Source organism: Oncorhynchus keta, chromosome 13, assembly GCF_023373465.1.
Source record: "Oncorhynchus keta strain PuntledgeMale-10-30-2019 chromosome 13, Oket_V2, whole genome shotgun sequence".
Lineage (NCBI taxonomy): Eukaryota > Metazoa > Chordata > Actinopteri > Salmoniformes > Salmonidae > Oncorhynchus > Oncorhynchus keta.
Genome location: NC_068433.1, coordinates 48,232,585 through 48,304,673, shown reverse-complemented (window position 1 = coordinate 48,304,673; position 72,089 = coordinate 48,232,585). Strand labels below are relative to the sequence as shown.

The window sequence follows — 72,089 nt, the reverse complement described above, 5'->3', positions numbered from 1 at the left end:
GCAGTGCTGTTAGATGATATAGGTGCTGAAACTGCCAGCACTGCTGTGCCGAACCCAAAAGGAACTGTCCGGAGACAGGGGGTGCTGAATATAACTGGCTGCTGGCTACAGGGAGCTGTTTGGCCATGCTGCTTGGATGTGTCTAAATGAGCCCAGCTCTCGGCAGGCAGGCACCTTCACGCCTTGTTTGCTTTGGAGCTGTCATGTGACAGCATCATCTGCACCAGAGGGACGCTGGGGCCTGAACTGGATATGAATATGACTTGGGTCCTCGTATGAGAACATTCTGATTGACATAAAAAAAATATATATATAATATTTGCATTTTGCACAACCAATACATTTTTAAATAGGATACAGAACCCAGGAGTAAGATGATGCAAAATAAGGAGACCACCACCAAACACCAAACACCAAATGAATGCCCAATTCTCAAACTACCATTAGTTACAATCACTTCACTTATTAAAAACCACACAATCAATCTCTATTCATATCCAATTCCATTCAAGGAATAAAGTAGTGTATTCTGTGAATAAAGCTTCTGATCACTGCTTCAAGAGAGACCACCACCAATCTGACCGCAGACATCACCCTGGGCGTTTGGCGAGGTTGAGTTCTGTCCTCCATCTCCCTGCAGTAAGGATGGATAGACAATCAAAGTGGGCGTTGAGGTGGTGAGTCACGGAGGAAGGACAGAGTCCAGCAGAGTGGAAAGTAAGAGGCCCTGGCTGTCGCTCAGAGCGAAACACGTAACAGCCAGGGAGAGTAGTACACGGGTCAGAGCGCACGCACACAAACACACACACGTCTATTGTCTAAACATGCCTCTTCAGTGACACTCTCTCTGATTCACCTTCATTCTTCCTTCCTTCTCTCTCTGATTCCCCTGGTTTCTTCCTTCCTTCTCTCTCTGATTCACCTGGTTTCTTCCTCCCTTCTCTCTCTGATTCACCTTGTTTCTTCCTCCCTTCTCTCCCTGTTTCACCTTCATTCTTCCTCCCTTCTCTCTCTGATTCACCTGGTTTCTTCCTCCCTTCTCTCTCTGATTCACCTGGTTTCTTCCTTCCTTCTCTCTCTGATTCACCTTGTTTTTTCCTCCCTTCTCTCTCTGATTCACCTGGTTTCTTCCTCCCTTCTCTCTCTGATTCACCTGTATTCTTCCTCCCTTCTCTCTCAGATTCAACTGGTTTCTTCCTCCCTTCTCTCTCTGATACACCGATTTTCTTCCTCCCTTCTTTCTCTGATTCACCTGGTTTCTTCCTCCCTTCTCTCTCTGATTCACCTTCATTCTTCCTCCCTTCTCTCTGATTCAACTGGTTTCTTCCTCCCTTCTCTCTCTGATTCACCTGGTTTCTTCCTCCCTTCCTTCTCTGATTCACCTTGTTTCTTCCTCCCTTCTCTCTCTGATTCACCTGGTTTCTTCCTCCAGACTCTCTCTGATTCACCTTCATTCTTCCTCCCTTCTCTCTCTGATTCACCTATTTTCTTCCTCCCTTCTCTCTCTGATTCACCTTGTTTCTTCCTCCCTTCTCTCTCTGATTCACCTTCATTCTTCCCCCCTTCTCTCTCTGATTCACCTATTTTCTTCCTCCCTTCCTTCTCTGATTCACCTTGTTTCTTCCTCCCTTCTCTCTCTGATTCACCTTCATTCTTCCTCCCTTCTCTCTCTGATTCACCTGGTTTCTTCCTCCCTTCTCTCTCTGATTCACCTTGTTTCTTCCTCCCTTCTCTCTCTGATTCACCTTCATTCTTCCTCCCTTCTCTCTCTAATTCACCTATTTTCTTCCTCCCTTCTCGCTCTGATTCACCTGGTTTCTTCCTCCCTTCTCTCTCTGATTCACCTGGTTTCTTCCTCCCTTCTCTCTCTGATTCACCTTCATTCTTCCTCCCTTCTCTCTCTGATTCACCTTGTTTCTTCCTCCCTTCTCTCTCTGATTCACCTTCATTCTTCCTCCCTTCTCTCTCTGATTCACCTGGTTTCTTCCTCCCTTCTCTCTCTGATTGACATGGTTTCTTCCTCCCTTCTCTCTCTGATTCAACTTCATTCTTCCTCCCTTCTCTCTCTGATTCACCTTGTTTCTTCCTCCCTTCTCTCTCTGATTCACCTTCATTCTTCCTCCCTTCTCTCTCTGATTCACCTTGTTTCTTCCTCCCTTCTCTCTCTGATTCACCTTCATTCTTCCTCCTTCTCTCTCTGATTCACCTTGTTTCTTCCCCCTTCTCTCTCTGATTCACCTTCATTCTTCCTCCCTTCTCTCTCTGATTCACCTTCATTCTTCCTCCTTCTCTCTCTGATTCACCTTGTTTCTTCCTCCCTTCTCTCTCTGATTCACCTTCATTCTTCCTCCCTTCTCTCTCTGATTCACCTTGTTTCTTCCTCCCTTCTCTCTCTGATTCACCTTCATTCTTCCTCCCTTCTCTCTCTGATTCACCTTGTTTCTTCCTCCCTTCTCTCTCTGATTCACCTTCATTCTTCCTCCCTTCTCTCTCTGATTCACCTTAATTCTTCCTCCCTTCTCTCTCTGATTCACCTTGTTTCTTCCTCCCTTCTCTCTCTGATTCACCTTCATTCTTCCTCCCTTCTCGCTCTGATTCATCTGGTTTCTTCCTCCCTTCTCTCTCTGATTGACATGGTTTCTTCCTCCCTTCTCTCTCTGATTCACCTTCATTCTTCCTCCCTTCTCTCTCTGATTCACCTTGTTTCTTCCTCCCTTCTCTCTCTGATTCACCTTCATTCTTCCTCCCTTCTCTCTCTGATTCACCTGGTTTCTTCCTCCCTTCTCTCTCTGATTGACATGGTTTCTTCCTCCCTTCTCTCTCTGATTCACCTTCATTCTTCCTCCCTTCTCTCTCTGATTCACCTTGTTTCTTCCTCCCTTCTCTCTCTGATTCACCTTCATTCTTCCTCCCTTCTCTCTCTGATTCACCTTGTTTCTTCCTCCCTTCTTTCTCTGATTCACCTTCATTCTTCCTCCCTTCTCTCTCTGATTCACCTTGTTTCTTCCTCCCTTCTCTCTCTGATTCACCTTGTTTCTTCCTCCCTTCTCTCTCTGATTCACCTTCATTCTTCCTCCCTTCTCTCTCTGATTCACCTTCATTCTTCCTCCCTTCTCTCTCTGATTCACCTTGTTTCTTCCTCCCTTCTCTCTCTGATTCACCTTCATTCTTCCTCCCTTCTCTCTCTGATTCACCTTGTTTCTTCCTCCCTTCTCTCTCTGATTCACCTTCATTCTTCCTCCCTTCTCTCTCTGATTCACCTTGTTTCTTCCTCCCTTCTCTCTCTGATTCACCTTCATTCTTCCTCCCTTCTCTCTCTGATTCACCTTCATTCTTCCTCCCTTCTCTCTCTCATTCACCTTGTTTCTTCCTCCCTTCTCTCTCTGATTCACCTTCATTCTTCCTCCCTTCTCTCTCTGATTCACCTTGTTTCTTCCTCCCTTCTCTCTCTGATTCACCTTCATTCTTCCTCCCTTCTCGCTCTGATTCATCTGGTTTCTTCCTCCCTTCTCTCTCTGATTGACATGGTTTCTTCCTCCCTTCTCTCTCTGATTCACCTTCATTCTTCCTCCCTTCTCTCTCTGATTCACCTTGTTTCTTCCTCCCTTCTCTCTCTGATTCACCTTCATTCTTCCTCCCTTCTCTCTCTGATTCACCTTGTTTCTTCCTCCCTTCTCTCTCTGATTCACCTTCATTCTTCCTCCCTTCTCTCTCTGATTCACCTTGTTTCTTCCTCCCTTCTCTCTCTGATTCACCTTCATTCTTCCTCCCTTCTCTCTCTGATTCACCTTCATTCTTCCTCCCTTCTCTCTCTGATTCACCTTGTTTCTTCCTCCCTTCTCTCTCTGATTCACCTTCATTCTTCCTCCCTTCTCTCTCTGATTCACCTTGTTTCTTCCTCCCTTCTCTCTCTGATTGACATGGTTTCTTCCTCCCTTCTCTCTCTGATTCACCTTCATTCTTCCTCCCTTCTCTCTCTGATTCACCTATTTTCTTCCTCCCTTCTCTCTCTGATTCAACTGGTTTCCTCCTCCCTTCTCTCTCTGATTCACCTATTTTCTTCCTCCCTGCTCTCTCTGATTCACCTTCATTCTTCCTCCCTTCTCTCTCTGATATTTACCTTCATTCTTCCTCCCTTCTCTCTCTGATTCACCTGGTTTCTTCCTCCCTTCTCTCTCTGATTCACCTGGTTTCTTCCTCCCCTCTCTCTCTGATTCACCTTCATTCTTCCTCCCTTCTCTCTCTGATATTTATCTTCATTCTTCCTCCCTTCTCTCTCTGATTCAACTGGTTTCTTCCTCCCTTCTCTCTCTGATTCACCTGGTTTCTTCCTCCCTTCTCTCTCTGATTCACCTGGTTTCTTCCTCCCTTCTCTCTCTGATTCACCTTCATTCTTCCTCCCTTCTCTCTCTGATTCACCTTGTTTCTTCCTCCCTTCTCTCTCTGATTCACCTTCATTCTTCCTCCCTTCTCTCTCTGATTCACCTTGTTTCTTCCTCCCTTCTCTCTCTGATTCACCTTCATTCTTCCTCCCTTCTCTCTCTGATTCACCTTCATTCTTCCTCCCTTCTCTCTCTGATTCACCTTGTTTCTTCCTCCCTTCTCTCTCTGATTCACCTTCATTCTTCCTCCCTTCTCTCTCTGATTCACCTTGTTTCTTCCTCCCTTCTCTCTCTGATTGACATGGTTTCTTCCTCCCTTCTCTCTCTGATTCAACTTCATTCTTCCTCCCTTCTCTCTCTGATTCACCTATTTTCTTCCTCCCTTCTCTCTCTGATTCATGGTTTCTTCCTCCCTTCTCCTCTTCAACTTCATTCTTCCTCCTTCTCTCTGATTCACCTATTTTCTTCCTCCCTGCTCTCTCTGATTCACCTTCATTCTTCCTCCCTTCTCTCTCTGATATTTACCTTCATTCTTCCTCCCTTCTCTCTCTGATTCACCTGGTTTCTTCCTCCCTTCTCTCTCTGATTCACCTGGTTTCTTCCTCCCCTCTCTCTCTGATTCACCTTCATTCTTCCTCCCTTCTCTCTCTGATATTTATCTTCATTCTTCCTCCTTCTCTCTCTGATTCAACTGGTTTCTTCCTCCTTCTCTCTCTGATTCACCTGGTTTCTTCCTCCCTTCCTTCTCTGATTCACCTTGTTTCTTCCACCCTTCTCTCTCTGATTCACCTGGTTTCTTCCTCCCTTCTCTCTCTGATTCACCGTCATTCTTCCTCCTTCTCTCTCTGATTCACCTTCATTCTTCCTCCCTTCTCTCTCTGATATTTACCTTCATTCTTCCTCCCTTCTCTCTCTGATTCACCTTGTTTCTTCCTCCCTTCTCTCTCTGATTCACCTGGTTTCTTCCTCCCTTCTCTCTCTGATTCACCTTCATTCTTCCTCCCTTCTCTCTCTGATTCACCTTGTTTCTTCCTCCCTTCTCTCTCTGATTCACCTTCATTGTTCCTCACTTCTCTCTCTGATTCACCTTCATTCTTCCTCCCTTCTCTCTCTGATTCACCTCCATTCTTCCTCCCTTCTCTCTCTGATTCACCTGGTTTCTTCCTCCCTTCTCTCTCTGATTCACCTTGTTTCTTCCTCCCTTCTCTCTGATTCACCTTCATTCTTCCTCCCTTCTCTCTCTGATTTACCTTCATTCTTCCTCCCTTCTCTCTCTGATTCACCTGGTTTCTTCCTCCCTTCTCTCTCTGATTCACCTTCATTCTTCCTCCCTTCTCTCTCTGATTAACCTGGTTTCTTCCTCCCTTCTCTCTCTGATTCACCTTCATTCTTCCTCCCTTCTCTCTCTGATTCACCTTCATTTTTCCTCCCTTCTCTCTCTGATTCACCTTCATTCTTCCTCCCTTCTCTCTCTGATTCACTTTCATTCTTCCTCCCTTCTCTCTCTGATTCACCTTCATTCTTCCTCCCTTCTCTCTCTGATTCACCTTCATTCTTCCTCCCTTCTCTCTCTGATTCACCTGGTTTCTTCCTCCCTTCTCTCTCTGATTCACCTGGTTTCTTCCTCCCTTCTCTCTCTGATTCACCTGGTTTCTTCCTCCCCTCTCTCTCTGATTCACCTTCATTCTTCCTCCCTTCTCTCTCTGATATTTATCTTCATTCTTCCTCCCTTCTCTCTCTGATTCAACTGGTTTCTTCCTCCCTTCTCTCTCTGATTCACCTGGTTTCTTCCTCCCTTCCTTCTCTGATTCACCTTGTTTCTTCCACCCTTCTCTCTCTGATTCACCTGGTTTCTTCCTCCCTTCTCTCTCTGATTCACCGTCATTCTTCCTCCCTTCTCTCTCTGATTCACCTTCATTCTTCCTCCCTTCTCTCTCTGATATTTACCTTCATTCTTCCTCCCTTCTCTCTCTGATTCACCTTGTTTCTTCCTCCCTTCTCTCTCTGATTCACCTGGTTTCTTCCTCCCTTCTCTCTCTGATTCACCTTCATTCTTCCTCCCTTCTCTCTCTGATTCACCTTGTTTCTTCCTCCCTTCTCTCTCTGATTCACCTTCATTGTTCCTCACTTCTCTCTCTGATTCACCTTCATTCTTCCTCCCTTCTCTCTCTGATTCACCTCCATTCTTCCTCCCTTCTCTCTCTGATTCACCTGGTTTCTTCCTCCCTTCTCTCTCTGATTCACCTTGTTTCTTCCTCCCTTCTCTCTGATTCACCTTCATTCTTCCTCCCTTCTCTCTCTGATTTACCTTCATTCTTCCTCCCTTCTCTCTCTGATTCACCTGGTTTCTTCCTCCCTTCTCTCTCTGATTCACCTTCATTCTTCCTCCCTTCTCTCTCTGATTAACCTGGTTTCTTCCTCCCTTCTCTCTCTGATTCACCTTCATTCTTCCTCCCTTCTCTCTCTGATTCACCTTCATTTTTCCTCCCTTCTCTCTCTGATTCACCTTCATTCTTCCTCCCTTCTCTCTCTGATTCACTTTCATTCTTCCTCCCTTCTCTCTCTGATTCACCTTCATTCTTCCTCCCTTCTCTCTCTGATTCACCTTCATTCTTCCTCCCTTCTCTCTCTGATTCACCTGGTTTCTTCCTCCCTTCTCTCTTCGATTCACCTTCATTCTTCCTCCCTTCTCTCTCTGATTCACCTGGTTTCTTCCTTCCTTCTCTCTCTGATTCACCTTCATTCTTCCTCCCTTCTCTCTATGATTCACCTTCATTCTTCCTCCCTTCTCTCTCTGATTCACCTTCATTATTCCTCCCTTCTCTCTCTGATTCACCTTCAATCTTCCTCCCTTCTCTCTCTGATTCACCTGGTTTCTTCCTCCCTTCCTTCTCTGATTCACCTTGTTTCTTCCACCCTTCTCTCTCTGATTCACCTGGTTTCTTCCTCCCTTCTCTCTCTGATTCACCGTCATTCTTCCTCCCTTCTCTCTCTGATTCACCTTCATTCTTCCTCCCTTCTCTCTCTGATATTTACCTTCATTCTTCCTCCCTTCTCTCTCTGATTCACCTTGTTTCTTCCTCCCTTCTCTCTCTGATTCACCTGGTTTCTTCCTCCCTTCTCTCTCTGATTCACCTTCATTCTTCCTCCCTTCTCTCTCTGATTCACCTTGTTTCTTCCTCCCTTCTCTCTCTGATTCACCTTCATTGTTCCTCACTTCTCTCTCTGATTCACCTTCATTCTTCCTCCCTTCTCTCTCTGATTCACCTTCATTCTTCCTCCCTTCTCTCTCTGATTCACCTGGTTTCTTCCTCCCTCTCTCTCTGATTCACCTTGTTTCTTCCTCCCTTCTCTCTGATTCACCTTCATTCTTCCTCCTTCTCTCTCTGATTTACCTTCATTCTTCCTCCCTTCTCTCTCTGATTCACCTGGTTTCTTCCTCCCTTCTCTCTCTGATTCACCTTCATTCTTCCTCCCTTCTCTCTCTGATTAACCTGGTTTCTTCCTCCCTTCTCTCTCTGATTCACCTTCATTCTTCCTCCCTTCTCTCTCTGATTCACCTTCATTTTTCCTCCCTTCTCTCTCTGATTCACCTTCATTCTTCCTCCCTTCTCTCTCTGATTCACTTTCATTCTTCCTCCCTTCTCTCTCTGATTCACCTTCATTCTTCCTCCCTTCTCTCTCTGATTCACCTTCATTCTTCCTCCCTTCTCTCTCTGATTCACCTGGTTTCTTCCTCCCTTCTCTCTCCGATTCACCTTCATTCTTCCTCCCTTCTCTCTCTGATTCACCTGGTTTCTTCCTTCCTTCTCTCTCTGATTCACCTTCATTCTTCCTCCCTTCTCTCTCTGATTCACCTTCATTCTTCCTCCCTTCTCTCTCTGATTCACCTTCATTATTCCTCCCTTCTCTCTCTGATTCACCTTCATTCTTCCTCCCTTCTCTCTCTGATTCACCTTCATTCTTCCTCCCTTCTCTCTCTGATTCACCTTCATTCTTCCTCCCTTCTCTCTCTGATTCACCTTGTTTCTTCCTCCCTTCTCACTCTGATTCACCTGGTTTCTTCCTCCCTTCTCTCTCTGATTCACCTTCATTCTTCCCCCCTTCTCTCTCTGATTCACCTGGTTTCTTCCTCCCTTCTCTCTCTTTCTCTGGAATTGTCATTCTCTCTTTCTCTGTATCTCTCTTTCTCTATTTCTCTCATTCCTTCTTTCTCTCCTTTTTCTATCACCCTGGTTTCTATGATACAAGATATCCAATATACTCTTCTGCCACCTCTAAATAACCCCCAAACATCCCCAACATCACTACAAGGTTGCATGAAGGTCACACGCTGCTCCTACTTTACCCCTTGCTTGTCAGAGGCAAACATATTTACTTAACTGAAAGAGCTGCTTGATAAACAAAAACACTATTTGAACTGAGTGAGAGCGCCAGAGAGAAGCTCATTAGTTATTGATGCAAAGAAATGAACAGACATGCGAGCGCGCACGCAAACACGCGCACACCATACACACCACACACAGCCTGTCTCTCTGTTTACTTCTCAGCTCATACATGCTGAAACTACAGTTCTGGTCAAAATCCATTGAGTGAAGTTCCACACAAACCAAGGAATCTATTGTATAAACAGCAAGTGTCCACCAGTCTATCACTAAACATTGTCCCATTCAAAATGAACCAGATGAAAGCTGAATATCTCTTCATTTAAAATGTCTATGAATATGATCGGTAACAATAACCCTGAACAAGACCAGACTGTGGAGCCATGATCCATTGTTCAGCCTACCTTGACCCCTGTTGGAAGTGCAAATCCATTTTCCAAAGGCCAGATTGTTACAGTGGATGTGAATACACTAGATAGGCCGCCAGGAGAGAAAGAAAAAGACCTGGCGCAAAGAGGTGAAATGAAATTGAAATCCGACAGGTTTGATTCATGTGTAAAAAAAGAACTGGCCGTGCATTGGCTTTCATGGATTACACCAGCTGAGGACAATGGAAGGAAATGGAGAGGAGACGTTTGAAGCTCCACAATGAGACAACCTTCCACTCTTTCATGTTTCTAGATGAGGGAACAACTGTGAATGTTAATCACCGTTCCACTGGATCTGTGCTCTGGGTTTGACCTATTTATAGTAGAGGGAAAGGAATGGAGGGGTGGAAAGAGGACTGGGTCAATTCATCTGAAATAAAGACTTGGGAGAAGAATAGAGAGAGAGGGGAGAGAGAGAGGAGAGAGAGAGGAGAGAGGGGAGAGAGAGGAGAGAGAGAGGAGAGAGGGAAGAGAGAGGGGAGAGAGGGAAGAGAGAGGGGAGAGAGAGGAGAGAGGGGAGAGAGAGGGAGAGGGGAGAGAGGGAAGAGAAAGGGGAGAGAGAGGGAAAAGATAGAGAGGAGAGAGAGAGGAGAGAGAGAGAGGAGAGAGGGGAGAGAGAGGGAAGAGAGAGGGAGAGGGGAGAGAGAGGGGAGAGAGGGAAGAGAGAGGGGAGAGAGAGGGAAGAGAGAGAGAGGAGCCAAAATGATTTGAATACGACTGTCTCCATCCGACTGTCTTCCATCAGTCCATGGGAAGGGGGATACCTATGTGGAGGGTAGGCTAGATGATAATAACTCTACTCATCCATCTTGCCTGTACAAAATAGGCCCTACTCTTTAATATCAGGAAAGCTGATTCTCACTGAGAAGCTATTTTATTCTGGTGTATGCTGTGGGTTTGTAATGTCCCTGTTTGTAATTTATGTTGGTGACAACCCCATTTTCCTCTTTGGTGATTGAAAATCATTCATCATTCAGTCAGCAGAATCCAGTCTTTTGTCTCGTATGGAGACGGAGGCTCTGCTGCTCCACACTGAATATCCTCCCTCCCTCCCAGTTCCAGCGCTGCATCTGGAGCCCAGCCCAACACCAGTGGGACTCCGCTCATCCCAGTCTTTCATTAATGCCATGGATGCTTTCAACTCTGCCGCCATGTCCAGCCGGGTCACACACAACCACACACACACACAGATGCGTATACACACACAAACACAGAGACACACATGCATGCGTTCACACACACACACACACACACACACACACACACACACACACACACACACACACACACACACACACACACACACACACACACACACACACACACACACACACACACACACACACACACACACACACACACACACACACGCATCGTGCATTCACAAACGCACAGCTGTTTGCTGTCAGCCTTCGTGGAACGAGCAAAAAATGGCATGCCAGTCTTTCAGCAGGAGAGACGCGAGACAATATATACAGCAATCATTTATTTATGCTCTGAGACAAACTCCTGCGATGATGACAATATCTAACAGCACTTTGTCACAAAAGAGAGCAATGAAATACATCAGAAACAACAGCTATTAAAGACAATTTACTAAACGGGATCCAAATCAAAAACTGCCTTTTCCTATTATGTTTTTTTTCTTCTGTAAATGGCAGTATTGATGTCCCTTGACATCTGCCATTAAAGAGGAGCTAGAGTCAGAAATAAACTGACCTCTGTCACATACAAGCTGACCTGTTCCAATCAGGTTACATATGCCCTGTGACTCGAGTCAGCTGACGTGCACAAACACACACTGACACACTCACAGACACAGACGCAGATGAGAAACAACACCATTCACCTTGTCCTTGCAAGCCACATCCATTCCAATAAGATCACCTCCCGATACAAAGGCACCGCTAAGCGCTTTCGTGATCTGTTCTCTGTACAGTAAGCTCTCTCAGCGGAGAGCCTCCATGCTCTCTGTGTCTTACCTGGCAGCACGTGCACAAGCCTGGGTCCTCCTTTACAGCCTTCTGGAAGGGCTCTGGGGGGTTGAGGGAGATCGGGGCTGGGGCTGAACGCTCAGCGAGGTCCCTTTCACACAGTGATGGATCAGCTAGCACTCACTTACGCTCACACACCAAACACAACACAGCTCCGGCAGGCAAGCTCTGATTCCCTTGCTTGCTTGTTTCATCTCTCTCTTCCTCTCTCTGACACTCCCTCCCACTCTTCCCACCCACCTACTCCAGCCCCCTCCCCTTCTCTCTCTCCCTGTCACACTCACACCGCCTCTCTCTCTCTTTCTCTCTATCTCCCTCTCCCTCTCTCTACCTCTCTCTACCTCTCTCTCTCTCTATCTCTCTCTCTTTCTGACATGTAACCACCCACTACCTCCCTTTCTGCTCTTAAAAACAATTGTCTCTCTCTTCCTCGTACTAAACCAAACATTGACAGATAGTACACAGACCCTCTATATGTAGCTTAGAAAGTCTCTCTCTCTCTAAAGGTGCTGCCTCACAACAGCGCTCCACACAGCCAGATGTAAAGCTGAGGGGGAAACACAGCACACCCAGGGAGAGGCCGCAACAGCCAACGGAAATAAACCAATCAACAGAGCAGACCATAAGCACACAGCCAAAAGACAACGCAGCTCTGACTCCGGGACAAGTCTCTGAATGTCCTTGAGTGGCCCAGCCAGAGCCCGGACTTGAACCCCATCGAACATCTCTGGAGAGACCTGAAAATAGCTGTGCAGCGACGCTCCCCATCCAACCTGACAGAGCTCGAGATGATCTGCAGAGAAGAATGGTAGAAACTCCCCAAATACAGGTGTGCCAAGCTTGTAGAGTCATACCCAAGAAGACTCAAGGCTGTAATCACTGCCAAAGTTGCTTCAACAAAGTCCTGAGTAAAGGGTCTGAAAATGCATGTAAATGTGATACTTAAGTACATTCATACATTTGCAAACATTTCTAAAAACGTTTTTTGCTTTGTCATTATGTGATATTGTTTGTAGATTGATGAGGGGGGAAAACAATTTAATCAATTTTAGAATAAGGCTGTAACATAACAAAATGTGGAAAAAGTCAAGGGGTCTGAATACTTTCCCAAAGAACTGTAAATGCATCTGTTTATAAATTATATAGAGTGGAGGACTGTAGTATTAGCATGGTTTATACATTATATAGAGTGGAGGACTGTATTAGCATGGTTTATACATTATATAGAGTGGAGGACTGTATTAGCATGGTTTATACATTATATAGAGTGGAGGACTGTATTAGCATGGTTTATACATTATATAGAGTGGAGGACTGTATTAGCATGGTTTATACATTATATAGAGTGGAGGACTGTATTAGCATGGTTTATACATTATATAGAGTGGAGGACTGTAATTAGCATGGTTTATACATTATATAGAGTGGAGGACTGTATTAGCATGGTTTATACATTATATAGAGTGGAGGATTGTATTAGCATGGTTTATACATTATATAGAGTGAAGGACTGTATTAGCATGGTTTATACATTATGTAGAGTGGAGGACTGTATATTAGCATGGTTTATACATTATATAGAGTGGAGGACTGTATTAGCATGGTTTATACATTATATAGAGTGGAGGACTGTATTAGCATGGTTTATACATTATATAGAGTGGAGGACTGTATTAGCATGGTTTATACATTATATAGAGTGGAGGACTGTATTAGCATGGTTTATACATTATATAGAGTGGAGGACTGTATTAGCATGGTTTATACATTATATAGAGTGGAGGACTGTATTAGCATGGTTTATACATTATATAGAGTGGAGGACTGTATTAGCATGGTTTATACATTATATAGAGTGGAGGACTGTATTAGCATGGTTTATACATTATATAGAGTGGAGGACTGTATTAGCATGGTTTATACATTATATAGAGTGGAGGACTGTATTAGCATGGTTTATACATTATATAGAGTGGAGGACTGTAATTAGCATGGTTTATACATTATATAGAGTGAAGGACTGTATTAGCATGGTTTATACATTATATAGAGTGGAGGACTGTATTCGCATGGTTTATACATTATATAGAGTGAAGGACTGTATTAGCATGGTTTATACATTATATAGAGTGGAGGACTGTATTCGCATGGTTTATACATTATGTAGAGTGGAGGACTGTATTAGCATGGGCTTGTGTACCTCAACAGTGTCACCCTGGCAGTAGAGGCTTGGCTTGGTTTGGTGTGGTTTAATTCCATCATTCAAGAACCACTAAGGTTCTGACCTAGAACCCCCCTGCCCCCCAACTCATGCAATCTCCTCAACTGATCTTGAAACCAGTATTCACACAAGTCTTACAATGGAGCTCTGTCAACGCTTCCAATTTCAAAAACAATGGGCGTCTTTCGGTGGGCTGAAGTAGAAGAAGTGAGCCTCAGGCTTAGACAGATGTGATGTATCATAACCCTCTACAGCCTCCCCTTTACACCTGTGAGGCCTACGTGATGGAAATAGGCCTTGTTAAGCTGATAAAAAAATGTGGAGTGGGAGGCGCATGGTGTTTGTGATGACACACAGGGCTGTCGGACACTGGAGCCAGACCAGCAGCAAGGCAACGATAAGCAAACAGACAAGCCAGGCAGGCTGTGTTAATGATTACCATCACCTGGTTTAAGCTTCCTTACAAGTTGGCTTGTTTGGCTAAAAGCTTGAGTCTCGGTCAGAAAACTGTGGTTGTTATGCCCATCTATCTGTGGCCATGTGTGTGTATTACGTAGGGATGGATAGGAGCGACGCTGCGTGGGGACAGGGCAGATTTCTGCCCCAGTGGTCTCAGGAAGACAGGAAAGGGAGGAAAAAAGTGGGGTTGGGCTGGACATCCATGCCTGAGTATATGGAGATTATCTTCCATCTCCCTGACGAGCTCACCCCACAGCTTCTCAAACACACACACACACACACACACACACACACACACACACACACACACACACACACACACACACACACACACACACACACACACACACACACACACACACACACACACACACACACACACACACACACACACACACACACACCCAACACTTCAGTGCCACAGAGGCTGTTCAAACAACACAGCTGTAGACTGCAAACTTAGCCCTGTTATCACCTCCAGTATCTAACTAGCTGTAGCATGCAGTCTGTCAGTGATAGATCTCGATGAGTTCTCAGAGAGGAGGGAACTAAGGGAAAGAGGACAACAATGAAAAGCCACGGATTGTCGTCTAGGTGAGATTCAAGCTAGCTAATCGTAATGGCTCTGTGAACATTAAATGCAGGCAGCTGTAAAACGGGTAGTGACTAAACAGGGCCCTGGGGTAATAATTACTGCCCCGAGGGGTTGGAGGGTAAAGAGCTGTTCCCATCTCAGCAGGCGGAGGAAACGTCTTGCATGAAAAGGCTCAATCAGAGGCAATATTTCATCATGGAATGGCAATATGAGCCGTCATGCTCTTGGATTTCCATAGGGTATGTTACTAGACCAAGGACTTGGAAAAACGTGGAAATCCAAACCGTACTATGAGCTATTGAAAGGTGCAAACACACTGTACGCATTCACTTCTTATCTCAATCCTATCTCTCATCTGGTCTCTATGGGGGTACCACAGGGTACAAATCTCGGTATATATCAATGATGTCGCTCTAGCTGCTGGTGATTCCTTGATCCACCCATATGCAGGCGACACCATGCTGTATACATCTGGCCCTTCTATGGACACTTTGTTTAACAAACCTCCAAACGAGCTTCAATGCCAGACACTCCTTCTGTGGCATCCAACTGCTCTTCAACGCTAGTAAAACTAAATGAATGCTCTTCAACCGATCGCTGCCCACACCTGCCAGGCCAACTAGCATCACTACTCTGGACAGTTCTGACTTAGAATATGTGGACAACTACAAATACCTAGGTGTCTGGCTAGACTGTAAACTCTCCTTCCAGGCTCACAAAAAGCATCTACAAGCCAAAATTAAATCTAGAATTGGCTTCCTATTACGCAACAAAGCACCCTTCACTCATGCTGCCAAACATAACATCGTAAAACTGACTATCCTACCGATCCTCGACTTTGGCGATGTCATTTTACAAAATTAGACTCCAACACTCTACTCAGCAAACTGGGTGTAGTCTATCACAGTGCCATCCGTTTTGTCACCAAAGCCCCATATACCACCCACCACTGCAACCTGTATGTTCTCGTCAGCTGGCCCTCGCTACATATTCGTCGCCAGACCCACTGGCTCCAGGTCATCTAAGCTCCACCTTATCTCAGCTCACTGGTCACCATAACAACACCCACCCTTGGCATGCGCTCTAGCAGGTATATCTCACTGGTCATCCCCAAAGCCAACACTTCATTTGGCCGCCTTTCCTTCCAGTTCTTTGCTGCCATTGACTGGAACGAATTGCAAAAATCGCTGAAGTTGGAGACTTATATCTATGTAAATGTAAATGTAATATCTCCCTCACTAACTTTAAGCATCAGCTATCTGAGTAGCTTACCGATCGCTGCAGCTGTACATAGCCCATCTGTAAATAGCCCATCCAACTACCTACCTCATCCCCATATTGTTCTTATTGACTTTTTTTGCTCTTTTTTCACCCCAGTATCTCTACTTGCACATCATCATCTGCACATCTATCACTCCAGTGTTTATTTTCTAAATTGTACTACTTCGCTACTATTGGCCTATTTATTGCCTTACCTCCTTACTCCATTTGCACACAATGTATATAGATTTTTATATATATTATATATATTATATATTTTTGTATTATTGACTGTAAGTTTGTTAACCCATGTGTAACTCTGTGTTGTTGGTTTTTGTCGCACTGCTTTGCTTTATCTTGGCCAGGTCGCAGTTGTAAATAAGAACTTGTACTCAACTGGCCTACCTGGTTAAATAAAGGTGATTTTTAAATTATATATATATATATATATATATATATATATATATATATATATGAAAAACTCCTTGGCAACAGTGAGCTGTTTGCTGATTGGCCAGAAGGCTTTCTCCTCTGTGGTCCGGTGCTGTAATGCCTTCTGTTATCCCGGGGTGGGTCTGTCCCCATGGCAACATTTTATGCCCCGTTATCGTAAATATGCAGCGAATGGTAAAACAACAGCAACAAAACAACAACAAAAAACATAGAGAAAACAAGGCCACAGTACATCACTGCATGGTTAGATGTAATGAGCCTTGAAGTCAGGAGTCACAGAAAAACGTTTCCCTTTTTCACATGAAAAGTCACAAGAGACAAGAAACCAAAAATGAATCCATGCAATCAAGCAAATCAAACTAACAAACAGACTACGTTAGCTAGCTAGATCAAGGCAGTGAGACACAACATAACAGCAAATGGCTGCCACACAGCCAGTCTGCAAAATAAATATTTCATCCTGGTCTCCTCTCTCTCCTAGACTTTGTCATCCACCACTTGGCTGATACAGTCAACAGGCTTTGTTCTGGAAGCTTTGGGGACTACAAGGCTCCAGCCAATCAGACTGAGATGAACACAAAGTGTTGCCAATTCCAAAAAGAAAGAGAGAGGGGGTCTATTTTAAAAAAGTTGGAGAGAAAAAAAACTGTGAAAAAAATATATAAAACAACATTTGAAGAAATAATCTTGGCCTGACTTTTGTCTAGTGGCCCATGAGGAGTAGAATTATTCTCTTGGAGCGGGAAATAAATGAACAACCTAGCTCTCGGCTGCCAAGTTCATGAAGAGAGCCTGAAGTGGAGAGTTTGTCTTCCCGAAGAAAGCTAGCTGTGAGGAGTGGGGAGTCAGAGGGTCATCAGGGACAGGAAGAGAGAGGCAGAGAAAGAAAGGTGGAGAGACAGAGAAGAAGAGAGACACAGAGAAAGAAAGGTGGAGAGAGAGAAGAAGAGAGAGACAGAGAAAGAAAGGTGGAGAGACAGAGAAGAAGAGAGAGACAGAGAAAGAAAGGTGGAGAGACAGAGAAGAAGAGAGAGACAGAGAAAGAAAGGTGGAGAGACAGAGAAGAAGAGAGAGACAGAGAAAGAAAGGTGGAGAGACAGAGAAGAAGAGAGAGACAGAGAAAGAAAGGTGGAGAGACAGAGAAGAAGAGAGAGACAGAGAAAGAAAGGTGGAGAGACAGAGAAGAAGAGAGGGCAGGAGAAAGAGATGAGTGGGAAGAGAAAACGGCAGCCAATCTCCAAAAGGTCAACATTTTAAGATATACTTTGACAGTCCTAGCCCATCCTGTACCCCTGTAAATTGAGATATTATACAGTATGACATAGTCGATTCCCAACTTAGCCTGTCTGCCACCTGCATTGTCTTCCATCCCAGGAATATTCCAGTCTGTATGGTTATCGTGCCCCTGTCATAGTCAGCTCATTTCCACACTACCCATGAGTGTTATACTGTTCAAATAATTCTTAGTGAGTCAGACATATTTCTGAGAATTCTGACTTTCTTACAGAGAAGAGACACTTGCTTTAATTACATCTGATAGCCCCCTTACACTCTCTCGTTATACTCTCTCTCTCTCTGTTCCGCAGGCAGGAAGCTGCCTTAAAGCTCTATCAATCCAGCCTGGAGGATGTGGTGCTGTTCATAAGGTAGGACCAGCAGGCTCTTTTCAACACGCACAGGTGCTCCTTTCACTCTCTGTTGGCTCGCGCACGCACGCACGCACGCACGCACGCACGCACGCACGCACGCACGCACGCACGCACGCACGCACGCACACACACACACACACACACACACACACACACACACACACACACACACACACACACACCATGTTGGAGTCATTAGCACATGCCAACACCATTGACTCTGCACAGATGCTAGGATAGGAGAGAGGAGAAGAGAGGGGGAAGGGAGAGGAGGGAGGGAGGGAGGGAGGGAGGGAGGGGGGGAGGGAGGGAGGGAGGGAGGGAGGGAGGGAGGGAGGGAGGGAGGGAGGGAGGGAGGGAGGGAGGGAGGGAGGGAGGGAGGGAGGGAGGGAGGGAGGGAGGGAGGGGGAGGGCTGGGCTGGTAAAACAGAGAGGTTAATTTCAGCGGGATAACATACAGAGGCACACCATTCACACCCAGGGGTTTCTTCATCTAAATGAACCACTTTTCACAGTGCCTATCTAATCATGTCATCTTCACAACTCACTATACTATATTGTAGGGTATTACTTGACTGGAGGTGGAAGTGAACAGCTACTTTGTGTCTGACTAATCACCAAAAATTGAAAGCAGAGACGTAGACCGAGCAAGCAAGCTAACTCTCCTCCGCCCACAAGATGGTGTGGCTCCCCTGCAATGTGTGTAGTGGCTATTTTGGCTCTCCAGTGGTTTGACTGAGAGGAGACAGTCAGTCACCACAGCCAGTCACCAGGTCTAGGGTCCGGGGCCTCTGAGAGGGTCAGGGGTCACCTCCTATCTCTCTCAGGAGGGGTAATTAATAAAGCTGTTGTCATGGACGGCCCCCTTTAGACCTCAAGGACCATCCTGGACTCAGAGGACACCAACGTGAGAGGAATGAAGAGCTATTTTAACACACACACACACACACGCACACACACGCACACACACACGCACACACACACATACGCACACGCACACACACACACGCACTACATGGAAGTGTATTTTTGTCTTTTACTCACCAAACACGTCGCTCCTATCGATATAGTGAAATAAAGTATTCAGACCCCTTGAGTTTTTACACATTTTGTTACTTTACAGCCTTATTCTAAAATTGATTACATCGTTTTTTCCCACATCAATCTACACACAATACCCCATAATCACAAAGCAATTGAGGACATTTTTTTTATTTAAGCAATTTTAGAATAAGGCTGTAACGTAACAATAATGTGGAAATGCTCAAGGGGTCTGACTACTTTCCGAAAGGCACTGTATATTACAGTATTGTATGCCATCAGGCTGGGACTACAGACAGAGTCAGGGTATAGGAGTTAGTACTGCCTGTGTCAGACAGTCAGAGAGCCCCGGGCAGGGCCTGATTGTGTAGAGGACTGGGATAGGGGATTAGGGAGGATTTGGAGAGCAGTCATTACCCTAGCCTGTGGAGGGTCTGATAATTAAATTACCTCAGCAGCCATGCCGCTGCCTTCCCATCTATCTACTATACATAGACCAGGGCTTTCAAGGTCACTCTGCTCATATCTGAAATGAGCTGAATGGCCACCATCCTGACTCAAGATCCTGAATGACACAGTTGACTTGAAACTTTATCCACGGCATGAACAACACATTGATGCCAATGGATGGTTGGTCTTGAAGGTGGAGTGCAACTTAAGTCAGGACTTGTTTAGGCCTTTGCAGTTCACATTGAGACTGACACATACATTCAAATGTCTGACTGTCTCAGACCTCTGATTCTCTCCCTCTCTTATTTAAAAATCCTGAACATCAGCTCTCTTGTTTCCAACTACTCTCTGCCCTTCCCGATAGCATGTGGATTGACTCATTGCCATGCAGTGGCTGAGATCTGCAGGTGGTCCTCTGGTGGTGCTGTGGTTGGTGGAGTGAGCAGTGTGTGTGGTTGGAGTGGGGAGACTGACAGGAGATGGGCCCAGCGTGATGGTGATGGTGGTGAAATGGCCCAATGTGGGAATACTGCAGCTGGCCACATCACAGGGTTCCCCCCTGGTGTCTATGCTCAGACCAGGAGGGGCTGTGACCTGCTGGAAGAGAGATGGGGAGAGCACTTGGAGAGAGAGGGAGAGAGAATGGATGAGTGGAGGAACAGGGGAGAGAAAGCAGGGCAGAAAAGCTAGAGGAAGAGAGAGTTAGATAGAGGTGAGGAGGAGAGTGAGCAAAATAATGAGGGAGAGAGAGAAAGTGGGGGTGCAGAAGAGGGAGATGTGGGTGTATGGTCGTGGTTGAACAGTAGCAGCTCCCACGTAGAGATTGAGGGTTTGTCACGATCTGCCACTGAGCACTCCCTCTTGCGAAAAACATACCCACCCTACCAGAAAAAAAGTAATTGACCCACACACTCTACATGACATTGAGACTTGTAAACAGCCACAATAGCCAATTTAAATAAAGGTCAGTCTAATCACTAACGCTGATGAAATACATTTCTCCTCTTCTCAATTAATATCACTCACACATTAACATGAATCCACGCATGAGTAGCCACACACAGTGACAACGTACATTAACCTGCTCAACTGTAGTAAATGGAGCCAAATGTCACCCATGTTGAGGCAATTCCCAATGACCAAAGTTACATCATGCTTATGAGATTCCATTCTCCATGTTCCGGAGTTGACAGCATTGACAATAAGCTGTTTTTACCTCCACGACCAGCTGAACCCCGTTACACACGTGTAACGCTACCATAAACTGAGGTCTGATGTGCGTTTTAAACCAGCCCACACATTCCCAGGGATGACAGAGGCACCACAATCCTTAATTGCCTGTCACTCCGTCACGATTAAAGCAAATGAATAGACATCCCTTCCTATAAGATGTGATCATATTCACCAGTCAGTTTTCTGAGGATCATTAAGGCTTGTTGATGAAAGCAGCAGACGGAAAGTACACCCAACCAATGATCCTACTCCACTGCTGAGCGAGGGCAATGGATCAGCCGCGTGCCTGAACCTACCGCGGTTACCCTAGCAGAGTGGCACCGATAGATCTGCTGGGGAAAGACAGGGTGATGCACGCGCTGTTGAGGGTGATTTGCGGCGACACACGTGTGTAACGGGGTTCAGCTGGGCTCTTTCTTTGGAGAATTAGAACATCGGCCCTGAACAGCCAATGAAGCTTATCACGGGCGCAGATGATTTCTCGGTGGGGAGTCATTCCCAAGAGAGACCATCTGCCCGCAACTTTCCATATCACCACCGTAACTCACAATTTCACCACCGTTACTCTCAATGTCACCACGGTAACTCAATGTCACCACCATTACGCTCAACGTCACCCCCATAACTCTCAGTGTCATCACTGTAACATTCAATGACACAACCATAACAGGAGCTCGCTAGTGATGATACTGCTTGCTTGAACATGAATCACTTGAAAAGCAAATAACTGTTGTGCCCATTTTTGTCCTGTAATGCATATACTGTATGACATATCGCACAACATGTGAAGGTTTCTGAATGTATGCATATTGTCCCGTTACTTGGTGTTCTCTCATACCCTTACATTACTGTTCCTGACGGTAAAAGATGGCTGCTCATTGGGCAGAGCTGAATGTGCGTGTCAAACACCTGTGTTTGGATGGGAGGCGGCCAGGCTCCCGGTGTGTCTAAGACAGATGTTTCATGGGACTGTGGTGGCAGATGATTGATGCAGTACGTCAGGTGACAGACATCCCAGACACCTCAGGGTTTCTGGCTCTTTGGCGTGTGATTTTTCCCCCCTTATTCTTCCCTATAATGTGGTTAGTGAAGGAGAGCGAATCTGGAGACAGACGGGGGGGGGATTGGCAGAAGCCAGAGAAGCCAGTCGATCAACAGACATGTATCACAAAACAATGCCGTTCGGAACACACAGAGGACGACAACAGCTGGTTGCCAGATTCCCTCTAAAGCACCTGACTGGTGTGATGCTATCTGCTTGGCAGAATTAGACTGCGTCAAGGAGCAATAATTACAACAAGCGATCTTAATCTCCGCCGTGGGAAGGAGGGCAGAGGAGAGGGGGGACTCATTCACTGAAGAAAACCCCTACAATCATGTCACGTGGCTGAAGGCAAGACACCCACCCCCGTCCAACTACCTCTTCTTATGGAAGTCACCTTGTAGATGCCCTTGACTAGACCCCATTGCCATTTCAGGGCTAAGTAACTTCTTCATTTAGCCTCGTCGTTGAGATAGCTAGACAGAGTAAAAGAGCGAGCTACATGCTCTGTTTGTCACCCCCTTCGCAGCAGAGCTACTGAGACAAGTGAGTTAGACTGGAGAGAGAGAGGTGGGAACCCGGCTGGGACTCCTTTACTTTAGCCTCGTCTGCCCTAATCACCAACATTGAATTGCATTGTTTTAGCCAGGCAGATTGGGGCCCTGCATGAGGGGGAGGGAGGATAGGAGACAGACTCCCTGCCCACCTCTATCTTTTCCCCTCTCTCCCTCTTTCTCTTTCTCTCTATATCTCCATGGGCCGCACTCTGCCACTTTGGATATGTCATGGTTAATAAGGATGACAAATTGGGACTGCTTCCCTCGGTCTCCAGTCGGTGCGGTGGCTTCGGAGTCTGCCCTTATACGCCCAGAGGAGGCCACGCTCAGCACCGCTCACAAACAAAATGGAATTTAACAAGGCCTGAATCAGCCACATGCCTCAGCAAATGGCTACTCAACCCCACCGCACCTGCCTCGCCAGCTGGATGTACATGTTGTTATAGTAGAGTGGTATTGTGTAGTGTAGTGTAGTGTAGTGCGAGGGAGGAAATACGGTTTGTGAACAGAGACCAGGACACAGTTCCCTATTGGTTAAACTTACACCAGGGTAAGACTCCATATGATCTGCCTGGCTTTATTTAACCCTGGCTTAATCAGAATTCATTCATTCCTTCTCAAGCCATATTGGAAACCTTGTGTGTGATGATAAAACTCCCTTAAGCCTTCATCTTCATAGTTTTTTTTCACTCTTCATTTGTTTTCCTGCTATTTATTCAAATACGACGTTGATCAACAGTGTGTGGTGTCCTCATATTTGTGTTTGCCATTTATGATGACCTTGGTCGCCATGGCGTGCCCTCGGCCACACACGCTCGGTCTCCCCTAGCTTGAGACAGAGGATTGTCACGTATGTTGTTGGATCTGAAAATGTTGCTCTGGCTGTCACAGCATGACATTCAAATGTGTGCAGTAGTGTGATGAATATAAACAACATGACATCAAGAGAAGCCCTGAACCCCCCCCCCCCACCCCCGACTGCAGTGGTTACCATTGGATTCCCACACGATAACATGACTCATCTTCCTAGTTGAAGCTCAACGGAGCTCTTTACATTATATATAGCCTAATGTATATGGTGCGTTTGTGCCTTTCCTGCTCTAATAGATCAAATCAATACTTTATTAGTCCTTTAGACCATGAATGAGCAATGGTGGCCAGAGACTGTAGTATCACATGTCTTACTCTACAGTACTAATGAGGCTTTCAGTGCTGCGTACCACTGTTTGATGTGTCTTTTCTATTAGAAGTGTGTCTTGGTGGCCTCTATGAGTTGTTTAATGCATGTATACACAAGATTTGTGGAATAATACATACTAATTAGCATTAGTCATTGTACATTGTGAGACAAATCTCTGTGGAATTCTTCTTCTTTTCGAGATTGCCCCCCCCTGTGGTCATTGGCATTTAAGGGTAAGGAACCAGGGGACTGAGGTTATTTGCCCATAGGGGTTGGAGATCCTTGGGGTCTGAGACAGTGAATAGCCAGAGTGGCTCTGTGGACCTGTGGCATTTCCACTGAGACAGGATGTCTGTTTTGTTTGCCTGTCTTTGAGTACGAGGGAACAGAGACTAACCTTTAACTCGACGGTGCCTGCTGCTAGGGGCTCCTCCAATGCTGCTTCTTCTTCTTTACACAGGAGTTGCACGCAGTCGAGATAGTTCAAAGCTGAGGAAGAGACAGACGGAGCATGTTAATTTGGAACAACAAAAAGTATGCAAAGTTCATATAACTAGAATTGAGACTAGTTACTGCAGGCCGGTTCCTGTTTTCAAGAGACATTATAAACAAGCCCAGTCAGATACTTTGCTATTCTGTGTATCGATTCGTAACATATTGTGTTCTTGAGAGCAGCCATTTTCTTTTAAGAGTACTTTATAAGCCAGGCGCACACAAGACCAATAACATTTCAATTCTTCCAGCCAATCAATGTGTATGGCAATGGGCTCAAATGGCGACATCCAGAACCAAGGCACGGTGAAGTGAACCAATGTCATTTCACCCAGTTGATTTTTCCATCAGCTCAGTTGTGTTTGTTTGTGTGTGTGCGTGTGCGTGCGTGTGTCTGTGTGGGGGGTGGCAGTGATCCATTATCGATGGAGAGCTTGCACAGCCGATTGGTCGTGTTATTTTAGAAGCCGGTGGAACCAAGTCATGAGCTGGAGACCAGGGACGGGGACCAGCTGGGGATCTCCTCCCCACAGATGCTGCCTGCCACTACAGTGTGAAAGGCACTCCAGCGTGGAGGAGGAGGCGGATGTGGAGTGCGGACCATCTCTAGTTAGGGTCACAGCAGGGGATTTTCAATACTACTTCAATGTCTCATTTCATTGTAAATCATGTTTGAAACAAAACTAATGTGATCGGTTGACTGTATTTTGGTTTTAAAATGTATCCAAAAGCAATATCCAATAAACACCTGGATGGAGATTCACAGAATCACAGAATATATTACTTCAAAATGGATAAATAAAAAATGCAGATAAGATCTGTCCTTGCAGCATACGTCTCAAGGTTCTGCTGTGATGGAGAGCTATCTGCACCATCTTGACGGCGTGGGGATTTGGAGATGGAGTTTGTGATTCCCTATTCATTCCCCCATTACTATTGAGGAGCTATTTGCCGGGCCTTTAAAAGCTATTTCCTCCGGCTGGCACTGGCAGGTACACAAAGGCACAAAAATTCAGAGGCAATTTGTGTCTCATTTCAGGAAACTAGGGGTATGTCGCGCATCACTACTTCACAGGACAGCCATTAGAATACATTTTAAAAGCCATTTTTTTTTATCAAAATGCGTTTTTTGGCAGGAATACTTTACAAACTTGTATGCCATCTGTAAATTCGAATGAAATTGTTAAATTACGAGCCTAGTTTGTTTAGGCACGGAAAAATAATCAGAGTATGAATTTGAAAATTCTGGAGTTTGATTGCAAATAAATATGCAGACGGAGACGAAAAGAGAACACACAGGAGGCTGTTGTATAAAACACCTGTCTCCGGATTACATCTTCAAACTAAGGGCAACCATGGCATCAATGACAGAGAAGCGTCCATCCAGTCATAAAATAGTCGAGCTAGTTACATTTGCAGATATTACACATTTCTAATTTTGTCACAAAGTCGTTTTCATTTCAAGTTAAAGCATACTGTTAGCTATATATAAACAACATGCTATCAAGAGATACCCTGAATCCCCCCCCCCATCACCCCAACTTAACATTCAAGAGAAGGGTAAGTTGCCATTGAATTCCCACACGATAACATTGTTCATCTTCCTACTTGGAGCTCAATGGAGCTCTTCCTGTTATAGCCTTATGTATTACCATAGATGTAGCCAGTGCCTTGAAATACATTTGTCAGCCGTAAACTCCTGCTATAGAATGAATCACGTGCTCTTGTTAACATACCCATGAATTCCATTTTCCTAACAATTGGTGCCACTCTGTCAACAACAGTTGATATTAACCCCCAGCACAGCCATCCTCAGTCAGGATGACATGCAGCACACTAAGTAAGAACTTTGAAGGAGACAATGATATGGTGATGCTTGGTATAATACATGTGCATGAATGAAATCTCCACCACATTACTAACACAAACACGCACACATACACATACACACACCTCATCACAAGTCATTCATCTCTTTAGGATGCGAGAGTGCGTACTTTTCCAATGTTATTTTTATTGTCACATACACCAGATAGGTGCTGTGTGTGTGTGTGTGTGTGTGTGTGTGTGTGTGTGTGTGTGTGTGTGTGTGTGTGTGTGTGTGTGTGTGTGTGTGTGTGTGTGTGTGTGTGTGTGTGTGTGTGTGTGTGTGTGTGTGTGTGTGTGTGTGTGTGTGTGTGTGTGTGTGTGTGTGTACTTGTTTGAGTGTCTATGCTACAGTAAGTAACCAGTGGGATTGCTTTGAACCTTGCCACACACATTAGGTGTAGCACTGCCAAAGTTTCCAGCTGTTCTCCTGTGCATATTACTCAATGTACACACAGAGCACAGTAGGGTTGTGACAAGTAATCACAGAACAATGGTTTCGGGCAAATCAATGGGCTCGCTATCACTTCCGCCTCTCGGCTAGATGAGTGTGAAAATAAGTCATCGTAGGAACACAATGACATTGTCGTTATGATATCCAAACCGCGAGCGTTGGCTTTCGTGACTCCTACAATTGGTCAGCTACAGTGTCTGCAACAGCCAATCACCCTTTGTGGTGCTTCACATAAGTCTTCATTTTCCCGGCGTGGCGCCTGCTTTTCACCTGCCTCTCGTCATCTTTCCTTTCACCGTGTTATTCCTCCATCCTGCATTTCCACTTAGGGTATCCACCACTCTCCATCTCCCTCTCTCCCTCCACCTCTCTGCTTGCCTGAACACGTGAGTCTGTCTCTATCATCCTCATGTCATATTATTCGCTCTTAACGCTGGCCGATTTGAATGGGTCTCGGGCAGCAGCCAGGTGAATGATGCGATCCTTCTCGTTGCACAGTGATGAATATAAGGCCCCATGCAGCCTTGGCCGGGTTCCTGAGAGCTATGGTCTGCGATCACGACCAAGCCCAACCCTCAGCTCAGTGCGATGCCAAAGGGAGAGATTACATTTCCATCTCTTAGTATTCCGACGGGAGACAAAACATACATACAAGGTTTGTGTTCTGGTATATTTCCCTGGCTTGGGTTACAACATGAAGGAGACACGTGGTGGAAACCATCTGTAGATGTGTGTACTGGTTAAGGACCAGTGCTGGGGGGGGGGGTGGGTGGGTGGATGGATGGGTGACAGGAGATATGTTACCCCAGTAATCTACAGTGAGGGGTGAGCGGTAAAAACAAACATGACCTTGAGGACTTGGCCGTGCCAATCACCAGAGCCTTGCTCCCCTTGACAGGCACTGAGGCAGAAACCCAACGCTCCAGACATGTCAGCTGGTGTAATGACCTGACCATTGGCTCATACCATCCCATCGTTTCTGAAGGGGGATCTAACATGGAATACGATGGCAAAGCATCTCATGAGAAGTCATATTCGTTGGTCAAGACAATGAGATGTTTGTGAAAATGTCATTATCAGATGTAGAAAACAAGGAGGGTGTCACACCATGATCTGTTTCACCTGTCATTGTACTTGTCTCCACCCCCCTCCAGGTGTCACCCATGTTCCCCATTATTCCCTGTGTACTTACACCCGTGTTTTCTGTCTGTTGCCAGTTTGGCTCGATGTTCAAGCCTACCAGCATTTTGTCTCAGCTTCTGGTTTCCCCTCTTTTTCTCGTCCTCCTGGTTGTTGACCTTTGCCTGTCCTGACCCTGTACCCTCTCGCCTGACCACTCCTAGACGCTGAGCCTGCCTGCTGTTCTGTGCCTTTGCTCCACCTCTGGATTGCCGACCTCTGCCTGACCTGACCCTGAGCCTGCCTGCCATCCTGCACCTTGGCCTCTGCTCTGGATTATCAACCCCTGCCAGCCTTGACCTGTCGTTTGCCTGCCCCTGTGGTTACAATAAACATTGTTGCTGAACACAGTCTGCACTTGGGTCTTACCTTGATTCCTGATAGAGGGAAGAACCAACATATTTTCGCACAGTTTTAATCATTTAGATTCTGAAAATAGCCAAGCCATTGTCTTTTACGAATATGAATCTAGCTTTTAGTATGTATTCTCATCATGCGTTGGGACACCATACAACGCCTCAACAAAACAGGCATATAAACATAGTAGCCCATGTCCTCTTTCCCCTTAAAGAAGGACAGGATACTGGTGTTCTCTGCCTCAGAGTCTACCCACTGAGATGATTGGTGTTGACAGAAAGCCTGGAGTGTAAGAAACATCCTTCTTGACAGCTAGAGAAGTCTCATCACTCAAACATGTTGGAGCACATTCTGTGAAACCAGGCAGTTCTGTGGAAAGCAGGAACGTCCAATCACTAGAACACTTGGGGAAATGGATTTCTATAGAGTGATACCTGTAGCGGGCTCTGTACTGTACTGTAGATCGGAGAAGGTACTTAAGTATTTACTGTATAATTACAGTTGAAGTCGGAAGTTTACATACACCTTAGCAAAATACATTTAAACTAAGTTTTTCACAATTCCTGACATTTAATCAGAGTACGAATTCCCTGTCTTAAGTCAGTTAGGATCACCAGTTGATTTTAAGAATGTGAAATGTCAGAATAATAGTAGAGAGAATCATTTCTTTCAGCTTTTATTTCTTTCATCACATTCCCAGTGGGTCAGAAGTTTACATACACTCAATTAGTATTTGGTAGAATTGTTTAACTTGGGTCAAATGTTTTGGGTAGCCTTCCACAAGCTTCGCACAATAAGTGAATTTTGGCCAATTCCTCCTGACAGAGCTGGTGTAACTGAGTCAGGTTGAGCTGGTGTAACTGAGTCAGGTTGAGCTGGTGTAACTGAGTCAGGTTGAGCTGGTGTAACTGAGTCAGGTTGAGCTGGTGTAACTGAGTCAGGTTGAGCTGGTGTAACTGAGTCAGGTTGAGCTGGTGTAACTGAGTCAGGTTGAGCTGGTGTAACTGAGTCAGGTTGAGCTGGTGTAACTGAGTCAGGTTGAGCTGGTGTAACTGAGTCAGGTTGAGCTGGTGTAACTGAGTCAGGTTGAGCTGGTGTAACTGAGTCAGGTTGAGCGTTGAGCGGGTATAACTGAGTCAGGTTGAGCTGGTGTAACTGAGTCAGGTTGAGCTGGTGTAACTGAGTCAGGTTGAGCTGGTGTAACTGAGTCAGGTTAAGCTGGTGTAACTGAGTCAGGTTGAGCTGGTGTAACTGAGTCAGGTTGAGCTGGTGTAACTGAGTCAGGTTGAGCTGGTGTAACTGAGTCAGGTTGAGCTGGTGTTGAGCTGAGCTGGTGTAACTGAGTCAGGTTGAGCTGGTGTAACTGAGTCAGGTTGAGGTTGAGCTGGTGTAACTGAGTCAGGTTGAGCTGGTGTAACTGAGTCAGGTTGAGCTGGTGTAACTGAGTCAGGTTGAGCTGGTGTAACTGAGTCAGGTTGAGCTGGTGTAACTGAGTCAGGTTGAGCTGGTGTAAGTCAGGTTGAGCTGAGTCAGGTTGAGCTGGTGTAACTGAGTCAGGTTGAGCTGGTGTAACTGAGTCAGGTTGAGCTGGTGTAACTGAGTCAGGTTGAGCTGGTGTAACTGAGTCAGGTTGAGCTGGTGTAACTGAGTCAGGTTGAGCTGGTGTAACTGAGTCAGGTTGAGCTGGTGTAACTGAGTCAGGTAACTGAGCTGGTGTAACTGAGTCAGGTTGAGCTGGTGTAAAGTCAGGTTGAGCTGGTGTAACTGAGGTTGAGCTGGTGTAACTGAGTCAGGTTGAGCTGAGCTGGTGTGAGTCAGGTTGAGCTGGTGTAACTGAGTCAGGTTGAGCTGGTGTAACTGAGTCAGGCTGAGCTGTAACTGAGTCAGGTTGAGCTGGTGTAACTGAGTCAGGTTGAGCTGGTGTAACTGAGTCAGGTTGAGCTGGTGTAACTGAGTCAGGTTGAGCTGGTGTAACTGAGTCAGGTTGAGCTGGTGTAACTGAGTCAGGTTGAGCTGGTGTAACTGAGTCAGGTTGAGCTGGTGTAACTGAGTCAGGTTGAGCTGGTGTAACTGAGTCAGGTTGAGCTGGTGTAACTGAGTCAGGTTGAGCTGTAACTGAGTCAGGTTGAGCTGGTGTAACTGAGTCAGGTTGAGCTGTAACTGAGTCAGGTTGAGCTGGTGTAACTGAGTCAGGTTGAGCTGGTGTAACTGAGTCAGGTTGAGCTGGTGTAACTGAGTCAGGTTGAGCTGGTGTAACTGAGTCAGGTTGAGCTGGTGTAACTGAGTCAGGTTGAGCTGGTGTAACTGAGTCAGGTTGAGCTGGTGTAACTGAGTCAGGTTGAGCTGGTGTAACTGAGTCAGGCACCTCCAGGCCCATCCTCCAACCTCCTCTGTGGTCACTCTACGGTGGCGGGGAGCGCCGTGGAGATGATTAGCAACTGTTACTCAGCATGCCTCTAGGCTACACAGAAGGCAGTCCCTGTACGGCTGGAGCTCGACCAGGCTCATCATCTGCCCCCAGCAAAGTCCACTCTACCACACTACTTCAAGACCAACTCTATTGTGATGCGCGGGTCTACGGCTGTATTCATATTGAGGACCTCTGACTTCCCACAGCTAATGCTATAAAGCAGTTGTTAAGTTGTCTGTTTTGGCGGGCTTTGTGTGCAACACCACAAGCATATTACCCTGGGTCTGTTAGTTGACAGAGAGGTAGGCATATAGGACATATAGTTAGCCAGCTAGGACAAAGATAAGAACAATCTCACTCCCTCATACCCTACATTTGCATAAAAAAATGGTGTCATTTAGCAGACTCTCTTATCCAGAGCGACTTACAGTTAGTGCATTCCTCTAATACTTTCTGCTGAAGCTCTGACACATTCCATACGTTGAAGAACGAAGGCAGAACAAGACTTTCTCCAGCATACTGATTTCCATCTGCTTTCTCTCATTTCAACCTTACACTCACTCATAAAGACCGAGCACGTTGTCACTCCTCCATACTGGTCCTCAACTATTTCAGGAGAGGGAGACTAGACTGCCTGTCTGTCTGCCTTGCGGTGACTGTTTGTAAGGGCTGTGACTGTTTGATAATGTTCTTTCGGCTTGCTGTCAGCTCCTGTGAAATATCAAGCAATGTACGGTGCTGATAATGTTCATAAGGAGATGCAGCGGAGGAACAGGTGACATTCGGGAATTCCGAGGCTTAAGGAGATGCAGCGGAGGAACAGGTGAAATAAATTCAAGAGGGGTACTCTGTCTGATTGTAGACGGAGGAACGTGACATATCAAGACTGTGAAATAGGTCAAGACGGGAATAAGAGTGTACGAGGCTTAAGGAGATGCAGCGGAGGCTTCAAAGGAGATGCAGCGGAGGAACAGGTGAAATATCAAGAGGCGGGAATAAGAGGTGATATCAAGATGGGAAGGCTTAAGGAGATGCCGCGGAGGAGGTGGCATAAGGAGATGCAGCGGAGGAACAGGTGACATATCAAGACGGGAATAAGAGTGCTACGAGGCTTAAGGAGATGCCGCAGAGGAACAGGTGACATATCAAGACGGGAATAAGAGTGCTACGAGGCTTAAGGAGATGCCGCGGAGGAACAGGTGACAAATGAAAGCCAACGAGAAGGCTTTTGTTATTGTCTCTCCGAATAGTATTTTTTCATAACTTTTTTGACAATTCTCTCAGTTCTCCCAGACTGACTCTTATTCCCACCAACCTCCCTCGGCATGCCCACAAAGCTTGAACCATAAGTCTTGGGTGGAGACATGCCACCCCGTGTTAACAGGCTATTTCTGTGGATTAGCTATCCCGTTGTGACACATTTGCAATCCGCTTCTTCTGATGGCGGCTCGCAGTGAGAGTAATTACAGTACAAACCCAGGCGATCAATTTAAATTGTAAACTCCCTGAACTCTGGCAGACATTTTTCTACACTTCAAAATATTAACTGTGTAGATTTTTGGGGCTCATGTCCTGCAGACATGTGCTGAGCAACATGTAGTTTTCAGCCATGTTCCATGTCAAAGCACATGGAAACTACTCGAACAGCTGCCATCAACAGTGAATTCACAATATCTGGATATTTAAGACCTTGTATTCCTTTGTCCTTCACAATATTGTGATCAGCACTCTACAATGCGGCCGTTTGTACTGAATAGTATTATAGGTCCACTTGAGTGATTGTAAATATTTTAGTCGTCCTTGAGCCGCAGCGACACCACATACAGAAGCTCTTTATGTGTACACACAGCCACAAACACAGCTCCAACGCTGTTCAGCCTCGTCTCCTTTAAAGAACAAGAAGGTAGCTAGCGATCACATCGTCCCTAAGGTAGACCCTTATCCCTGTGACAGTGAGTGTGGCTGTGCTCCGTCCTCTATAGACACTGCCCTCTGAGCAAACAAGATTACTGTGATGAAGACGAGCTGCCGTGTTTAATCCCTGTCTCAAGGTACTTTGGGGGTGACTCACTCTCTCTGACAACAACAAAAACTTTGGAGACAGAGCGTTTAGTGGGGACGCAGCCCTCAGATACCCGCTGCAATCGCAACAATGCCCTGATCAAAAGATCCCCTGTGAGTGCAGTCGTTATCCCAAATACAAAGGCCTGTAGCTTTTCGAATTGGTCTGTGAAAATGGTTGATTGTAAGTGTTTTAATAAGATGAGGGTAGAGAGGTTAGTCATTTTCCATTGAGGGTGCTGAAATACACCTCCACATCTGAGTTAGCAAAGCAAACAAAGACAAAAATTGTTCACAGAGTAACTGTCTGTAACATAGAGCTCCATCTCTAACCTGCCTGTGGACCATAGTAAGCAGAGAGCTCCATCTCTAACCTGCCTGTGGACCAGGGTAAGCAGAGAGCTCCATCTCTAACCTGCCTGTGGACCAGGGTAAGCAGAGAGCTCCATCTCTAACCTGCCTGTGGACCAGGGTAAGCAGAGAGCTCCATCTCTAACCTGCCTGTGGACCAGGGTAAGCAGAGAGCTCCATCTCTAACCTGCCTGTGGACCAGGGTAAGCAGAGAGCTCCATCTCTAACCTGCTGGACCCAGAGAGCTCCATCTCTAACCTGCCTGTGGACCAGGGTAAGCAGCTCCATCTCTAAGCCTGTGGCAAGGGGGAGCTCCATCTCTAACCTGCCTGTGGACCAGGGTGCGGCTCCATCTCTAACCTGCCTGTGGACCATGGGGTCCACCAGCTGGCAGTGGAGGGGAAATGGTTCCTGGGCAGCAGGACTCTGGCTGTTATTTCCTTATTCATCCTCCAGTGGTCCAAGCCAGGGCTCGATGGGAACACAGTCATTTAACAATACAGCCCTCCTGTTTCCCATGGTCTGGCAGTCACCTGCTCATACACCGTGGGATGACTCGGTCCGGCGCACATTTTGTCATCGCAGGTCTCTAGGTCCAGCTTAATCAGCCCTGTCCAGAGATAGGGCCTGTTAGGGCACCGATGACCATGATGGAGGTTGACAGGTGTCATGTCTGATATACGAGTGCCATAGGAGAGAGAGAGAGAGAGAGAGAGAGAGAGAGAGAGAGAGAGAGAGAGAGAGAGAGAGAGAGAGAGAGAGAGAGAGAGAGAGAGAAGTATGCCTGGCTGACAGAGGGCCATTTGAGCGTGGGCTCCTCCAAGGATGGCTGATTCCTATTTCTTCCTCTCCCCCCACTACTGTGGCCAATGCTCTCGGGGTTATCCAAGGTAAAGTGATTGTTATTCTCTCACAGGCCAGTGGCTTTCCTACAGTATCCAGGCTGTCCAGGCTGCCCCCTGGGGCAGGAGAGCATGGTGGATCTCTAAGAGAGATGGATGCCACTGAGAGAGAGGGGGAAGACAAAGCAGGGAGAAAGAAGGGGGGGAGAGAAAATTTCATCAGTCGTGACTGCATTGCTTCACACAAAACTTCCTCGGCCTGCTCTAACATTAGTTGTGAAACACAACTTTGAAATGCCTGGGCTTGAAGTCTGAGACAGAGATGATCAACTCTCTCTCATAATCATGTCCCTTTTATGGAAACTATGTAAATGATATGCTATTATGAGTAAGGCTCCTTTAACAATTATTCTCCCTCAAGTTATCTTTGCTGGTCATTATCTATGGGTGTGGAGAGAAAAGGTCTTGGCTCGGTAGTCCAATTTCACAGTAAATTCTGTATCCGTGTGACAGTATACTAGTGAAAGAACTCTGAGCGGACATTAACCGTAATGTTATTCAACGATAACACCTAATGTCTCATGTGTCAAACGCTTTCCACGTTCAATTTGTTGGAGATCACATTGGACTACTGGTGGAAAATCATTGAGGCCTCTCAGAACAAATTCATGGACCGTCGTATCTGGGCATTGGAAAAGAGTCCACGTGTGTTTGAGGGGTAAGTTAACTTGTATTGGTCTGCATTGATCTTTCCGGAGGAGAATGGGTTGAATGAGTCAAGACAGACACTCTCTGACCCAATCGGGTTTTGGAAGGATGGGTCTTCGATTGGGCTGATTTCTCTGGTAGCGTTTTCATTCGAAGGCAGGAACATAGACAAACAGATGTGGTCAGGAATACAGGAGAAACAGACCAATGTTGCTCTCTAGAATAACCTGTTTACCATGGAGCTGTAATCCCAAAGCATTTTACAACAAACCTTCTGCACGTGACTAACTAACCACAGTACACACAGGGGTGTGTGTGTGTGTGTGTGTGTGTGTGTGTGTGTGTGTGTGCGTGCGTGTGTGTCTGTGTGTGTGCGTGCGTGTGTGTGCGCGCATCTGTGTGTGTGTGCGCCTGGGTTCGCATGTGTGTGTTTGCCTGCTCTCTCAGCCAAACTAAACCGATGGGAAATCATCTAGGAGGACGGAATTAACTCTTTCCTGAGTTTTGGCAGTGGGGGAGCAGAGCAGCAGGTCCATAATGAACAGCTGAGACGGACAGTGAGGAGAGTCTGCTGCTGCTGCTGTGTGCCGGCCCTCCTCCACTCATTAAACCTCCTGGGAGTGTGCACTGTGAACTGCATGTGAGTGGTCCACTGGAGGATCCACTGTGCTCCCCTCCACAGGGCAGTGGCAGAACAGCTGCCTGCCCTCCCCCACTCATTAAACCTCCTGGGAGTGTGCACTGTGAACTGCATGCGAGTGGTCCACTGGAGGATCCACTGCGCTCCCCTCCACAGGGCAGTGGCAGAACAGCTGCCTGTGTGCATCACGGGAACAAACCTGACGCTGCGTGTACATACTGTGTGTAGGCTTTGTGTATGTAGTTCCATATGTGTCAAGGACAGGCGATTAAAACGGGGACATAAGGGGTCTCCGTGGCGACAGTTGGGGTGGAGCCAATGGCACCTGGGGAATGCAGAGTGTGTGGTAGTTTAGTATCTGACCCCTGACTAGAGAAGAGAGACCGTTGTAACGGTTACATCATGCATCACGATGACAGGTGTGTCGCATCAGGATCTGTCATCCATGGATGATTTGCATATCTGGATGACTACCTGAGTGAACCTTTTCCCTGTAATAGAAGAGAACAGAAGGAGACAGTGGGACCTACGTGCACAGGGGAGACGTCTCATGGGTCTTGTTTTTAGCTCTATTTGACCTACATTCCTTTTGAGATGAACACCATTCAATGCAGTACCAACACAAACCTGAGTTATTGAGGATATCTACAGCTTGAACCATAACCAATTATGCAAGCCCTTACATGTCGCAGTAACAGGGTGACGCAACCTGGCTTCATCAACGGTGTAATAATAGCAGATGCATAGCATGCTGAGATGGTGGCCACATGAGAATACACACAGATCCGGTCTTTTGTTGCAGCTCCATCTTCTCCTTCTCCCGTTGATTATCTAGAGCCATTTACTTCCATGTCCCTCCATTTCAGTCTACAGGTCTCCATTTTGACTGTAATAGCCGCTGTGATTATGTTACATGGTAACAGCATTGGGATAGTTATCAAAGTGCACTTTCCCGCCACTGTCTTTCATCAGAGGCCAATTCACAATGTACCGAGGGCACAAAATGGATGCCGGCGCATTACTGTGACTTCACAAAGACCCTCAGATCACTGACCGTCCGCCTCTCTCTCTCTCTCTCTCTCTCTCTCTCTCTCTCTCTCTCTCTCTCTCTCTCTCTCTCTCTCTCTCTCTCTCTCTCTCTCTCTCTCTCTCTCTCTCTCTCTCTCTCTCTCTCTCAATTCAATTCAATTCAATTCTCAAGGGCTTTCTTGGCTCTCTCTCTCTTCCAAAGCTCTAGACTCTCAAAGTGAATATATCTGAAAAACTCTAACTAAACATTCTCTCTCTCTCTCTCTCTCTCTTTCTCTCTCCCTGCCTGCCTCTCTCCCCTATGCCTCTCTCCCCTCTGCCTCTCACACACTTATCCACAGTGCCTCCTACCTCTGGATGATCAAAGCTGGCCTTGTCCCTGTAAAAGCCTCTGCTCTGGGGGCCTGGGGGGTCAATGACTGTCTCCCCTCTACCCTGGCCTCTTTGTGCACCAGGCCTAGACTTTCATGTGCTCCCTCAGTCCTCCTGTTCTTACCCAGAGTGGGTGCCCCAACGGATGCCTGCATTCTCTTTTCATCTTTAGATGCAGATTAAAAGCGGTGGGGGGGGTCCTGGCTGGATCAGGATGAAAACGTTCACTATGTTCTGTGGGGTTAAAGGAGAGACAGAGGGTACTCACAGCCAAATAGTACATGGTTAGTCAGCTGGGGTAAACAAAATGGAGATTGAGGTCAGGGTTCGGAGTGGGCCCATCTGAGAGAGTAACGGGACACAGTGGTGTCAAGCTGTCACCCACTTCCAGCACCACTGCGGCAAGACATTAGTTTTTTTGTGCTTATCTTTGCTTTTACTCTGTGAGAAGCCCTTTACAGCTTGTTAAGAGCCTGACTAAGCTTCCAAGCCCCTGTGACAGAGTACTTGGAGGCCCACCCTTGCCTTTGTAAACAGTGCTGAATCTTTGGTTTGGTATAACTCATAAAACTCACTCTAAACTTTGTTAATGCCATTCGACACAATTCATTGTGTATATTTATCCAAGATGGCTGCCAAACCATGTATAATGAAACCTCACTCTTAATGGTTTCAACCCATTCCAATTCCACAGGCTGCCCACTGTCATCAGCCTTGTATATTGTGTCAGACTGTCAGCCATTACAGTCGGGCTGACTCGGATCTACTCTCCTCTACATTCTGTGGTGCTCTGTGTGTGTTGTGTCCATCTGCCCCGCGTCTCTGAGGAGAGAGGCAGATAAACAGGGCGGAGGATGATGAGGTAACGCCAACCGTATGGTAATCATACCGCAGCCCTCAGCAAAACTGACGACACTAAGAGGAGCTGACATTTCAATGTGCTACATCTCACTCTTCAGTGAGCGGAGGGTGACATGGGGGTTATGCTAGCTCCCAACACATTTTTAGAACACATTCTAAAAATGGCTTATCTGCCTATGCCTGTGTTGTTGTGCGAGGTTGAATAAAAAACAACCCCAAAAGCTGATAGAGCTCAACGATTTATGCTCATCTTTCAAAATGACAGAATGATTTTCCATCCTTGGGAGAACTACTCTGTCTTCCTTTAGTCTGCTTGTCTTTAAAGTCTAGGCTGCTGTACTTATTCTCAGAGGTGTGAAAGCCATGACGTGGTTATCAGAAATAACAGCACATTCTGGGGAAGCTCTGTGGTTTCTTAGCAACTCTACTGCAAACCTATTCTCCATGCAATGCTAATAGACATTCAACACTCACCTAATACAGAGTGAACGGACGAGTGACATCAATGAGGAGCAGAGTGTGATAAATTAGGTAGAAAATAAAAAATTAAACCGATACAGGATGTAACAGAGTATATTTAAGCAATAAGGCTTGAGGGGGTGTTGTATATGGCCAATATACCATAGCTAAGGGCTGTTCCTATGTATGACGCAACACAGAACAGTAAAACGTTTTTTTTTTTCATACCCGTGGTATATGGTCTGATATACCACGGCTTTCAGCCAATCAGCATTCAACCACCCAGTTTATAACTCACTTTCACCCAACCCCATGAGATTATGGATAATCCTAATTACAAGCAATCAGAGGCTCAAATCCACCACCATATGTTTGCCATTGCCTTGGCCAGGTCGTATTCATCGACCCGGCCAAGGCTTTCGACTCTGTCAATCACAACATTCTTATTGGCAGACTCGACAGCCTTGGTTTCTCAAATGATTGCCTTGCCTGGTTTACCAACTACTTATCTGATAGAGTTCAGTGTGTCAAATCGGAGGGCCTGTTGTCCGGACCTCTGACAGTCTCTATGGGTGTGCCACAGGGTTCAATTCTCGGGCCGACTCTCTTTTCTGTATACATCAATAATATTGCTCTTGCTGCTGCCGATTCTCTGATCCACCTCTACGCAGACGACACCATTCTGTATACTTCTGGCCCCTCCTTGGACACAGTGTTAACTAACCTCCAGACAAGATTCAATGCCATACAACTCTCTGGGGGCAATTCCAAGAAAGAAGGACAGATGCCTCGAACAACTCTGCATTGTGAAAATTGACTCATTATTAGTGGTTCCACCGAACATGCAAAGGCATGTTTAAATGAATAACCAATTCAAACTCTTACAAGCCGACGATGGTTTCCTTCACATCTGGCACCCACTGGGTTGGTAACTGTGCCATGTCCGACATCATCGTGACCACCGCTATTGTGACTCATTGGAGAGGAAAAGGGATGGCACTGTTGTGTCTTTGTGTGGAGGGGAGGCCGAGTGCCCTGATACAATGGCTGGCTACAAAACCCCTCACTCTGTGCACAGGCCTCACTTCTGTTTATCATACCTTTTGACTCAGAGAGCGGTGCAAAATTAACACTGTTACTTCAGAGCTGAGACGTTTCAGTTCCTGAATCATTTCATTAACAGAAAAAGTTTACACATTTTCAGTTTACACTCTCTTTCTCCTTAGCAGGTGTTCTGGGCTGGTTTCGGTTCCTCTCCTGCTCCATACACCTCTGCAGCGGGGAGGGGTGGAGATCCGCCCAGAAGTCGGGGGGGCGGCTGATGAAGCGACGCCGGCAGACGGCTCGCCAGTGTTTAAACACAACAAACAGACACCCAGAATTATGCTCCCATGTTCAATTTACAGCCCACTGTGAGCCAGCGAGGAATTAAATAAGCATCTGGGTGTTTTGGCTTCGGGCTGCTCTGCTGTCCGTGGGCAGAGAAATCTCTCTCCCTCTTCCTCTGTGAAGCAGGAGCTAGACCAGAGCAATGATGCAGCCCCCAGTCTGTAGAGTCTGCAGGGACCTAGTCATTCAACTCACAATCAGCAGACCTACTCCTCCTATTCCACTGTGAACAAGACTTCATTGGAGTTGGGACATTGTGTGATGGTGTGGTGCTGGTTTTTCACTGGCCTTTGCCACTCGTATATGGATGGTAGTTATCGGAAGTTATATACAATGGGTTGGTCTAATTCTGAATGCTGATTGGTTAAAACTGCATTCCATCCGGTGTCTATTCCACAAGTTACCACCGGCTAAATCTATGAAATTAAAATGTCTATTTACCCTGTTCCATCTGACTGCACAATCTGCTGTCTCATCCGCCCAGCCAGACAATTTATGAACTTAATCTCCACTATAAAAAGCATCTAGACATTATCACACATTTCTCTTAGACTAACATTTTGTTTTCACCACTGAGATTTGTATAAACTTTACTGTCTGTCTCTCTTACTTTTGCAACATTGTTTCAATATTCAAATTCAATCTCCAGCTGTCGCATAGTAATAAACGTCTCGGGAGTCGGGATGATACAGACAGGCAGATTTTCGCAGCCAGTCGAAATCATGAATCAGCATAATTGTATGGATATATACACATAAATACCAATAGAAAACAGGTAAAACTAAATGAAGTGCAGCCTTTCCAGGTTCCATTTGAAGTAATTGCTATTAACTGTGCTGTTAGCTAGCTCCTCTGAACAACAGTGTCCTGATGAGAGAGCACATTTTCTATGCCAGCTGAAATCGTGACTTATTAGCTCATGGTTTTGGATGTATCCAAGTAAATGTCACTAGAAAACAGCTTAAATGAATGCAAATGCAGCTAATTTGTTGTTATTCTGGCTGCACAGTTTGACGTGACTGTAAATTAGCCGTAGTTGGCTAGCTAGAAAGCAAGAGATAAGAATTTTGTCAGCCAGTATGGCAATGGAACATTTGAAAAAATGACTGGGTTGCATCGATAGAGGTGTTTTGCGGGTACTATTTAATGAAGCTGCCAGTTGAGGACTTGTTTCTCAAACTAGACACTCTAATGTACCTGTCCTCTTGCTCAGTTGTGCACCGGGGCCTCCCATGCCTCTTTCTATTCTGGTTAGAGCCAATTTGCACTGTTATGTGAAGGGAGTAGTACACAGCGTTATACGAGATGATCAGTTACTTGGCAATTTCTCGCATGGAATAGCCTTCATGTCTCAGAACAAGAATAGACTGATGTGTTTCAGAAGAAAGTTCTTTGTTTCTGGCCATTTTGAGCCTGTAATCAAACCCACAAATGCTGATGCTCCAGATACTCAACTAGTCCAAAGAAGGCCAGTTTTATTGCTTCTTTAATCAGAACAACAGTTTTCAGCTGTGCTAACATAATTGCAAAAGGGTTTTCTAATGATGAATTAGCCTTTTAAAATAATAAACTTGGATTAGCTAACACAACGTGCCTTTGGAACACAGGAGTGATGGTTGCTGGTAATGGGCCTCTGTATGCCTATGTAGATATTCCATTAAAAAAATCAGCCGTTTCCAGCTACAATAGTAATTTACAACATGAACAATGTCTACGCTGTATTTCTGATCAAATTGATTTTAATAGACAAAAAAAAACATCTTTCAAAAACAAGGACATTGTCACGGTTTTCATGTGGTGAAGGAGATTCGGACCAAACTGCAGCGTGTCGATTGCGATCCATGTTTATTTAAACAAACGTAAACACGACTAAACACGAACACTACAAAACAATAAACAAAAACCGCCTATACATGTGTCAACTAACATCAAACAAGGCCATCAAGACACTCAGGACAATCACCCACAATACAACCAAAGAATATGGCTGCCTAAATATGGCTCCCAATCAGAGACAACGATAAACACCTGCCTCTGATTGAGAACCACTTCAGACAGCCATAGACTCTCCTAGAACACCCCTCTAAGCTACAATCCCACTAAGCTACACACCACATACAAAACCCATGTCACACCCTGGCCTGACCAAATACATAAAGAAAAACACAAAATACTTCGACCAGGGCGTGACAGACATTTCTAAGTGACCCCGAACTTTTGAATGGTAGTATATTTAATATATACAGTATATTTTTTGTGAATAATATATATTGGCCCTCCCACGGGCCTGGGCCCAGGAGTTTCAGGCCAGGTAAACCCCTACAGAATATTAATCTGGCCCTGCCTGGAGATGAGTTTACTCTCCCACAAACTCATGTGACTAACAGCGCCCAAATGTATAATGTGTTCCTAAAAACACAAAAGTAGATTCAACCTTCATTCTGAGAGAATGGATATGGAGCTGTATCCCAAAGGAGCCCAAGAAAGCACATTAAACATACAACATTATATTAATGTATGAAAAAAACACTAAAAGGACTACCTCTTAAAACCACTACGGACTCCATTAGCCTAGCAGGCTCTAACAGAGGCAGAGTGAGATTAAGTTATGGAGGTTTATTTTGTGCAGTGAGTTGCATATGAAATTGGCAACACACCATCACACCGTTTGAAAACACATAGCTGTGTCAGAGGTTAAAAGCATTGTTTCACCGTCACCTACAGCAAGTTCTGATTAGCTATGTCGATCCATCCAAGAGTTGGCCCCTGAGCTCTTTGCTGATTGGACAGTCTGAAGTGGAAGAGGCATTATCACTGTGATTGGGTGTGTTTAAATATTTCCCAGACAGATTAAGTTTTCTAAACACACAATTCAGCGTAATTAATCAAGCCATCAGCGAGTGTCGTTATGAGTCTAAAGTAGTTGAGCTGTGGTGGCTTAAATCAGGCCGCCCATTAGGAGATCTAGTTTAAAGCCCCTTGCAGGCCGAGATTAAGGAAGTAAAATGTTTGCTTACTTGAACTTTGGACGAGACTTTGAAAGTACAGAGAAGTAAAAGCACACTCTCCTGAATCGTGATTAGAATGAAAGAAAGGAGAGAGGGAATGAGGAAAGGAGGCAATTCCAAGATAGCAACCAGTATTTTGCCAGAATAAATCAATCTTGGACTCCAAACAGTGACATTTAGGCTCAATGGGCTGTTTTGACTGAGGACCTCTCTTCAGCTTGTTATCATCGCTATTGATTTCCTGGAGAGGAGGGAGACAATGAATGGAGGAGGCCATTATTCCACACAGGACGAGAGGGATAAGAAAGAGAAGAGAAGAAAGTCCCAGACAGACATTGTGTATCTGACAGTGTTGTGGAGATGTGGAATTTTGGAAAAACATCCATACATTTCACTCATACACTATCACCGTTTATTCCCCCGGTAGTGAATATGGACCCACTTGTAGTCAGTGGGCCTAATCCTGGGGAGAAAACACCATAACACTCCCTGAAAAGCATGGAAAGAGGGACTAAGGTTGCATATCCCCCTGCCACACACACACAGAAAGATTTCCCCATCCCACAAATAGAGCTATTTCAACCTCCCTCCTAATGTGACCTATAACATTTTCAACAAACCAAATGTTACTTAGCATTAGTAGATCTACGGAGCTGCTTTGGGCACAACGAGGCATCCGGATGAATCAACGCTGGCTGATGACAGAACAGTTTGAGAAACCTGCCCCAGATATTTGACGTAGTTCTCACTTTGATCCCACTAATACGATCCTCAATTTGATCCCTCTGATAGGATCCTCAGTGGCATTATTTTCTCTTCATAACGCTGCCACCGTGCATGAAATGATTTACTTAATGCGAGCGACTGCTCTCCCTCTCTCTCTCTCTCTCTCTCTCTCTCTCTCTCTCCCTAGCTCTCATTCTCTCTCGCTCTGCCTCTCTCTCTCCCTCTCTATGTCTCTTTCGCTGGCTCTTTAGCTCTCCTGCTGTTTTTGCCTAGGAGATAGAAGTCGTTGGAGGTATCATGTGAAGGTGGTAGCTCTTTACCTACACTGAGTAATGGAGGTCAACACAGAGGGCAGAGTCTATCAATACGAGTTGACATGAGAGAGTTCAGCAATAAGCAAGACATGTGAGAGAAGACATGCTGTGACAGTTGTATCTGCAGGTGAATCATAACACAATTCCAATATCTGACATCCAGGGAAGAAATTTTGGAGAATCCCACTGACCGTAAAAAATTCAGCAGAAGACTTTGCGGTTGAGCACGAAGATGCCCTGATTTTACCGGCCACACCTTTGAAGTGAGTCTCTCCCGCTGAGGATAGAGAAGCCTGTAGATCAGGAAATGCCCCTGGCTTAGTTGGGAGTGGGACACCACTGATAGAAGGTCAGACCAGACACATGAAGCCTGCCCAGAAACATGAAAGAGAATCCATCTTGGAGATGTGTTGGGTTCTCCTGTGAGAAGTTCATCTTCAGACACTGAGAACACTTTGGATGGTTCAGGGAGTTGCTCAAAACAACACAGCCTCTGAATCTGACATGGTTCCATTGGTCTTTGGGTAGATAAATACCTACAATGCAGTGGTCACCTGACCTCGGTTGGTAAAGGATATACTGTACTCCTCTGTAACAAGGCTAATGAGTCAGAAACATGTCCTGGACAGCTTAGACGATATTCTCAAGGAACACACTTTTCTCACGGGACATTCGCAGTCTTCATCTCTGCATGATTCAGATCTCCTCCAGCCGCATGGTGACCGCAATGTGTCCGAGACGCGTTGGCTCACAGAGGACACGGCGAAACGCCATGGGAAGTGGAGCATTCTGGAAAATGCCAACCCCGCAGCTAACACATTAATGTTGCTTTTTACCCATCAGTGTTGTCCTGAGCTTCACCGGAGGGTGGTTTCACTGCTCCCTGGATAAGGATCAAGAGGCTGTGCTGACAGAAACATGCCCATCAGCCCACTGGTTACTGAGCATGGTCTGCTAGCCAGAAGAAGAGGCCACACAGCCAACAGCATCACAGCCCAACCCCCAGTGTAGTGCACACGCATCTGTAAAACCCAGTGCATTCAACATGCTGCTGCAAATTAACGTATTTTGTAGAAATACAAAATAAATGAACACTTAGGATGAAACAAGGAAGAAGGCGGAGAGAAAAGCTAAACGGGCTGATCCTTCATTGCTACTATGAAATAAAAGGCTTATGCCATTAGACCTCTTATAGTTCCACTATCCTGGTGTGCACCATGACCAGGCCAGTGGAGATGCAGGCTTTAGTAGTGATTAGATGTGATTGGTCGGTTCTCATTAAGCAGCGTAGCAGCGCTCTGGGTCTAACTCCCTGACAGATTAGGCTAAGGTCCACCAGGGCTAATGCCATACATGCCTTTCTCACTCGTCAGTCACTGACCTCAGTGTGTCCACCTCGTTGTGTGACCTTGCATCATTTAGACACTGCTTAATGCTGACAAGTGTCGTCGTTCACCATGCTTTGCATTTGCATCTCGTTCAGTCATCCATTTTGCTGAGGCAACGTAATGCTCCTTGGGATGAAGGTTGAGGAGAGAAGTTGACTTTGAAACCTACACCGAGATAAAGAATGACTGAAGAATTTGAATTGCCAAAGTTAAACTGATTATCAAATGAACTGCTAATGTTCTACTCTGTTTGATTAAAAGCTGTACGGCCTTATTCTCAGTGAAACAGTATCCACGCAAGACCTCATTTCAAAGCGAGCCCTCAATTTACCTGTAATTTCCTCAAAGGGGCAACATTAGGTATTAAATTACGTCCCCACAATGGTAACCTGGATACATCCACACTCTGTTATTAAAGAACAATCACAGAGTTTGCATGGTGCAGAAACCGAGGACAAAGAATGAGATGTGAATTCCGTTTGCTGTCACCCCGACCCTGTCTGAGGAGCGGGACCCAGCGGCTGATTAAACGAATTAGGGAGGAAATGAAATAGCATAATGCCTGAGATTCAAAGACGAACATGGAGCATAGCCTGTCCTGTTAGATAAGGGAAGGCAGGTGAATACTAACCTTGCCTGAGGAGAAAGAGGAACTCCTTTTGGTTGCTGTAATACCCTGGCCAAAGAGGGAGAGAGAACTATGTCTAAAATGGGTCTGGTCTGAAAGCCCACTCTGAGAGACCTTAATGCACTCTGGCGGGGGAAGTAGTCAGTCTGGTTATAGACAGCTAGGGTGATGAATACACCCTGTAAAACATCCCCATAAAACCTCCTTACACCCCATCCTCACAGCTCCTCATGTCAATTATTACACTCTGTGAACCAACGTTTTTCTGTCGACTTTATAATTAAGCAATAAGGCCCGGGGGAGTGTGGTATATGGCCAATATACCATGGCTAAGGGCTGTTCTAAAGCACGATGCAATGCGGAGTGCCTGGATACAGCTCTTAGCCGTGATACATTGGCCATATACCACAAACCCCTGAGGTGCCTTATTGCTAATATAAACTGGTTACCAACGTAATTAGAGCAGTAAATATATATATTTTGTCATACCCGTGGTGTACGGTCTTCCACGGCTGTCAACCAGCATTCAGGGCTCGAACCACCCAGTTTATAATTGTCTCTAATCACTGTGCTATATTGACTCCAAAACAATACTATGATGCTCAAGAGTGAATTCAAAGTTGTTTGTATCAATCTGGGTGACCGTGAATGTTTTCTGTTGCATGTCTATCTGTTTTGCATTAAATTAAGGGGCTCCATCTTGCAGCACTTATCTCCATCCCACTCACTTCTCTCTCCCTGGGAGATATGACTGACTGACTGAGCACTGAGTGAATGAGATGGTTGTCAGCCTCTCCAAGCAGCTGAGAGCTGAGAGCAAGATGACATCCACCAGCAGATTGATGACTCTCAGTGAGCCGGTAAACTGTAAAGTTATTACCAAGTATCAGAGGAAAACACAAAATCATAACAAGTGTTCCCTGGTTCAACTCGTCACCTGTCTCAAACCCAATACATCATGGCTTTGTTGCAAATCTGTGATTGTGACAATATCTTATATTGATACCATTTAGCATCTATGTGGGCGCACGCTCTCTAAACTCTGTCATCACACTAAAGTGGGAGACTGGGTAGAGGCAGGTGATGGGAGAGGCAGGTGATGGGAACCCTCAAAGGGCTTCCCCAGATAGAGGATCAGGATCAGTGTTGTGGAACAGGGCCAGGCTACTGCCACAAAGCTCAAAGCCTATGGAAGGTGTTATGAGACACTGACACACTGACAGGCTCGACCTTGGTGGTGAGAGAGCCTATAAACCTGCTACTGTCCTCCCATCAGATCTGGCCCATCTCCCACAACAACATGTCAGGTGTGGATATGCACTTAATGCCAGGAAACACTGTCCGGATTATGTCCTGGATCTAAATGTATTAAGGGGGTGTGATTGTTGCCAGTACACCCCTGTCCCTGCCTCAAAGGTGGGGAGGCTATGTGGAGAAGAGGAGGGACTCACTTGGAAAAGAGTAAACACAAGGAGGTGGGGGACAGCAGCGAAGAGCCTTGAAGACGTATTGGGACACACGCAGTTCATCAATCACAGGTGACAGTTGGGACAGATGCAGGGAGCTCCATTCACCACAGGAGACAACTTGGTGCTCCATCATGTAAAATGAGGCAGCGTTAATTACTCATGTCTATACTGTAACTGCCTGTCCTTCACAAACCAGCCACCAGCAACAACAAGCAAACATACATACTATACTGTAAAGACGAGGGCCGTATGTGTCAAGGGTAAGAGTGCTTATCTCGGATCAGCTTCCCCTGTTCATGTAATCATATTCATTGTGATCTAAAAGAACAAAAACTGATCCTAAATCAGGACTTGTGTAGAGAAAATGTCATGTTTCACTGCCATCTATTGGTAATGTGACACACACACTACAGATCCCTTACAGAACATTCTCCTCTGGAGTGTGGCTCTATTCTATTGCCTCTGTAGTTCTTCTTGTTCACAGATGACTCCACTCTATTGGATTAACATACAGTCCCCAGAGCCACTGGCTTGGGGGCCATGTTGTAGCCTCGGTGGGGAATATTAGATTCTCCAGCCTAGAGATCTCATTAGAGCAGGCAGCAGGACAATGTCTGCATCCCAAACGAGACCAGAGGGCATCAGGCATTCTGGTTCCCTGGTCAATTCACTAACTTGATATGGTAAGTTGAGTGACAGTATGTGCGTCAGCTGCTTTTAAAATGTTTCAATAAGATGTCCCATGGGGTAACTCACTGTGTGTGTACTGCTCAGGTGCTATAGGCTAAATGCATGTAGATACAGTAAGAGCATATAAGCCACGTGTTTTGCATAAATCTCCCATTGACATCAACTTGTGATTCACGCAAAAGGTCGAGCAACATGTGGTATTCCTAAATCGTGGAATTGCAGTGTAGTTACTAAATATAATAATAAGAACAATACTTCTGATTATTAAGAGTACAGATTATTGTATGAGATAATATATAAAGAATTTTGAGAAAAACTATTTGAAAAATACTACTTTGTTGAGTAGGCCACTGTGATCTGTATTTATCTGTCCTCTTGTGTTTGATAAGAGAGATGAAAATCGAATGAATCTAAGGTTATTTGTTGATCTTAAAATCGAAATTGACAGATTGGAAGTTTGTTTCATTAGATTTGGGATGGGATGGGATGGCCAGAAATATACACCGCTGCAAAGCACAACACAATGTGTGAAATGTTATGTGTTGATTCAAGGAAAAATGTAAGGAAACACTTACAACGTCTTCAGTCGGTGTAGATTCCTTTTTGTTCTTCCTTTGGCTGGTTTCACTGCAAAAGAGACAGACAGTGGTATTAGATCTGGCATGCATGTCCAAACACATTCAATATAAAGGCACAACTGCCTAGGGCCATCCAAGAGAACGAGACGAGGGTCAGCAGAGAGCAGCAGTCACGGAGAAGAGAGAGAGAGAGAGAGAATCACACTGTACAAGAGTGAAAGTAGGCCAAGGCAACATAAAACAAACATATGGTTCAGTGAAGCTCGACCATGACTATGAGTGTGTTTTCTCACAAAAGAAGAAGGCTCCCTCTTGCCTGAATAGAAGCTTCTGCTTCAACTCTAATTCTGTATAGCGTGAAGTAGGTGAGCATGTGTCACGTCCTGACCTTAGTTCCTTTTTTATTTCTCTATTTTGGTTTGGTCAGGGCGTGAGTCGGGGTGGGCATTCTATGTTTTTCATTTCTATGTTTTGTTCGGTGTGTTGTATTTCTATGTGTTTGGCCTGGTATGGTTCCCAATCAGAGGCAGCTGTCAATCGTTGTCTCTGATTGAGAACCATACTTAGGTAGCCTGCTCCCACCTGTTTTTGTGGGTAGTTGTTTCCTGTTTTTGGATTCTGTACCAGACAGAACTGTTTCCTTCATTCTCCTTTGTTGTTTTTCCATTCAGTGTTCAATTCATAATAACAGATGAACACGTACCACACGTACCACGCTGCACCTTGGTCCTCACCTTCTTCCACCCACGACAGCCGTTACAGCATGGTAAAACAGCAATGTGAACAGAAACTAGTCCAGAGAAGGATCGTATTGACAGCAGACGAACCTAGACTCCCAGTAGCCCTCATAAATGTTACCTTGATATGAACATTTGGATCATTATGTTTTGAATAACAGTTTTTCTATAGCCCAAATGCATGAGTTTTACATTGAGCCAATATGATACCCGTTAATTAACATACTGGGGTACCACGTCAGATCTAAAAAGGGAAGATTCAATTATTATTATCTGAATGACCAAATAAGGACCCGTGCGTAGAAGTGCACACAAATTAAAAGTGAGAAAGAAGTAGGTTTGTACTCCAGAGAGGCTTGGTAATAGAAATGGATTCTGGTAATTAAGAAAAGCTTGATAGTTGGAGGTTGCTGATGCCGACACACAAACCTACTGAGAGAGGCATGTTGACCTGTAGAGCACGGATCATCAACTAGATTCAGCTGCGGGACGATTTTGTTCTTGGATGGTCAAGGGGACAGAACATAATTCATTTGTCAATTGACCGCAAGAAGCCCAGAACAGACATATTTTACTAAAACATAATACGTATAAACATTTGTATAGATCACATATTTGTATTATGCGTGGGAATACTTTGGAACAGATTTCCAAAATTCAAATCACTTGGAGCTGATTTGCTCGTCAAATAAAATCTGCAGTTGGGGACCCTGCCGTAGAGTACATATGGCATAGACTATGCATGCCCCTATTTGCAACCATTAGCTATGATCAAGGAAATGCACTAAATGTAGAAGAAACCGTCATTACTGTTTCAAACTTTGTGTTAAGGCTTCTAAACACAAGATTCATTCGAATGTAAATATCTCTAAACAACGCAATATTTAGAAAGCGAACCAAGGTAACAAGCGCGATTTCATTGTTCTTACTACGGAACAGGGCAGGCTATCATTTTTTAAATCTAAATAATTGTCAGATTGTTGCCAATAAACGAACAACTAATTCGCTCAACTTGACTTTCTATTTGTTTAAATTACCCTGGTCAGCACCAACCAACTTCCAATAAGAGATTGGCTCATTGCCAAGTCAATCAAAGATGCTTCCTTTACAGAAAAAAACGTATTCTGTCTCGAAAACGAAGGATATTTCATGTTGTGTGCTACTGACAATGTACGAAAGTATAGTATTTTTATGTATATGCAATAATCGCTCTACCCATGAACAAAATAACACTCATAGATCAAGCGGCTACACACAGCAACGTGCTAGACAAATAAGCACGTTTCCTTCCAAATGAATGGGCAAAATATCTATTTAATTTTCTCACGATGTTGCTAGATTTTGTTTCAACTAACGCATCAAAAGGATGAGCTACTCACCTACTAAATCCACGGATGCAACAGATACTCGCATCCAGCCACAAGATCCATAGACTAGTGTAGTGACTATGCCCACGTCTGGCAACAGACTGCCGAATAGTATTCAACCAATGATCATGTGCTTCTCTTTCTCCCTCTCGATGTGAATCGTGTAATTGCACTCGTCATGTGGTAGCCTATATGGTATGACTCCTATTACTGTATCTTAATGAACAAAAGTAAGTTGTTTGTATGTTTATAGAGGTATCCCAGTAAAGGTAGCCTCTCCCGATTAGTTTACATCGTTTTTCACGACAACTAGGCTGTATTCTTATCCGAACTTACTTATCTGTACTTATCTGAATTCAGCACCATGGACAGCGACATGGTGTTTCAGGACGTGAACAGATCATTTGACATGGAAATGCACTCCCACGTCAGTAACTGGACTTAAATGTGGAGATGAAGTGAGATTAACACGTGTATATGTTAGGGTATGTTATGAAAAATAGAACGGTTTCTCCTTTGTTTTACTGGCCTGTCAATCTGACAGAGAGTGGTGTTGAAAATATGGTGACTTGTAAGGATCCTGTCAGACAGACTAAAGTTCCTCTCCCTACTCCTTCATCTTACTATTGAATTATGCAAAATGTACATCATCTTGCCCTAGATTTATCACGTGGCAGTTGCAAAAACAAGTTGCCAGTTTTGAAAAGTTGACACATTTCCATTTTAGTCATGTATTGCTTTTTTTGTAGTCTGTAAAATGTACATATTTAGGAGCTCTGAATATTTTCAAGTGGCATTTAAAGTCATTGTAGATGCACATGAATATACATACACTGATACAAGATAACTACCTCATAAAGGCTTTATAGAACATTCATAAGGTCTTCATATGCCTTACACATGCTTCTCAAATCATATATAAGCAACATCATACATCATAATGGGTTATATAATAGACAGCACTGACTTAAACAAAAACCTTCCCAGCGTGATGTGTCACAGATGACTTGATCAAACAAGCTTGGCTCTGTGGAAGATCCCATTTGTGCCATGACTTGGCTGAGTCAACAATTCTGTTGGAAATAGAGTTGTAACTGTGCCACTGTGGTTCTGCTTGTACTCTCAAAAAGCACCTTGCCCACGGCCTTCAACCAGAAGCTGTACAGGATATCACAACCATTAGCCAATAAATCCAGTTTAGCTTCTGTCAGACCTTTAACCTATTTTACTGGGGTTGGTTTTAAATTGGATGTGGATTGATGAAAGACTAACAATGATCAGTGAATTGAAGAAAAGGTCGTTCAACCATAGAGATCCTGTTCATGCCAAAATGTATGACATCACTAATGACCTCATATTTGTTTCCATCTTTGTACTTTTTTCAAACTTGGCAACAGCACTAATGGCGCCCTGGGGTGATTGAATTGCCCAAGGCTGTGCGTGATAGCAAACAACCTTTGTGATTAATTCGGGTTCTGGTTTTAGAAAGCATTGAGGACAACGTACTTCCACTTAAGAGGCCCCTCTCCTCTCCATCCTGTTCCTGTGGAGGTGACATTTTCCTTTCACAGCCTAGTGATGATGCACTCACATGACTCAAACTCCAGTGAGTGATAACTAAGAGCTGTGATTACACTCCTTATTCAGTAAGTGATGGATAAAGCCACTGATAGCTGAAGGGACAGCATTGTAGCATCTTACTGAAGGCATTTTACTGGGCTTTACTTCACAATGTTGACATAGAGGTGATCCTATTAATTTAGAAGTTCTGACAGATTCAGAGCCATAAAAATGGACAGTTAGGAGGCTTTTTAAAAGAACATTACCTTTCTACCCCTTTGTCGTCTGGTTGTTTTTCACAAAATCCATTTTTCCTCCCTTAATGGCATGGTTGCAGCCAAAACATTATTCCATTTGGCTCGGTTTAGCACTCAGTGCATCAAAATGGAACACTTTTATTTTGAAAAGTTGAATACAGCTACATATTCTTATAACGGCAGATTATAATATACTAGATACTAGATACTAACATAAAATGCATTTAATTATTTTCAAAACTTCACTCAGTCCTAAACATGTAAGTCACATCAATTTCCCAGTTCAGGGTGGGCGCGAGTGATCCGTGCCAGAACAAAAGGACACAGAAATTGACATTGTGGGTTCATTTGCAGGAGGCAGATGGCACACAATGAAGCACACACAAAGCAACAAAATGGATTCCAGCCACTCAACCAGGTTCAGATGATAACAACAACCAGGGCTGCCACGGATTACAGAGAGGAATAGAAATCAACCAGATGTCAATAAACAGATCTCGAAGCATTCACTCAGGCTCTATGGCGCCACTCACGCTGCTCTGTCTCTCTGTGTTTCAAAGAGAAAAGACCTCCATGCATAAACCATGAGCATCATCCTCGTCGGTGAAGAAACACAATAACCCATCGACGGTGTGGGGGGACTCAGTACGGCCCCTTGTTGTTTAGGGTGATGAGGCAGCCCAACTGGCCCCCGTGGACCCAGAGCAGAAGACCACTCTCCTCTACCTGAGGGAAAGAATTGGTATCCTTTCCTGTGGGATTCCATTGAGCACAACAAACACTTCATGAGAAACAGGCTATGAGGGGTAACCATCCTCAAACAGTTGTTTGTTACCTTTGGTAGAGGGTGTCAAGCGATTACATTCTGTGCTTCAACAGAAATGAGGCTCTTTGATCATCCGGGTGTGCAGAAGTTGAACTCGGTCGGTCATTGTGGCTGTGGTTGTTCTTAGGCTGACTAATGCCACCAGGGAAAGGCCATGTGTCTCATTACACCTTGTCACTGGTCATACTTCTGACATAGCTGGGGCTTATGGACAAAAATCTCCTCTAATTGGCTGTCCATGGTGTGTGGAAGGGTGGAAACATGGCATCTAACAGGACAGAGACCTGGCACATATTCAAGCTTCTTTTGAATCTCACTGACAGCACCTTCTCTTTAGACAGGTGTGTCTAGGGGTGATTAAAATTTGAAACAGATTCCAACAATCTCAGAAACCCCCTTAAGATTCACTTTACTGAACTTTTAAAAAAAGTTTCTCCTCCTTAGAACTTCCTCAAGTACTGCCACTTGAATGCTTAAAAGTAGACTACCAAGGTGGAATACCATTTTTTTTTTATTTTTTTTTTTTATATGTTTCCATGTAGATGAAGGACAAAAAAACATGTCTCTAGTCATAATTCTATATGGCTGAGAATAAATAGCATAGGGTGTCCATTCTGCTCCAGGAGACTGAGATGTAAATAGCCATTAATTAGCCAATGATATTTGGGAGTGGCCAGCAGGAGGGCTTTGAGAGTCGCCACCGCCGTTCCTCCACTAAAAATGTATTTCATGAGAAAAATAAACACGAAATAAACACGAGGTTGCTCGCTCTCCCCCTTGGAGGTTGCCCATAGTTATCGTCCCAGAATAGAGCTCAAATGCCCAGGGAGATTAGCCTCATTGGCATTCATTGATTCTTTGCTTTTCCAAATAAGGACCTGGCTAAGCAGAGCACAAGATATGGCTCATTTGAGGGTGTCAAGCCAGGTCTAAAAATAGCTGTCCTATCAGTGTGTGTGTGTGTGTGTGTGTCACGGTTGTCGTAAGAACTGGACCAAGGCGCAGCGAACGTAGAGTTCCACATCTTTATTATGATGTGAAACTTAAGCAAAACAAAAACAATAAACAAACAACGAAATGTGACTACGTGGTGCACAAACACAAAATAATATCCCACAAACACAGGTGGGAAAAATAGCTACTAAATATGATCCCCAGAGAAGGGCTCCGGCCCTGGAGCTGGGTTGGACGCCGTGCCTAGACTGGGCATTGGCGCAGAGGAAGGGTCCGGCCATGGAGCTGGGCTGGTCGCCGTGCATGGACTGGGCACAGGCACTGAGAAAGGCTCCGGCCTAGGAGCGGGACTGGACGTCGTGTCTGGACTGGACGCCTGCGCAGAGGAGGGCTCCTGCCATGGAGCTGGACTGGACGCCGTGTCTGGACTGGCCACCGGTGCAGAGGAAGGCTCCGGCCTTGAAGCTGGACTGGACGCCGTGCCTGGACGCCCTGCCTTGACTAGACACTGGCACAGAGGAAGGCCCCGGCCTTGGAGCTGGACTGGACGCCGTGCCTGGACTAGACACCGGCACAGAGGAAGGCTCTGGCCTTGGTGATGTTGAACAGAACACACTTGCACAACATCTCTCTCAACTCTCTCCCAACTTCCCCATTGCCTCCCTGGCGGTCTCTGGCTCTTCAGGGCGAGTGCAGGGAGCAGGCCTGAGGAGTGGGGAGGCACTCCGGGCATACCGTGCTGGGAAGGCGCACTGGAGATCTGGTGTGTGGAGTCGGCACATATGGCACCGGACTGATGACCCGATCTTCAGCCCACCTGCACTGCAGCCTACTCTTCGCCAACATCATTCTCCGATATCACTCTTCACACTGCTCCATCGACTCCCAGGAGGGCTCTGGCTCTCTCCTTGGGTCGACCGACCACCTCTGTCGCCTGCTCCATGTGCTCTGGCTCTTCCCGCGGCTCAGCCGGCCATCACCTGTGCCCCCTTGGGGTTGTCCTTGGGCTTTCTGTGGCCGCGAACCCTGGCGTCGTCGCTGTCCTCCATTAATACCTTCCGTCTGCCTCCAAGGAAGGGTTTCGCATCCACCCATCACTTCTTCCCATGTCCAAAACTCTTTTGCCTCGTGGATACGCTGCTTGGTCCTCTTTTGGTGGATATTCTGTCATGGTTGTCGTAAGAACTGGACTAAGAACAACGAAACGTGACTACGTGGTGCACAAACACAAAACAATATCCCACAAACACAGGTGGGAAAAATAGCTACTTAAATATGATCCCCACTTAGAGGCAACGATTACCAGCTGCCTCTAATTGGGAACCAAACCAAAACACCAACATAGAAATGTTTAACTATAACTTTGCCACCTCTTTGGAACGGCACTATGTAATTCACTATGGAGCCAACTGGATGACAAACTCGACACGAACAACAACAGAAGCTCTTCAATAGTTTTGGTTTCAGTTGGGGGGAGCAATAGACTAACAGCATGGGTTGTGCTGAGGGAGGGTCATTAGCAAGTCTGTCACCCCCTAGTAGAAGAGACCTCTTTCATTTGGGGAATTAATGGACCTTCCTCAGTTTCATCAGTAATCTACTGGTGCTTAGTTATCTAATGGATTCAGAGGTTCATCAGATGATCGGCTCAATTATCAGCCATTTGCATTCCCCTCACAACCCCCAGCCCACATCCTAATTGACAAGGGGTCTCTAATCTACTACAGATGCAATGTGCATGGAAATTTGGGGAGGCAATTTACAAAAATAACATCAATTGGGAAACACATTTTAACATTTAAACAGCAGAAGTGTTGTTCCTCCTGATTCCCTGTTGAACTCCTTTTGTACATCAAGCAGAGGGTCCCCACTCCTCAGACCTGCCTCCCCACTCCTGAGGCCTGCCTCCCCACTCCTCAGGCCTGCCTCCCCACTCCTCAGACCTGCCTCCCCACTCCTCAGGCCTGCCTCCCCACTCCTCAGGCCTGCCTCCCCACTCCTCAGGCCTGCCTCCCCACTCCCCAGGCCTGCCTCCCCACTCCTCAGGCCTGCCTCCCCACTCCTCAGGCCTGCCTCCCCACTCCCCAGGCCTGCCTCCCCACTCCTCAGGCCTGCTTCCCCACTCCCCAGGCCTGCCTCCCCAGGCCTGCCTCCCCCTCAGGCCTGCTTCCCCACTCCCCAGGCCTGCCTCCCCAGGCCTGCCTCCCCACTCCTCAGGCCTGCCTCCCCAATCCTCAGGCCTGCCTCCCCACTCCCCAGGCCTGCCTCCACACTCCTCAGGCCTGCCTGCCTCCACTCCTCCTCAGGCCTGCCTCCCCACTCCCCAGGCCTGACTCCCCACTCCCCACTCCCCAGGCCTGCCTCCCCACTCCCCAGGCCTGCCTCCCCACTCCCCAGGCCTGCCTCCCCACTCCTCAGGCCTGCCTCCCCACTCCCCAGGCCTGCCTCCCCACTCCTCAGGCCTGCGTCCCCACTCCCCAGGCCTGCCTCCCCACTCCTCAGGCCTGCCTCCCCACTCCTCAGGCCTGCTTCCCCACTCCCCAGGCCTGCCTCCCCACTCCTCAGGCCTGCTTCCCCACTCCCCAGGCCTGCCTCCCCACTTGCAGACAGAAGGCATTTAGAAGTCAATGCTGCCTAAATGTAACAAGCAGCAATTAGTTTGACCTACACACTTGGTTTCTCACTGGAACCAGAAATCAAGAGATAGAAAATGACTCTGGGCATGATGGGATTCTGTAATGGCCGTCGGGGGAGAGAGTGTTCCCTGACGCAAGGCCAAGCCAATCAGACGATGCCCGCAGGGTGCCATGATTGGCTGGATCAGAGTTTGGTATTTACGCTGGACACATACAGTACCTTCCCTCTGGCTCCCTCTGTTAGTTGGACTGGTTCTGTCAGAATAACTGGCTCTGTGGCATGCTGGTACTCTCTGGAGCACACTGACAGTACAGCAAGCCAGAGAAATCCAGGGGTAACCTCTTCTATAGGGCCAAAGTTTGGCTATATACAACACAGTGTAACTGTGGAGCAGGCAGATTAGTATTCATTTAGAAGGTTTAATGCATTTTATTATTAACCTTGTATGGTCCTTCATCCAAGTATTTCAGAAGTTTGACAGAGGCACTGAATGAGGTATGTGGCAAATTCAGCCCTTGGAGGCATAGCATTGAACTGGGGAATATGAGCTGAAATTAGAGAAAATGATCTGTTGACAGGGTTAGAGCTACAGTACCACAGTGGAAGTGTGAACAGGATTAAATGAATAGAAACGACAAAGTACTCGATTTAATGGATAGATTTGTGCCTTTCATAATTGATGTCAACAGTTTTGCCCTTTTACGCAAGATTGCACCTCAGCCAAATGAACTCCGCCATTATTTATTGTGAACCTTTTCGAAACACATTTTCAACACAATTTTGTTGATTGTCTATGTCGTTCATAGTCCTCTCTTGCCCTCTGAGGTAATGCTGCAGGTAAATAATGACTTCCTGAACTCCCATCTACTCTGTCCCTTCATGCCATTTGATTCCACTGGTTTGGCCTTTGATTACCAGCTAGGTTATATATGTAACTTTTTAGCTCACCTCACAAAATGTTACTCCACCTTTTCATGTCTCTAATTCATTGCCGCTGCTGAGCACAGAGGGAGCCGGCTCCATGACAGGCATTAAAGTAGCATGTGACAATGACCAACCCACAATGCATCCTACGCTAATGCAGACGCAGCCAGGCAGGGTGCGCCGCTGTCATAGAGGTGGACTGCAAGGAGATGAGGAAGAACGTTCCTAACGTTCAGATTATAATAGAGTTACTGTCTAAGAAAACTCAGAAACTGGACAAAAAAAAGAGGTAGTGGCATGTTATTCTTAACCTACCTGAAACATTCTGGGAACCAAGAATTGTCAGCATCGGAGACAATCCATGGTTGTCTGTGACTGTCTAGGGAGCAGACACACTACCACTAGTCCACTCTGCTGCCCTGATAGGGCAGGTTCATCACATATGTCTTCTGTAGTGTTTTCCATACAAAGGCCAAGATGCCCATTTGATCTCAATGGAGACATCTTGCATTAATGTGACACGCCTTGCGTGGTCTATCGATTGAACGGACTCAAGCAAGTGACAACTGAAAGCTCAGTTAGGTGGTAGGTTAAACTGTTGAGTTGAAGTGTGTGTGGGGGTTAGCTAAACAATGGTCTGATGCAAAGAGGTCAAAATACCGTGTTACATTGTTTCCGTGATGGCTCAGTTCATTGCACTTTAGAATAATGGTCAGCGAACAGCATTTCTTCACGGCAGAGCAGAAGAAACCAATTATCATGCTGATGATATCGGAATCATTCTCACAAATTGTGGTTTATTTAACCCCCCTGTCTTTTGCTCAGTGAGGGAAAAGGCTGTGTGTTTATTGAATGGCTAAGACTTCACACAAGGTTGTACAATTTATTCACAATCCAATGGACCCTATGGAACATCTCACAATTACTCTCTTGCCCAACCCTCCCCCTCAACACAAATGAAGGACCATCTTAACATTTTTACATTACGCTAAATCCCATAGCAGGCATTTAATAGACAAACTTGTCAGAGGTGTGGACTGACATTGTAGAGGCTTTATTGCCATTCTGGCATGCAGCACAAGATTCACAAAATCAATGGGGGAGAAGTATTACATTGCCCTTTGTGTAAAGATGGCTTTACACAAGTGGGGGTAATAACAATGTACGTCTGCCATAAAGAACAAGCATTACAAGACAAGCATTACTACTGTAAGGCACCATGGAGCAATATCATTCAGCAATGAGTTACATACAGTGGAATGTACCATTGCTGGATTATTAGCTGTTTTTTTAGTATAAAAACAGCCTCTATTTGTGGGCACATCATTTGTGTACCCAATTTTCTCTTTGCCAAAATGGTGCTCGCAAATCAAATTCATCCACAGTGAGGAAGAATCAACATCCGAAATAATTTGCGTTTGACCTTTCTCAGGTCAGTCTTGTGAGGAGGAGATAGCAAAATCTGCAGGATTTTATTAGCCTCCTTGCTATTTGGTGTCTCTCCTGTCGGGCCGCCTCGCTGTAGAAGTCTGGGCCACATGTTTCGCCACATTTCATAGGCAATGCGCTGGAACGTTACCTGGAAGAAACTATCATCATTACCAGGAAAAATGGAGTGCTGCACGGAGGTGCCTTGGTTCCTCTATCTCTATTTCACAGGTGATGGCTAATTACTCCAGACATCAAAGACATGGGGACGGGGTTGGGCAGAGAGGGGAGGGGAATGGGACTGCTGGTGGGAGGCCACTCAGGTTTTTACACCTTTGTTTAACTAGGCAGGTCAGTTAAGAACAAATTCTTATTTTCAATGACAGCCTAGGAACAGTGGGTTCAGGGGCAGAACGACAGATTTGTACCTTGTCAGCTCAGGTGTTTGAACTTGCAACCTTCCGGTTACTAGTCCAACTCTCTAACCACTAGGCTACCCTGCCGCCCCAGCAGGTAGGACTTAATTTGGATTTCTGAGCCATTATACTGGTGACCATGATTTTGATGGGCATGGAGAAGTTGGGGAAGTGTAGGCAATAACTAATGCTTGAAAACCTCCCCCAAAGAAATTATTATCAATTCCAAAAGTCAATGATAGTTCATTATTAGATATGTGTAAATGCACATTCAATAAACCTTATTTACAACGAACACGTCATTTGCCGGTAAACAACTAGTAAAATCATAAAAAATCATTACTCCATTAATATTATTTAGGATTAAACCACTTTACTGCCTCACGCTCCTCCAATGTACCATACAACGCTAGTGTCTCTGCACAAACACACCCAATATATCAAGTGATTATCCCAGTTTCTCCTCAAAGTTAAACGGCTGTCATGGGAGGGAACAGCTGTCCATCCTGCTGTTCATGGCAACAATGTCTTTAGGATCCTGTAAAGTTCTGTATTTCTTTTCTGTTCTGTTTCTTTGTGTTCTTGAACGTAGCCTTGTCTTTTATTTTTGTTCATTGATTTCACCTGGTCTCATCAGCTCCTTATGTAGTTCAGTTCATTCTGTTTGTGCCTTTGTGAGGTATTGTTCATTTTGACTCTCCCAAGCCTTTTCCTAGCTCGTTTGTGAGAACCAGTTATAGCCTTTAGTCCTAGTTTTGATTCACCTGCCTGTTTGCCTACCTGTGTATGACCATTGCCTGCCTGTGACCACGATTCCTGGCTTCTGCAACGGAAAGATAAACACCTGCCGCGCCCTGCGCGTGAATCTACACCCTTTTTCTCCCTGAGTATTCATTACAGATCCATTCATATTCTGCCACAGGCTTACACATTTAATGGTTATTAACACCACCGCAACATGTCCACATGCAATTATGAGAGAACATTAACACACAATGGATGGCCAGATGACATAGATTTTATTTTACAATATGTATTTAATAGAAACCAGTGAAGAGGGCTAATGGGGGAGGAATAATGTTTAGTGGTAACAACACAGAGCCAATATCTGGCATGGAGACATTGCCCCTGACAGGGAAAGGAGGCAAGCTTTCATTAATCTGACAATCTTAGTCTTCCTCCATAGAGAAGCCATGGAGTCTTTTCCATTGCTTCCCTCCTCCCTGAAGCCAGCAGCATCATCACACCACGCAGCCTTGAGAACAAGCTGATCGGAGACAGATTTGGATTGGAGGAATAGATTTGGATTGGAAGAATAGATTTGGCAGAGGAAATCTGCCCGGGCCCTTGCGAACTAAGCAATTATGATCAACCTCTATTCTGCCAGTCCCTTTCACACGGGGCAACATTCATTTTGATGTGGGTATAATGGATGGCGTCGTCCCACCAGGATCTCGTTTTCAACAGGTTTCGGATGGAAATGATCCTCTCTGCAATCAAGGCCGTTTGCACATTTTTTGTTTATCTGCTGTTGACAAAGATTGTCTGGGGCTGGTTTAGTACGCAGTGTGAAGCGATGCATTATTAATACTTACACATAGAGATGTGTGATTACAGAGTCAGACTCTTTTTATTTAGCTGACATAATTACTTGTTTTGGAGGGAGCTGAAAGAGGCCTCAAGACCGATAGTTGTTGCTACAGTAGTTCAATGAGAAAACCAGAGGAAATGTCGAAGTCAGTGGGACTGCCCTTTCAATTTGGCTCTGAGACATTGTCCCCAATCGGAGTCAGGTTCATTTCAGCCTCTGGTACATGGAACTTCCATCCCATGGCCCCTCTTTCCTCTCAAAATATCCCAAAATGCTAAATTTTCACCGACACAGCCTCCACGGACACACACTATGGTAGTCCTCCCAACACGGCAAACAATAGTCATTGCCCTCCAATAACTCATTGCTGCCTGAAAATAACCCAATTACTTTCACTCTGTTAAATGGCCTCTGTTTGCCAGGCAGGCTGAATAGAGAATTGTAAAAAAAACAACCATTTATTAATACGGAGGCAAGGCGAGCCACAGAGAGTTTGGACAAATCCAATTCAACAGTCTATTGAAGCTGGTAGGATAATTATATGCTACTACAACACTTTCTTTTTCTTTTCCTTAGTCCCTGTCTTTCTCTGTCCCACAGAAGCTGGCCGTCAGTTATCATCTGGTAGCGCGAGCATTGGCCAGACCTGTCAGTCAACATCGCTCTCTCTCTCCCTTGATATCAAAACACCATTGATAATCATGGCGCTACAGGCTCTGAGAAGAAGAAAGCGTCCCAAATTGCTGTGTCTGGAAGCTCCCTTTGTCAACCAATTTAATTGACATCTCACAATAAATTGAATTTCTATCCATTTACTTAGGTGAGTGGGTGAGACAGACAGACAATCATAAATCAATGTATGCAAATGCTATGTGGATAGATGACAGGAATGTAAAGGAGACTGGGGGACTTTATTGGTGTCTGGTTGGTTGATTGGACCTAAAAGAGCACACATTGATGGAACAGGCCTGTCACTTTGATTATAGAAATGAGTATCATCCAGCATCCTTCAGTTCCTAGTCTTATACGTCCACTGACCCATGCCCATACTGGAGGGTGGGATTTTTCGTTGTTGCTAATAAGCAAAACTCCAAAGCCTTCACCAGTAAATCTGAAATCGAACAGGAAGCACCTTTAAAATATCTTCAGTTATGAACTGGGGGTTGAAGACTTGTTTTAAAGCCATGCTGGGGGAGTGAATACTGACTGATCAGGACAGAGTCTGATGAGGATGCAGCGCTGAGACATCAAACCTACAGCTGGTTTCTCCTGACAGAGCCAGCAGGTAGCAATCACAGCAGACAGCCCACCTTCACACATTATTGCAGCTCCACAAAACTAAACTGAAGGAGCGTGGGCGCCTCGTATGAACGTAGTTAAGCAGAACTAATGAGGTAGAAGGAACTGAGGCGGAAGGTAAAGTATTGTCTCGGGTTTTCATTCTGTTGGCTCATTTGGGCTTTCTCCTCACATCAGCATGTAGAAAAGTGGACAGCATTGGATCCATTAGAAAATCTATTAGATTATCAATCACTGTTCAATCTAACAGAGAATAATTGCAGCAAATGTTCATATTGCCACAGGCAGACCAATGTAAGAGATGGTGGCACAGTGGGATGAGGAGTGTATGAGCATTCGTTTTGGGAAGAACTAGGTTTATAAAAAAGAGAGTATCTCTAAGTTTAGAACAGGGTACCGTCTACGCGCCTCTGGAGCCAGCACTGAGCACTTGAATCATCAGGCAGTGTAATTACATTCAGTTGGACGTCCCTCATGATGACACAGCATTGGCAGGCTGGCCGGTCTTGCCCACCTCTCCTGTGGTCTGACCTTGACAGAGGCCGCTAAAACTAGGATTCGGCCTGTGAATAGCAAACCTCCAACAATGGCCTTTCTGTTCAGTACAGAATCCAGTAAACACCATGATATTGGATGTACAGGAGAGAATTTCAAGGGTATTGGAGGTCATGGCACCTAGAGGAACCGTAAGCAGACTTAACATATTGTGAAGTCTTGGTCTATTTATTGGAGACTTGCATAACCGAGTGGAGGAAATGGCCATGCACACACAGTGTCCACCACTGCTCACCACAACCTACTTAGGCTGAACATCAAGCCAACATAGTCTCATTCAACAAAAACAAAGATAAGATAGAATCATACAGTAGATACTATGACAATACACTTGTCTCAAGGTTATTCAAGTATCCAAGAAACAATGTCAAACTTAACACCTAGATAGAAAGAGAACAAGGTATTTACTGTCTTTCAATATTGGTCTTGTTTCAAATCTTTCACATTTTTTTTGAACGGAAATTTGTGTTATTGACGTTCTGACGTCTGCTAGCAATATGACGTTATTAGCCGTAGCCTAGCTCCACCGTTTGTGCTGGCTAATATTAGTTCATCTTGCGCCACATTAGCAATCTATTAGAACGTAATCAACTATTTGGGTAGAAATTCTCATGACTATTGATGCATTTGATATATGAAGCATGCTAATGTAAAGTTGTGTGAAAGTATATTGTTTGTGGACTGTATTGTTCACATTGTAAGAGCATTTTTGGTTAGTTCCCCCCCCCATCAGCTCTTACGGTGTGTTTGTGGGAATGGTACCACATTAAACTTTCATGAATCATCAGTTTGAGAGTTGACCATTCATTCAGCTGGGAATGCAACAAACAGCGTTGATCTAACCTCAATAGAATCCTCTGGGTGAGCAATTTTGAGCTGAATGACAGCACTCCGAATCCACACGGTGGATAATCATGCAATCAAAAAGCATCGTTTGGCTTTTGCAGGTGCAAGATAATCACCTGCAGAATAATCACGGACGACACATTCTGCATCGCTTCTAATTTGACTCATATTTGTCTCCTTCTCTCTACAGGGCTCAATGGAAATCATTATTTCATGATGGGAGAGCATACGGGGTATTTAAATGTGTGATAATATGATGTTACGGGCTATGATTTGAGTAATGGTAATTCCATTTCAAGCTTCTCTTCACACTGGAGAGCTTTTGTCCGGCCGCCCCTATGGACATATTTAGGCTTGTCTGACAGAATATGAAATGCTAATCCAACTACAACCGTATGCTCTGAAACAACGCAAGTTATATTTATATGGATCAAGTGGAGCTGTACATTTGTTCAGGTAGTTTAGGTTGAGAGGGCAGCCATAGAAGTGAGTAGAATTGACTAAATGTATGTGTGTCTATATGTCATAATGTAACATCAAACCTCAATTGATTTCCGCTTCAATCGCTAATCAAATTCAATGTCAAAGGAATCATCAACAACAAGAGCAGATGTTGCCAAAGCAGGTAAAAGACGGAGCGATGGATGGGTACAGAATGTTCCAGCAAGCCCAGAGCCTAATGACTAACCTGCCTTCTGGACAGATATGGATACAGTCATCGGAGTTGTTATTCCATTAAACATCTCAAACGATTGGTAATTATGCCCTATAATTGTTTCTCAAGCAGAGGATGACCTTTCTGATGTTAATGTGGATACAGATGGCACATGGGAAGCAAAAACAAATCCTGTCAAGCGTGACTCTCTTTGAAAAGCTAACTTCACGAGAGCCGCTTCACTGGTTACTAGGCAACACTCGTTAGTGTACGACAGTGATAAGGGGTGAAATGAGGTATGAGGTATGAACCTCAGCCCTGCTTCAGCTTCACCCAGATTGAGTCTTTGCCTCAGGAGTTCACCACTACGTATGGTGAAAAGCTAAATTAACAGCAAGTTAGACAAATTAAGCCATTCAGATATGGCATCCATCCAGACGTTAAACATAATTAGTTGTATATTTGTTCACTTGAAATGAGATTAATAAGATCATACGTATGTTGGATGTATCAGCAATCATTTAGTTGTCTCTTAGTTGTTGTCACGCTACGACTTTGTCAACAGCTGGGAAAGGGTAGTGTAGTATTCTATAGAGCACAGCACCTACATAAGAACAGCACGTTCACGATGTCACCGACAGACGATCCATCTGATTACTGTGGTAAGAGGACGAGAACGAAGGTAACGGAAAGCTGTTACTCCTCCATGGAGTCAGTCACAGGAGGTTGGTGGCACCTTAATTGGGGAGGATGGGCTTGTGGTAATGGCTGGAGTGGGAATAGGTGGAATGGTCCCAACTACGTCAAACACATATCTGTGTTTGGTGCCATTCCATTCGCCCCGTTCCAGCCATTATTATTAGCAGCCTCCGTTGGAGTCAGTCCACACAAGAACTAACTGCACGGCATAAGGCCATGGTCCTATGAAGAGGCAGCTGAATACTGAGTGGGGATATCAAAAGAGTAAGATTGGCCTATATCTAGAATATACGAAGTGATAGTTCAGTTTGGCACCGCTTGAGAAGTGCTTTGGCATTTAGACGCCCAGTGCAGTTGATTCGTTCGTTCACACTATCTCTGCAATTTTACTGCCAGAAATGATTTTTACAATTCATCGCTTATACGAAGAGGAGGAGAATGTGGGAGATTGCTGATATGACGCAATAGACTGAGGGATATTGGGGAGAAAATAAGCTACTTCACATAAGCTTTTGAAATTAGGAAAGTGTGTTCTTGCCATGACAAGCTCTGACCCCACTCCCTAATAAATGTTTTTTAAAAATCCTGTCAAAAGCAAGTATTTATAGAACCATTTCAACCATATCACCATTCCAGACACCAGTTGTTTTGAGTGAATTTTCATACAAAATTGGGACGTGGAAAAACTGTCTCAGGTATTCAAAACATGTTCAATTCCTTAATTTCAGAGGCATGACTTTGCATTAAGGTAATGCCTCATCAATAGCAGCTGTCTACGACAACCAGGCCTTCCTTATTAACTTCCATTCTTATTTATGGCATGCTCTCAGTAATGAGATGGATTGGACCAAGTCCTCTTGGACGCAGGGACACACGTACCGACCGCATCATCCCCGAGCCCCGTAGATTAGGATGTTTTAATCTGGTTAATTTGACGCAGACATGGACAGAATGCAGCTGGCACCAGAGGGCTGGGGATTAAATTGGCCCAACAGGCTGGAGGAGGATCACAGTGATGATGAGGAGGATGAGAAGAGAAGGAGTCAGTCCACTCCTCAACTCCCTACACCGTACTGTCTGTCTCACAGGCTACTGGGCTGGGAGAGAAGGGCCCCTGGGGTGGAGCCTGGTGTGGGTACTGTAGGTGGGTCTACCTGCCCTGTATCTACAGTCGGATGGTACCAAGCTTTTAACCAACTTACTTTGTACCATTGTATATATCTATTTCTTTGGATTATTGTGAATAAAAGAACACAATCGTTTCGAGATTTAGAACACAATACAACCCGAGGTTAGGCTATTGTGGAGAATTTGAAATAGATTGTCATTGTATTGTATCGGAGCAAGATCATAAGTACATGTCAAAGTCCTGGAGATGGCATCATTTTCACAGCAGAGATCTTGTAACTGCCTGAAGGCCAGCTTTTCTTTTCTATTGTGTGTGGTTACATTCTCCATCCTTGTTATGTGTGCTTACTGTTACTGATAGGCCTATTTCTATCTCCATTTTGTTCTGTTTGGAGAACCATCAGGGTGCGTACAGACCCCTTGCTGCGGACAGGCGCTGTGGAGAATTCCGTATTCTAAGGAGCGCGACCCGTCTGTACGGGGTGCAGTTTGACATTAGGTGTTTCATTTCCAAATGATTCTACTGGCGGTGTGTCGATCAACCCTGACAGAACGGGAGAGGAGGACGTTTGTTACGATTTTGACAATTCTCTGGTTCCATCTCTGCCTCTTTTCTTCAAAAAATGTCTTGAAGATTAAAGATTTTAGAGTGGAACGGAACTAATAGCCGTATTGTAGCACTATTATCCCCAGCCAGGCTGGGCATGGTTTGAATAACTGAATGTGTTTTGATGTGCGAAAATACATTGTGGTCATTTTTTAGCCCTCCGGACAACCACTCAAAGCCACACAGACCCAACCGTCTGCATTTAAAGTACCTGATACAGTTGCAGGGCTGATGGGGAAACGGCACACAGTGAGTGAGGCTGTAATCGTTCACGTCGGTTTCAATGGCGGGGAAAGGGCGGTGACGTCAGATACCAGTTTCGTGCCAACGCTTAACCCTCCTGTTGTGTTCGTTTCATGTCAATTCATTCTGTGTTCCCGGTCCAAAATGGCCGCCGCATTATAGCTGATTGTAAATCTATAATAATACATATATTATCACCTGATGTTGTGTTAGATCTTTTTATCAACTTCAGTCCTTTACATTATAAGTTTTGACCTACTATTTACTCTTAATGGCCTGTAGGCCTCATTGACCTGAGCTCATACACCTCGTTTTTTAATAAAAAAAAAAGCATAATGTATGGATTATTTTGACTATAACAAATAGTCAGATGAAACATATTGTGCTATTTCTCACAGAGTACTTTGTGTCGAAGTTTAACAAGGACTCGCTCCTCCTCACCAGTGTCATGATCAAAGATATGATCAAGAGCCTCACATACAGTATATCGTTTGATGAATTGTGACCATGGCCTCAAAAAATATTCATATACCAGAGCTGCGAGAAAAGTTTTATATATTACTGAAACAATGTTGTGGTTGTCTGTGAGAATGCCAACAGGTGTGGTTCCCGTGGGGGAAAGATTCTATTGGGGAAGGATTCCTGTGGGGGTTGCCATGGAAGCCAAGGAGGAGAGTGATGTATGTGTGTGTGTGTGTGTGTGTGTGTGTGTGTGTGTGTGTGTGTGTGTGTGTGTGTGTGTGTGTGTGTGTGTGTGTGTGTGTGTGTGTGTGTGTGTGTGTGTGTGTGTGTGTGTGTGTGTGTGTGTGTGTGCCTGAACTCAATTTTATACACTAATTGTAGTCTCACCAATTAATTTCTAGTGAACGGGAACACCACAAGTGTACAAAAGTTCAATAAAACATCCAAAATGTAATAAAAATCATCCAAATGTATTTTGTGTGTTCAGATCGTCTGTGTGGACAAAGTCATGGAACCTTATGACAATCAGATTAAATGAACTACATTTTTTCAGAGAGAACTTGTAAATCGGTCAAATTCGACCGGGAACACAGCAGAAGGGTTAAGGTCACTGCATTGTCAATGAGGATTAGGAGGACAGAAGATGACTCCTGAGCTGGAGTAGTGTCCAGCGGCTGATTAGACCTGTCTGGGGGGATGTGGGTAAGACAGAGAGATAGCTTGTGATTTATACTGACTGACTGACTGTCTGACTGACCTGGCTTCATAAGTTGCCAAGGTGCCCCAGAGGCTGGCAGCTGACGAGGCTTAAACAAAACTACAGGGTATAAGGGTATCACATTTGACTGTGGAAAACCTTGCAGTGCTACTTAATTTAGTCTCTGAAAGTGAGGTGGATATATGGAGTTTTGCAAAATATGATGGTTTGTATGAATGGAAGCCATGTAGTGATATATTTGAAGCAAAATGTCTGTCATGCCATGACTAGATGTGAAAAACTCACTATTCTCTTTCAAAAGTTATTTAAAAAGAAAAAAAAAACTAGTTTGGCAAAATTTCTGAAAATATGTATATATATATATATATATATATATATATATAGAGAGAGAGAGAGAGAGAGAGAGAGAGTTTAAGAATTGGAATGAAACTCTTTGTATGAACATTGAAAAATAATGATTGAAAATAATATATTATTATGATCCATGAGAGCCATTGGTATAATGAAAGTCGCAGAGCTGCACAATGACTAATGGTACTTACAGTTGGTGAATACACCACGGAGACCTAATGTTGGCTTCGTAATACCTGCTAGGCTGCCATTAAGTTCTATGTGGTGGACCAAAAAAAGAGCACAATCACAGAACCCTTTCTCAGAAAATTACACATAGCACTGGCCTTGAACACCACAATACATGTGTAAAGTGCCCCAGTTCGAAACCTTCAAAACAGAGATGGTTTCTCCAGATGCATGTACATAGTCAAAACAAATTTGATCCTCCTAAAAACCCACATTAACAGCATTATGAGGAACTTCCCAGGGGGGTGAAAGTGCAAGGTGAATCGCTTGATGCTCCTTTTCCAATGAACATCAAGGGTCTTATTCTACTGACGTGATAAGCGATGCTTGGCTGCCGTTCGACGAATACAAGTAATATCCCTCTTTCGTGCCAAAATAATCTCATCCCTTTTTGTGAGAAAACCATCAGTAGAGTTGAAAATGCGTTGGAAACCATTTTTACTTGTATTTTTTATTTGGTACATGGACGTTTAACTGCAAGAGGTATTTTTATTTGCACAATGTCATCACTCACAGACTTATCTGCAACAAGTCAATGTAATGGTAGCACATCCCTGGTGGGAAAATGCACATATTGTTTTTATGTGGACTTTAGAATATTTGCATGAAAATCTGTCGCCAGTTGTACGGAATTCAAGCAAGTGGTCAAGAAACACACAGCAGGGCCAAATATGAACCAGCTGTGGATGATGATGATGTGAATGACCTTACAAGTGTGTCTGTGGAGTTGGGGAGGTCAGGGATGAGCCGTGGTGACACTGGAGTGCTGATTTCAGGGGAAACTTACTCAGTCACTCTGTCTCTGATTAATGATCCCATCTTCCTCTCAGCGTTTCCCGTGATGCAGCTCCCTTAGGCTTAATCAGCTTGTTTTTGTTCAGGCTGAAGTGCCTCTGCCTCACGCCCCACCACCCACCTCTTGTCATGGTCATAATCCACAATTAACAACAGAGCACAGGCCTGGAGGAAGAGACAGCTCGTAGCAGTCTTGAGACAGACAGAGAGGAGTGTGGGTCGCCTCAGCTAGGCTGCCGTGGCATACAAAGGCCAGGTTTACAGACTGTCAACACCCATTCAAGGAACTGTGGGACAAACCAATGATATTGGGTTGTGATAATGTGTTTTGAAAAGAAAACATTTCAGCTGGACAGGCAAAACCCCTCAAGCATTTCATCATGCTCAAGAAAAGGCATGTATGCCTTGTTGATTGCCCCGTTTTCACTCAAGGTTGATATGCACCGTAATGGTGAGTTCTGAATGTGTGTGATTGGTGACTCCGTTAAGCCCTAATATTAAAGCCAATCTAATGTCTTAGGAGCTGTGAAATTAGCAAAGAAAAGTGTATTCTCTCATCCGCAGTATTCATTTTGGCATTTCAATCAGCCAGTCATTCAGAAGTGAAATGGCATCAAGCATTGTACAGAGGACAAATCCACACCTCAAGCAGCAGACCAATTACTCAATTGGTGTTGTCCCTCTCCTTTCTGTCTCCAGAACCAGAGACATGCTGCCTGAGGTTCTGCTCTCCATAGACAGAATAAAACAGGAAGGAGAAAGTGAACATCCTGCACAACCTGTAGGTTAGCTTCCAGTTGACATCTCACTTTAATTGCATTTAAAGGTTAGCTGTGTTTTGCTTTAATCAGCCCGCAAAGTCCCAAGGGGTGACTCTTGACAGGAATTAAATGTCCCTCCCTCACTGCGTTCAATGAATGTTCTTACAGCATGGGATTCAAGAAAGAGAAACCATAGAACAGTGTGAATGTATGCTTTAATGTGTACGTACAGTATACTGTGATTCTAGAACTATATGACCGTAGTGTACATGCATGTGATTGCATCAAACATGCTCTCCTGCACTGATTGGAGGTTATGTATTAGCCTGTGTGTTTACTGGCCTGATGAGTCACCCACTAGCCCATCGAAACAGTCATTATGAGCTGACCTCTGGACCTGGATGGGAGCATACTGTACTGTATAGACATGACTCTGGGAGAAGCTATGGAGAAGATATGGAGACGCTCTGTCTCTGGGGAACGCCAGATAATCACCCTCTGCAGCCGTCACACACAGCTCAACCTGTACGTTCCACTGGGTTGTCAAGGGACTGCCATAGAAGAGATTCGACAGTATGTTACTTGACTTACCTCCGTCTCGCTCTCTCTCATATTGTTTTGTTACTCCCGGAGCGTTCATTTTCATACTTGACTTCTTCTATTGTGACGCTCCTGTGATTGATGTCATAGCCCTACTAAAAACAAACATAGGGTGTATGTTTCTGTTTCACCCCTCTTGTCCCATCCAGTCTTGAGATGTTTGAGCAGCAACTGGAGCAGAGCAGCAACCTAAACCCCCTCTCTCCCTGGGCACATTACTACAGCTGTAGGATCTTCATTTGAGCCGGTTTTCTACAGCAGGAAAATAATCCTGCAGCAACAGGAAATGTGAATTATTATGTGGATTATAATTAACAGACATTGGTGTAAGATTTCAAAGTGGAAATCACAAACTTCAGAAGCGATTTTAACCTCAAATACACTACAGGTTTTTACATTTGCTGGATTGCAAGAATGTTCTCCTGCAACAGGGTGATCAAATTAAGATCCTTCATCTGTAGGAGCCTAAGTGGCTCTTTAAAAATGGCCCTGGCAGAAGGCCATGGTGGGACTGTACACCCGCTTGTGTCATGTTCCACTCCATTGAGCCCAACAGCACATCACAAGTTAGAATGATTAAGTCCTCTGTTACCCAAGCTGAGATTTCATACAGTAACAATGGGGGTTGGTGCACTCAAATGGGTCTAGAAGACATGGGGGAAAAAATAACTAGAAGTTTGTGATGTACATTACAGCGTTTTATGAACATTTTAGATTATTATAATGATGTTAAATCGTATTTAAGACGCCATTCATCACACCCAATGTCACTGTACATAGAAAACCACATTAACACACTCTAGGCTAACTTGTACAGTCAGTGCATTCACTACTCCGGGAACAGACAAAGAGTTCTGTTGGGCTTTATATGCAAAATGCTTTAATTGCTCAGATTATCAGTACTTGATTTGGGCAGGAGCTCACCGGAGGAACGGCACCTGAAATTATGTTCTGCTTGAGTTCCTGCACCTCTTATAGAATATTAGCTCAAAAGTATTGAGGAGTTCCTGCACCTCTTATAGAATATTAGCTCAAAAGTAGTGAGGAGTTCCTGCACCTCTTATAGAATATTAGCTCAAAAGTAGTGAGGAGTTCCTGCACCTCTTATAGAATATTAGCTCAAAAGTAGTGAGGAGTTCCTGCACCTCTTATAGAATATTAGCTCAAAAGTAGTGAGGAGTTCCTGCACCTCTTATAGAATATTAGCTCAAAAGTAGTGAGGAGTTCCTGCACCTCTTATAGAATATTAGCTCAAAAGTAGTGAGGAGTTCCTGCACCTCTTATAGAATATTAGCTCAAAAGTAGTGAGGAGTTCCTGCACCTCTTATAGAATATTAGCTCAAAAGTAGTGAGGAGTTCCTGCACCTCTTATAGAATATTAGCTCAAAAGTAGTGAGGAGTTCCTGCACCTCTTATAGAATATTAGCTCAAAAGTAGTGAGGAGTTCCTGCACCTCTTATAGAATATTAGCTCAAAAGTAGTGAGGAGTTCCTGCACCTAAACATAAACAGTATCGGCACCTATTTCATTCCAAGTTAAGCACAGCTGATTATTATGCCTGGCATGTTCACGTGTTCATTCTGCCATTGGAATATCTGATTGGTTCAGCTGCAGCGTTCTATCATGCATATAATCAATGTCAGACGAGTCCTTTCATTTCACAATGCTCAATTCCAAGTCTTAATTGGGACTTAATGTCCATTGGAAATGGCAAAATGAAGACTATAATTTCCCATTGCCACATTACATTAATTATCAATGCTTGGTAAACAATGGGTTCAGTTCGGGCCATGCTCAGCCACAGCCCAATAGGCCCAGTGTTGCTGATCTTATCTCCATTTGCAT

General features: G+C 45.0%; 1 protein-coding gene and 1 long non-coding RNA gene across 51 annotated transcripts; both read right to left on the bottom strand.

Moving 5' to 3' along the window:
* Positions 1 to 2,617: 2,617 nt before the first annotated feature.
* On the bottom strand, positions 2,618 to 11,493 carry LOC127906831 (ribosome-binding protein 1-like). 50 transcript variants are annotated; one of them, XM_052460438.1, is made up of 7 exons: positions 8,438 to 11,485; positions 7,943 to 8,107; positions 6,363 to 7,682; positions 5,930 to 5,995; positions 4,840 to 5,041; positions 3,888 to 3,986; positions 2,618 to 2,765 (listed from the first exon to the last, which is right to left on the bottom strand). In XM_052460438.1, exons 1-5 carry the CDS (start codon positions 8,544 to 8,546, stop codon positions 4,875 to 4,877), a joined length of 1,827 nt encoding a protein of 608 aa, XP_052316398.1. In that variant the 5' UTR covers positions 8,547 to 11,485; the 3' UTR covers positions 2,618 to 2,765; positions 3,888 to 3,986; positions 4,840 to 4,874. The 50 variants fall into 50 exon arrangements, 49 of the variants coding, with proteins under 49 accessions (XP_052316398.1, XP_052316381.1, XP_052316387.1 ...); XM_052460451.1 differs by lacking the exons at positions 2,618 to 2,765; positions 4,840 to 5,041; positions 5,930 to 5,995 and adding an exon at positions 5,237 to 5,698 and having other exon boundaries at positions 3,968 to 4,386; positions 6,029 to 6,428; positions 6,462 to 6,560; positions 6,691 to 7,682; positions 8,438 to 11,493; XM_052460457.1 differs by lacking the exons at positions 2,618 to 2,765; positions 4,840 to 5,041; positions 5,930 to 5,995 and adding an exon at positions 5,237 to 5,698 and having other exon boundaries at positions 3,968 to 4,386; positions 6,029 to 6,428; positions 6,462 to 6,560; positions 6,988 to 7,682; positions 8,438 to 11,493.
* A 12,205-nt stretch (positions 11,494 to 23,698) lies between these two features.
* Positions 23,699 to 49,847, bottom strand: LOC118392501 (uncharacterized). The gene is made up of 3 exons (XR_008062952.1): positions 49,717 to 49,847; positions 47,598 to 47,649; positions 23,699 to 23,818 (listed from the first exon to the last, which is right to left on the bottom strand). It is a non-coding gene; the product is annotated as an uncharacterized LOC118392501 (long non-coding RNA).
* Positions 49,848 to 72,089: the final 22,242 nt, after the last annotated feature.

Coding starts and splice junctions, on each gene's coding strand:
- LOC127906831 (XM_052460408.1), bottom strand. CDS start 8,546: ATGACAATTCCAGAGAAAGAGAGAGAAGGGAGGAAGAAACCAGGTGAA. Junction 7,683..7,942: donor AGAAGGGAGGAAAAATGAAG/GTGAATCAGAGA, acceptor GGAAGAAACCAG/GTGAATCAGAGAGAGAAGGG. Junction 5,996..6,362: donor AGAAGGGAGGAAGAAACAAG/GTGAATCAGAGA, acceptor GGAAGAAACCAG/GTGAATCAGAGAGAGAAGGG.